Source organism: Solanum verrucosum, unplaced genomic scaffold (genome assembly GCF_900185275.1).
Source record: "Solanum verrucosum unplaced genomic scaffold, falcon-dt-bn FXZP01000958.1, whole genome shotgun sequence".
Taxonomy (NCBI): Eukaryota; Viridiplantae; Streptophyta; class Magnoliopsida; order Solanales; family Solanaceae; genus Solanum; species Solanum verrucosum.
This window is the reverse complement of record NW_026020629.1, coordinates 112,322-184,410: the sequence shown is the minus strand read 5'-3', so window position 1 is coordinate 184,410 and position 72,089 is coordinate 112,322. Positions and strand designations below refer to the sequence as shown.

General features: G+C 36.8%; 3 protein-coding genes and 1 pseudogene across 3 annotated transcripts; 3 read left to right on the top strand and 1 right to left on the bottom strand.

Moving 5' to 3' along the window:
• Positions 1–5,202: 5,202 nt before the first annotated feature.
• LOC125811409 (uncharacterized) lies at positions 5,203–6,208 on the bottom strand. Its single transcript, XM_049490886.1, has 3 exons — positions 6,053–6,208; positions 5,419–5,646; positions 5,203–5,316 (listed from the first exon to the last, which is right to left on the bottom strand). The coding sequence occupies exons 1-3, from the start codon at positions 6,206–6,208 to the stop codon at positions 5,203–5,205; spliced, it is 498 nt and encodes a 165-aa protein (XP_049346843.1).
• Positions 6,209–27,070: 20,862 nt separating this feature from the next.
• Positions 27,071–28,383, top strand: LOC125811408 (uncharacterized). Its single transcript, XM_049490884.1, has 3 exons — positions 27,071–27,488; positions 27,831–27,891; positions 27,999–28,383. Exons 1-3 carry the CDS (start codon positions 27,071–27,073, stop codon positions 28,381–28,383), a joined length of 864 nt encoding a protein of 287 aa, XP_049346841.1.
• A 1,858-nt stretch (positions 28,384–30,241) lies between these two features.
• On the top strand, positions 30,242–36,838 carry LOC125811407 (uncharacterized). The gene is made up of 2 exons (XM_049490883.1): positions 30,242–30,843; positions 36,703–36,838. The coding sequence occupies exons 1-2, from the start codon at positions 30,242–30,244 to the stop codon at positions 36,836–36,838; spliced, it is 738 nt and encodes a 245-aa protein (XP_049346840.1).
• A 10,992-nt stretch (positions 36,839–47,830) lies between these two features.
• On the top strand, positions 47,831–60,357 carry LOC125811406 (EIN3-binding F-box protein 2-like; annotated as a pseudogene).
• Positions 60,358–72,089: the final 11,732 nt, after the last annotated feature.

Below are 72,089 nucleotides of genomic sequence, written 5' to 3'. Positions count from 1 at the left end.
CTCAAAATATACTTAGCTCATATGTTTTTAAAACAACTTCTTCTCTGGTTTGAGATAATTGCTCAAACTTAGCTTTAAAAGCTCTCTTGGAATCAATGTTCCCTTTTGTTGTTCAAAACTCTTTTGGAAATCTCAGTTTCCTCTCATCTTAAATGTGAAAACATTTACTCTTGGGAATACTTAGTTCCCATAAATCATTTTAAAGAAAATGAACTTTGCTCTAACTCTTTATTCTACTTCAAAACTTAAGTTTTAAAACAAAGTTAAAACGTTTGTAAAAGACTTATGAAAACTTGAAATGAACTTCTCTTTTTTGACTCTTGACTTTGATCGTAACTACTCTTGACTTGACTCTTAACTGATCCTTGAATTGAATTATGGATTCAAGGATTATGATTGGTGTTTGGAAAGATCTCATATTATTTAGGAATGATTTTAGATAGCTAAACATGAGAAAAGAGCAAAACATCATGATTTGAAGGTGGGTCCGCGATGCGGAGGCATAATTAAATTTTGGTTTTGAAAATTTCTTTTGAGGGAGAATACCTCGTGTTAGCTCCGCGACGCGAAGCTGAAACTTCAAATCTGGGCACAAGGCGCGCGACGTGCGGCCATTCTCTGATTTCGTCCGACAAAATTTCTTTTTCGTTTTCCAGCCTTAATTCACCCAAACTCGGTTCTTTTTTTCAAATTACTTTTATATATAGATACCCAAAAAAGGTACTTAAGAACCTAACTCGAAACAACTCTATAATGAGACATAATGAACTCAGAAACTTCTCAATTCATCCCAATTCAAGAACAACATTCAAATTCAAGAATTCATGTTAAGAACATCAACTTTCAAACGTTTTAAGGACGAATTTCACTGAACTAAACATGTTTGGCACGTGGGTGAACAAACTCAATGTTATGAGAGACTCACATACCTTGTAGGGTCAAATCCTTGGCGAATCCGCAACCAATATCGATTGTTCTTGGCGAATCTTGCTTTTCCTCTTCTCCTTTCTCTTGCGTTCTTTCTCCAAAAGCCCTAACACTATTTATCAAAAGTGTAAACTGAACTAACTCAGTTTTGACCCCATCTATTTTATTAAAAACGGATTTAATTAATTGGGTAAGGAAAATACCAAACTACCCATCAAAAATCTAGATTGGGCATTTCCTTATTCGGACACGCAACTTCCAAAAGGCATAACTCACTCATACAAACTCGGAATTGCGCAAATTTGGTGGTGTTGGAAAGATCATTCCATGTGCTTTCCAACCAAATCTGGAACTACACATAAACAATCCTGAGCTAGGAGTTATGGTCATTTGAAGTTGACCGAAAACTCACTTTAACTTACTTAAAACTTTCCAGATTTCCTTATACTTACCAAAAATAACTATTTCCAGATTTTAAATTTCCTTCTAGTTCTTTCTAGTTACGAGATGTTACAATATCTCCCCCTTGGGAATATTCATCCTCAAATGAGATTTTACTCTTACTAAGCAAAGGGTGGTAACATCAAGTTCAAACATCCCAAAAGCAATTTCAAACAAAGAACATGCTCACCCATAATTTAGATAGTACTAAGAAGAAAATCAGTACCTTGGTCTGCATTTTCTCCGATTTCAAAGAGATGTGGATATCTTTTGTTCATATTCTCTTCAGCTTCCCAAGTAGCTTCTCCAACAAATTGGTTCCTCCTAAGGACTTTGGCTGATGCAACCTCCTTTGTTCTCATCTTGCGAACTTAGAGATCTAGAATCTTAACTGAAATCTCTTCATAAGATAAGGTATCCTTGATCTCAATATTTTTCAGTTTCTATGATCAATGAAGGATCACCCATGCACTTCTTCAACATGGAGATGTGAAACACCGGATGAACCGCTTCTAATTCCTATGGTAGCTCCAACTCATAAGCTACATTGCCAATCCGCTTGGCTATTCTATAAGGTCCAATATACCGGGGACTAAGCCTCCCCTTCTTACCAAACCTCATAACACCCTTCGTGAGTGAAACTTTTAAATATACCCAATCATCTACCTCGAACTCTAACACCCTTTTCCTAACATCAGCGTAGGATTTCTAACGACTTTGTCCTGTTTTCAATCTCTCTTGAATTACTTTCACTTTCTCCATAGCTTGATGAACTAAATCTGGTCCTATCCACCCTACTTCACCAATTTCAAACCATCCAATAGGAGATTTGCTTCTTCTACCATAAAGAGTTTCATAAGGATCCATTTGGAGGCTCGAGTGATAACTGTTGTAGTAAGCAAACTTAATGAGAGGTAGGTGATCATCCAAATTCCCTTTGAAATCAATCACACAAGCCCTCAACATGTCTTCTAATATCTGAATAGTGCGCTCTGCTTGTCTGTCAATCTGAGGATGAAAGGCAGTGCTTAAGTTCACCTTTGAACCCAAACCTTTCTGAAAAGATTTCTAGAATTGTGCGGTAAATTGTGCACCTCTATCTGAAATAATGGAGATTGGAACTCCATGAAGTCTTACCACCTCCTGAATATATAACCTGGCATAATCTTCTGCTGAATGGGTAGTCTTTACCAGCAGAAAATGGGCTGATTTTGTCATTCTGTCGACAATCACCCAAATAAAATCATGTTTTCTGCGAGACTTTGGCAAGCCTGTGATGAAATCTAGATTAATCATCTCCCACTTTCATTCCGGAAGTTCTATTTTCTGCGCCAAACCACTGGGCATTTGGTGCTCTACTTTAACTTGTTGGCAATTTGGACACTTGGCAACAAATTCTGCAATGCTCTTCTTTATATTATTCCACCAATACACTTCTTTCAAATCACGATACATCTTTATGGAACCCGGATGAATGAAATATCTGGAGCAATGAGCTTCCTCCATGATCCTCTCTTGGAGTCCATCCACCATAAGTACACACAACCTACCGTGACATCTTAATATACCATCTCCCCCTTGTTCAAAATCTAATACTCTTTGCTTATGAACATTTACCTTCAATTCAAGAAAAATAAGGTCTTGGTCTTACTTACCTTTTACTTCTGACACTAATGATGACTCAGCCCCATTCATTACCACTATACCTCCTTCTGTGAAATCCATAAGTTTGATTCCCAGGCGTGCCAGTCTGTGGACATCTTTTGCTAACTATTTCCTTCCCTCTTCAACATGGGTGGTGCTACCCATAGAAAACCTGCTAAAGGAATCAGTAACAACATTAACCTTACCTAGGTGGTAAAGAATACTCATGTCGTAGTCCTTGAGTAACTCTAACCACCTTCTCTGTATGAGATTAAGCTCATTCTGAGTGAACACATATTGAAGGCTCTTGCGATCGGTGAATACATCCACATGAACACCATACAAATAATGGCGTCATATCTTCAGAGCGAAAACTACAGCAGCCAACTTTATATCATGGGTTGGATAATTTTTCTCATGAACTTTCTACTGTCTGGAGGCGTAAGCTATAACCTTGCCATTCTGCATTAAGACACACCCCAAACCAACTCTAGATGCATCACAATACACCACAAAACCTTGAGTACCTTCTGGTAAGGTCAAAACTACGGCAGTAGTCAACCTTTCTTTCAATTCCTGAAAAAGAAATTCACAAGCTTCAGACCATTGAAATTTCACTGTCTTCTGAGTCAACTCGGTCAAAGAAGATGAAATAGACGAGAACCCCTCTACAAACCTTCTATAATAGCCAGCTAAACCAAAGAAACTCCTAATATCAGTTGCAGATGTGGGTCTAGGCTAATTCTGCATTGCCTCAATTTTTTGAGTATCGACTTTAATTTTCTTGTCCAGACACAATATGTCCCAAGAATGCCACAGACTCAATCCAAAACTCACAATTAGAGAACTTGACATACAACTCCTTACCTTTCAAAGTCAAGAGAACTATTCTGAGATGGCTTGCATGATCTTCATCATTCCTTGAATAGATTAGTATGTCATCAATGAAGACGATAACAAACATATCTAAATAAGGTTGGAAGACTCTATTCATAAGATCCATGAACGTTGCTGCTGCATTGGTCAATCCAAAGGACATGACCAAAAACTCATAATGACCATATTTGGTTCTGAAAGTTGTCTTTGGAATATCACATTCCCTTACTCTTCATTGATGATAGCCTGATCTGAGGTCAATTTTCGAGAAACAGGAAGCACCCTGAAGCTGATCAAAAAGATCATCAATTCTTGTAACCTTGTTCAACTGATGGTAATCTATACACATCCTAAGGGAACCATCTTTCTTTCTCACAAACAAGACCGGAGAGCCCACGGTGAGACATTTGGTCGAATGAAGCCCTTATCTAATAGATCATTTAACTGCACTTTCAACTCTTTCAACTAAGTTGATGCCATTCTGTATGGCGGAATAGAGATAGGACGAGTATCTGGAATGATGTCTATACCGAAGTCTATTTCTCTCTCAGGAGAGACTCCAGGTAGGTTATCAGCAAAGACTTCTGGAAACTCTTTTACTACAGGGACTGACTGAATGGGAGGTACCTCAACACTTGAGTCATTAACTCAGACTAAGTGATAGATACAACCCTTCGAAACTAACTTTCACGCCTTAAGGTATGAAATGAAACAACACTAAGGCATTGTTGAGCTACTACTCCAATATATGGCTGGCTTATTAGGAATCTGAAACTTAACAACTCGAGTTCTACAACCTAGTGATGCATAACAGGCATGAAGCCAGTCCATACCTAGAATGACATCGAAATCCACCATGTCTAGCTCAACTAAATCAGCCATGGTATCTTTGTGATTGATCGAAATGACACAATCACGATAGACTCACTCAGCTAGAATAGACTCCCCAATAGGTGTAAAAATACATAAGGGTTCACAAAGTTTCTCAGAAATAACTTCAAACTTATTTGCAACATAAGGGGTTACAAAATATAACCTAGCTCCGGGGTCTAGTAAAGCATAAACATCAAAAGTAAAGACTTTGAACATACCAGTGACAACATCTGGAGAGTTCTCTTGCTCTTGGCGACCAGTGATTGCATAGAGGCGGTTTGCTCCTCCGCCAGTACCGAAAGTAGCTCCTCTTGGTGCAGCCCTGTCTGGTTGAGCAACTGATGAAGACTGGACTCTATTGCCTAGATTTCCACTACCTTGCTTATTCTTAGGACACTTTTTCATGAAGTGTCCCTCTTGCCCACACATGAAACAACCTATCTATCCATCACGATACTTACATGAGTGGTTTCTACCACATCTACAACATACAGGAGCCCAACTACCTCCTTCTACAATACTACCTTGAGATTGTGCTGGTCCAGCTCTGAAGTTCTGTGAATTTCGGCCATTATACTCACCTTTGTTCTTAGGTGCAGGTGCACTAGCAGATGATGGTGCAGGCCCCTTTTCCTTCTGAAAGGACGAATGATTCACACTACCCTTCTGCTGCCTAGATTCATTTCTTGTCTTTGCTTTCTTATTCTTGAACTCCTCTCTATCTCTAAGATTCTCTTCCTCTACCTGCTGCACATAAACCATCAACCTCGAAATGTCCATGTCCCTACTAAGCATTGCTGCCCGACGCTCTTTTCTTGATAGACGGCCCAACCCAGCAACGAACAAGCTCATTCTACTTCTCATGTCCTTAACCATTTCCGGAGCCTAACGGGATAGTTGGGTGAACTTCAACCCATATTCATGAACACTTAGTGAATCCTGCTTAAGTGTGAGGACGTACCTTGGCCTCTTTCAGTTCCCGAGGAAAGAAACGCCACAACAAAGCTTCCTCAAAATAGGCCCAACTCGCAGGTGGTGCATTCTCAGCTCTAACCCCTTTCCACTGATCAAACCAGGTCCTAGCAACATTCTTCATCTGGTATGCAGCTAGCTCAACTCTCTCAATATCAGCAACATGCATCACGTCGAATACCTTTTTCAGTTCCTCAATGAAGTTCTCTGGATCCTCAGTAGTGTTGGAACTAGTGAAACTTGGAGGATTCATCCTCAAGAACTCACGAATCCTTGAAGTGTCAGCCTCTTCTTGTCGAGCCCCTATTTGCTACCCAACCTTGTTAGTCACAGCTTGGCACAACATCTGGATAGCCTCACAGAACTCAGTATTGGTGACTTCGCCTTGAGGTTGCACTTTAGTTGCATTGGGTAACTCTTGCTCTTCAACATTTCTCCTAGCTGGACGACCTCTGACTGCTCTTCTTGGAGGCATGTTTATTTAAAAATATGCGCAAGCACGAATTAGAAGAAACTTTTTAGAGATCAAACTCTAATGCACGAAAGAATGTGAAAGAAGTGAGATAATTTCCTAAGTGTTGCATCCTCCTAATTAGAGATGTTGCGTGCTTCAAACCGATAACTAGGACTCTACAGACAGGCCTTCATAGACTCCCTAGGACTTTTAATACCTGCCTTTGATACCAAGTTTGTCACTCCCTAGCCTACACCCTGGGCGGGACTGGCACTCGAATTCCATTTTTGGCCCCAATCGAACCCTTGGCTAGGCTTACTTAACTCAGCGGAAGACAATATTCATATTTATAATGATCAATGAACTTAACTTAGCTGAATAATAAAATAACTAAGAGTGTTTTAAAGATTAAACATTCAACTTGGCCAAAAGTGACAACTCAAGTCTTTAACATAACAATGATAATGCAAAAACTACTGAACTACTAACTGTCTATGAAGACTCTAAAACAGAGATGGATGTCGGGATAGGACCCCCGATCACCTAACATCTGAAAGACTAGAAAGCAAACAAGGGAGTCTTCCGGAATGCAAGGAGGCTCACCAACAGACTCTGAATGCTCAAGCTGGATCAACGAGGCGCTGGATATTGATCCTGGTTACCTGCATCATCAGTACATTGAATATACGAGTATGCAAGTTGGAATGCTAACAAGCATAGGCTCGAAAGAGATTATGAAAGAAACACCTACCTGGCTCTTCTCAACTCATGGATACTCAACTCAATATTAAGAAGTAAAAGACATGCGATTTATATATATAAAGGTTCTAAAACAACTGAAAACAACCTTAGTTCATTAATGATAAAGCAATAACAAACTTAACATTACTCATTTAGAAACTAATATAACTTCTGTGGGAGATTCTCTAACCGACAACCATCACTATGAGCCTAAGTAATGGTACAACATTTTACCTCACATTGCCAATGACCGTCCTATACCTTGCCATCGGCATAGAACCTGAGCTACTAAGTGGATCCACTAGTCTATGCTAAAAAGCACTAAGGAATTATCTAAAAAATATGATCATTTTCCTGTCCATGATGGCTATATGGTTTATGGGGGCTTGAGTTAATATGAACTCGCGTCCCCATATCAGTGCTCAATACCACTCCCAAAATATACTTAGCTCAAATGTTTTTAAAACAACTTCTTCTCTGGTTTGAGATAATTGCTCAAACCTAGCTTAAAAAGCTCTTTTGGAATTAATGTTCCCTTTAGCTGTTCAAAACTCTTTGAAAATCTCAGTTTCCTCTCATCTTAAATGTGAAAACATTTACTCTCGGAAATACTTAGTTCCCATATATCATTTTAAAGAAAATGAAATTTGCTCTAACTCTTTATTCAACTTCAAAACTTAAGTCTTAAGACAAAGTTAAAACGTTTGTAAAAGACTAATGAAAACTTGAAATGAACTTCTCTTACTTGACTCTTAACTTTGATCTTAACTACTCTTGACTTGATTCTTAACTGATCTTTGAATTGAATTATGGATTCAAGGATTATGATTGGTGTTTGGAAAGTTGTCATGTTATTTAGGAATGATTTTAGATAGCCAAACATGAGAATAGACCAAAAATCAAGATTTGAAGGTGGGTTCGCGACTTGGAGGCATAATTAAATTTTTGTTCTGAAAACATCTTTTGAGGCAGAACACCTCGTGTCAACTTCGCGACGCGAAGCTGAAACTTCAAATCTGGTCACTAGGCGCGCGACGCGCGACGACCTTCTGATTTCGTCCGACGAAATTTCTTCTACATTTTCCTGCCCCAATTCACCCAAACTCGGTTTTTTTCTCAAATTACTTTTAGATACAGATACCTAGCAAAAGTACTTAAGAACCTAACTCCAAAGAACTCTATAACGCGACGTAACAAACACAGAAACTTCTCAATTCATCTCAATTCAAGAACAACATTTAAATTCAAGAATTCATGTCAAGAACATCAAGTTTCAAACTCTTTTAGGACGAATTTCACTGAACTAAACTTGTTTGGCGCATGGGTAAATTTAACACAACGCTATGAGAGACTCACATACCTTGTAGGGTCAAATCTGTGGCCAATCCGCAACCAAAATCGATCGTTCTTGGCGAATCTTGCTTTTTCTCTTCTCTTTTCTCTTGCATTCTTTCTCCAAAACCCTTACACTATTTATCAAAAGTGTAAACTGAACTAACCCATTTTTGACCCCAACTATTTTATTAAAAATGGATTTAATTAATTGGGTAAGGAAAAGACCAAACTACCCTTCAAATTTCCGGATTGGGCATTTCTTTATACGAACAACCCAACTTCCAAAGGGCATAACTCACTCATACCAACTCGGAATCGCGCAAACTTTCTGGCGTTGGAAAGATAATTCCAAGAGATTTCCAACCATATCTGGAACTACAACTAACACTTCTGGAGCTAGGAGTTATGATCGTTTGAAGTTGACCGAAAACTCACTTTAACTTACTTAAAATTTTTCCAGATTTCCTTATCCTTTCCAAAAATAACTATTTCCAGATTTTAAACTTCTTTCTAGTTGCGAGATGTTACATCTCTCCCATTTCTTTAATAATATACAGGCAGTTGTTCTCGGGTGGACATAGGATCATTCTAATCTAAACAACGTTAAATATTATTGTTCTTCCTAGTTTTTATTTTCACATTTCTGCTAACAGGGGTTTAGTCCATGTTTGAGTGTCGTGGTAAGAATTGGGTCCTAGTTCGAATATCACGTCCTAAATCGAGTGTTGGGGTTAGGTCCTATTTTTGAAGTTCAGGTCCCAATTAAGGGGTCAGGGTCAAGTTCCAATTTGGAAGTCGGTCCTTCGATGAAAGTCAGGAATATCAGTTCGGTCCACCTTCGGAATTCTGGTCTCGCATAAGGTGTCTGGGTCAGGGTCAGGTCCTAATTTGGAAGTTGGTCTTAGTTCAGAACTTATGTCTCTAGTTAGAGTATCAAGGTTAAATCATAAATCATGTGTTGGGGTGGGGTCCCAATTCAGAAGTCAGGTCTCTATTCAAGAGTAGAGTTTGGATCTTGCATAAGATTTGGGGTCGGGTGTCGGGTTAAGGTCTTGCTTTAAAAGTTAGGATTTGTATTGGGTTTCAGGGTAGGGTCTAGGTCATTGTTCAAAACTCTGGTGACATTTCAGATGTTGTGTCCCAAGTTAAATTTCAAGGTCGGGCGTTTGGGCAGGGTCATGATTAAGAAATCATGTCCTAATTGAAGAGTTGGGGTTGGATATCGAATCAATCGGCAAGGTCGAGTGTGGCGCACATCGACAAGGCTAATACAAAAGTGTCTCTAATAGCATTTTCTAATGGCCCAATCTGCTTTTGATATTGTCTACTCTGATCCATTACCCGCACGACTTTAAAACGTGTCACTAGTGGGTAAGATCCTTACTTATATATCAACAAATTAGATTTGTATTGTGCAACACAATATGAAGTTAGTATTGATATAAATTCACTTAAGTATTCAAGTTTTCAACTATCTGTGTTGTATCGACAAATACAAATTTCTTCAGAAACCCTAAAAATGACCAAAATAGATACACTAATATAAAATTTAACTTTCAATACAAATAGAAATTACATGATGAAGATGAATCATGACTAAAATGCTAAAATCGTGACAAAATTGTGATATGTGAGGAGATTTAAAATAAAAACTCACTGATTGTGGATAAAGAGATAGAAAGACCAAACTGATAATTAGAAATAAAGAGAGAAAAATAAAAAAAAATGGCATGAATATAGGCCTTATTTGTTTCCATTAAGATTAAGACGCCTGAATTTGAATTAACATCTGAATATTAAGATGTGCATTAAGATCTAAATGCCTAGATCTGAATGCACATCTGAATATTAAGATGTGGTCTCAAGATCTGAACACTAAATGATTAAGATTGTTTGTTTTCAATATCTGAATGTGCATATGAAATTAAACATTATAAAATATTTTAAAATTTTTATTTCAACAAAAACGTATTACTTTTTAATAAAAAATAATAATGTTTATATTTGATTAAAAAATTATATGATACGAAAATAAAAATTATATATCGAGATAAAATTATTGTAACGTGATTTCTTTAAGAAATCAACGGAAACATCTTTTTTATAAGAAAATATATCATGAACAAATATATATTTCATAACTATAATATAATATCAAAAAGTTCAATAAGTATGATAGATACTAGTCGAAAAATAATAAAGAAGTTTTCAAATCATCAAAGCTTAACATATATTATAGCTAAATAGAAATATTAAAGAATTCATATTTTTTCTCAAATGACCTTAAACCAATTCTCTAACTTGTGAACCTCTAGCGTCATCATGCTTTTTTGTAGATGTCACCTTCACAAAATATACTAACAAATGTACTATATAATTGTTCTTCCCATTCAAGTCCATCTAATTTTTTCTTTGCACTCTTCGAAGCTAGAAGCACTATTTTTTTTAATCAATAACTCCGAAGCAGTACTCATCTTTCCATAAATTTCTTCCTCAAAACTTTTCTTTCAATCGAAACTAAAGATTGGGATAAAGAATTATTAGGAGCTCCATCATGTTGGTCACCAACTAGATATAGTTATAACTTGGACTCCACTCATGAACTCTTGTTGCAGTACAACCTTCAAAAAAATTGTACAAAAAATTGGAAAAGGTAGAGATGAAGTCTTCAATCTCTTTGGTCTAAACAAATTATATTTTCATAAGAGACCTCAGACAAGTATATATAGTTGTTATTTTTAATCATGATTACTAATGTTTTACTGAAAATCTTGAGTTCTTGATAAACATCAATACACCCAAAAGAAATATTACGACAAGAGTTCTTGACAAAAATCAATACAGCCCAAAAAATTGTTAATATAAGAAAACACTTGTAAAGATTATGAAAACTTACCAATTCAAGAGGAAAAATTAGTGTTTGATTGAGAAAAGAGAGGAAGAAAGTTTGTGGAGAGAGAGAGAGCAAGTTGTGCAATGAGAGAGAGTGTAACACCCCAAAAAAAATTCGATCTAAGACTCGAACCATTCTTCGTAGTGAGTGAGATTTTACCAAGGAATTTAAAATTTCTTCAGTGTTAAGTTCACTATGTAGCACCTTGAGTTTCAAAATGAATTAAATTGCAAATAGCAAAATCTAAAATTTTGCAAGTTATGCTTAAGTATGAGTTTTGGGTGGACTTCAAACGACCATAACTCCTAACTCAGGATGATTTAGGTGTGCTATCAGATACCGTAGCGAATATCTTAGAATTATATTTCCAACGCCGCCGAGTTTGCTAAGTTTCAAGGTCGGATGAGTGAGATATGGCCTTTTGAAGATAGGTTGTCTAGTTAAGGAAAGTTAGCCGAAAATAGAGAGGGGTATTTTGGTCTTTTCCTTACCCAATCAGATTTAATTTGTTTTTAGTAATATTTCAAGGTTCTAATCCTATTAGGTTCAGTTTTATAATCCTAAAATTAGCCTAGGGTTTTAGTTGGGAGTTTAAGAAGAGAAAAGAAGAGAGAAGAGGAGAAAGGAGGAGAGGATCACGCGTTCGTCGAGATTCTTGCGTGTTGTAGCAGATTTTCGCCATGGGTTTGATCCCTAAGAGGTATGTAAGCTTCCATAGTGTTGGGTTTGTTCACCCACACGCCAAACATGTTATTTTTAGTGCAAATTTCATTCTTGAAGTTGAAAGATTTGAGTTCTTGATGAGTTCTTAATAGGTGTTCTTGAAGTTCATTCTAAATCTTGTTGTGTTGGGTTTTGGATGATTTCTTGAGATCAAGGTGAGTGTTTTAAGGGATTTATTGAGTAGATTAGAGTGTACTTATGTTTAGTAATCAATTCTAAGTGATTGGGGAAGAAACCATTCTATTCTAGCAGAAATAGGGTGAGAAAATGAGAAAATAAACTTGCTGAATTTTCTGGGTTGGGGCCTGGCGCGATGCGCCTACCAGAGCGCCCCAAACCCACCTCTGAACTTTAGGGGCTGGTGCCCCGCGCCACCCATAGCGCCAGGGTCGCCTGCCCCACCTAGTTTGTCATCGGTTACCCCGTTTAAGTTTGTTTAAAGTGCACCTTCACTCCTTTTTTATTCTAACTACTCTAAGCTACTTCTAAACACCTAAAACCACTCCTAACATGATTATAACCTTGAATTAATAAATCAAATTCAAGGTAGACTTGAGAGTTCTTTCAAACCTTTTTGATAAGGTTCCTTAGAGTCTTTTTGAGGAGTCTTCTACAATTATTAGTAACTTGTTTCAAGACTCAAACGAGTGAGTATGAGGATGAGGAGAATGTATTCATGAATCTACTTTGTCATCATGAGATCCTTCATATCGTGAACCAAAACTGTTGAATTCATAATTCACATTCAAGAGAGAGTTAAGAGTATAGTTCAAGAAATCCTTTGAGTTCAATTGTGAATCCTTTGAGATCAACTATCGATTTGAACTAAGTTTTGAGGAAGTAATTCAGAGAATGAGAAGAGTTGTATCATGAGTTCCATAATGTTATGTAGACCTACGAGTCAAGTCGTTCATGCCATTAAATTCCGCATGAACTCCAGAAGTTGAGTATCTATGAGAGGAGAAATATCTTCAGATCCTAAGTCTTAAGTATTAAGTTTCTAACCCATTTGAGATTACATTCTTAATCATGGGACTATTACCTATTACCCATGAAGTCCATGAGTTGAGTTGTTCACGCCCATAATTCCGCATGAACATTATAAGTCGAACAGTCTTGAAATGAGAAGTATCTTTGAGTCCTTGAGTTGAGTAGTTCATGCTCATAATTCCGCATGAACCCTCTAAGTTGAGCATTCTTGAAGTGAGTAGTATTATTGAAGTTCTTGAGTTCCAAGTATTTGAGTTCTATCTATGGTTATTGAAAACCTTGCATTGAGTTGTTCACGTCCATAACTCGGCATGAACCTCATTTTAAGAAGTCTTTTACAAACGTTTTAACTTTGTTTTAAGACTTAAAGTTTTGAGTTAAGCAAAGAGTAGAGAGTAAAGAGTAAAGAGTTGAGTTCATTTCTTCAAAAGAGTATATCGGGACTATGTATTCCCAAAGAGTAAATGTTTTCACATTTAAACAAGAAAGGAAACTGAGATTTCAAAAGAGCCTTTGAGCCAGTTTTTCAGTAAAGAGGAAACTATAATTTCTAAGAGAGCTTTTAAGCTAAGTTTTGAGTAATTATCTCAAACCAAAGAAAGAGTTTTGGTTTTACAAATATATAAGCTAAGTATATTTTTGGGATTAGTATTGAGCACCGATATGGGGATTCGAGTTCATATTAACTCAAGTCTCCATAAACCATGTAGCCATCATGGGTAGTAAAGGATCATACTTTTTAGATGAATCCTTAAGATGCTTTTAGCATGGACTAGTGGACCCACTAAGTTAAGTGTTCTATATGACGGCAAAGTATAGGACAGTTCTGGCAGCGTGGGCAAGACGTTGTATCACCACTTAGGCTCATAGTGATGGTTGTCGGTTAGAGAATCTCCCACAGAAACTATATTACTCTATTATATAAGTAAAGTTGAGTTTGTTATTGCAGTTTCTTTAACGAACTAATTGTTTTTACTGTTTATAAAACTTTCTATGTATTGCATGTATATCGTTGCTTTATATTGAGTTGAGTACCCAGAGTCGAGTATCATATCTCTGAGTTGAGTATCTTATCCTTGAGTACTTCTGAGTTGAGTAGTTTTGAGTATCGTTGAGTATTCCTTGAGTTGAGTGAGTTTGAAAGGAGGTGAGTATGTTTCCACTTTTTATCAAGTTTCAAGCTTATGTTTATGCTTTAGGATTCCTCTTACATGCTAGTACATTCCACGTACTGAGCCATTTGGCCTGCATCTTCTCATGATGCAGACACAGGTATTCAGGATCACCAACAGGAGCTTCGTTGATACATCCGAGAGTTCGAGTTAGCTATGGTGAGCCTCATTGCTTTCAGAGGATTTCATTTACCTTTCAGTTTAGTCAGGATGTCATGGGTCTTGTCCCGACTTCCATCTTTATCAGTTAGAGGCTTCATAAATATTCAGTATAGTTGAGAAGTCTGTATTATTTATTTATTTTATTAAATATTTCAAAGACTTAAGTTGCCAATTTTGGGGCGAGTTGAATATATTTTATTATTCAGAGTTTTCATTTGAGTTAAAGTTTGAATTTAAGTTTTATGAACTTTTATTTCAGTTTTTAAGCTTTGTATGCTTGAATCAATTTTCCGCTTGTAGTCGGTCAGGATGAGGGTTCGCATGGGGACCAGCAATGGTCTTCGAGTGCCGGCCACGTCCGGGGTGTAAGCTCGGGGCGTGACAGAGAGGTGACGTGATTTTTTTATTCTAGAGTGTTAATTAAATTTGAATGTTGTTAAGACTCTCCTACATATCTGATTCATTTAGATCTTTTCAAATCCATCCAGAGGATTCTTTTAAAAGGAAACACATGGACTTAATGGACCGAGTCTGAATGATTAAGATTCAGACCTAAAAACCAGACACATTTAATGGGCTGAATCTGAATGATTAAGATTCAGACCTTAAGTAAGTACAAACAAATGATGCCTAAATGTTCTAATGATGTGTAAAGTTTTATTTTCTATTTAATATTAAAATATATCCATATATAATAAATATTTTAAACTATAATTAAGTGGACTAAATATATATATTGTTATTTGCTATGACACATAGTATTTCGTTCTTAATAAGTGTGCATTGTCTCACAAATTCACTTAATATAAAATAGAGAGAGTATACATTAAGACATTGAACAAATATCAAATAAATCATAAAAAAGGCAGTGTTTATTTGTTGATTTCAAAGTCTCTTATTTTATTCGGAAAATGGTAAAAAAAAATACCCCTAAATTATAGGAAAAGTATAATCTTCATCCATCTTTTGGTCTACAGAAACACTTCTACTCATCTTTTTGGTTTAAAATACTCTTTCATTTACCTTTTTGGCTCATTTATACTCTGGAAACTAACAACCCTCTTTTTCTTTCTTTTTTATTTATTCATTTTAAAAATTTATTATGTGTCATTCATTTTCTCATTGGATGAAATAAAACCCCACGTCAACTAGATTATTTCCTATATTTTATATAGGTGAAAACAATATACCTGTTCAGACCCCAAATATATATATATAATAGGTAAATTACCCATGCTTCACACAGGATTGAACTATTTAATTAAGCTTACATGTGATCATTCGGTAATATTCATATTTTGGATACATACAATATACTGTCAAGAACATTTTATCTTAAGGCAAAGCATTCCTCAGAAATCTTAAAGTGCCATATTTTTAAGGTTTTTGTTTTTGTTATACAGAAATTATGAGTGATAGATAGATTTTAAGTATAAGAAAAAAGTCTTTGGTCAGAAGTAACGAAATTTTCTAAATTTCAAGAAGTTATATAGAACAACATTAGATGTTAATGGAGAGCACTCCCAAATAAAGTGGAACATCACGTCTATACAAGAACATAATTAACTAAATTCAAATGGAGGACCTTCGGCTCCTTTCTTACGAACCTCCATCAATATCTTTTTTTATTATAGTATGAAGTACCATGTATATATTAATGACCCTAAAATTGTTAGTATCATAAAGTTTTTTCCTCATTGTCTCGAAATATTCATTACTATTGCTTAGGTTTTATATCACCAACCCCAACTTATTTGGAATTGAACCACAACTATTGTTATTGTAATAGTATGCAGTTACAAAGAATTAATGCAATTATCAACCAAGCAGTAGGTGGCATCTGTTTTGAACTGTTCACAATTGGATATTCTAAACCAAAATTTCGAAACATTACATATTAAAATCTCACAGCATAATATTGTGAGCACTTGAACTCACAAATATCCACATATAATAATAAAGATGACCTTACTTTCCTAACAATCAAGAAAAAAAGGCATGTTGCTTAACATATTTTTCAAAAAGATAGTCTTTCGGTTTGTATCCAAGTTTACAGTTCACAAATTTAATTGAAAGAAGCCAAAAGAAAGAGTTATCACTTCTTTATCAAAAAACAAAAAATCTTTATCAAAATAAAGAGTTATCACTACAACAAAAATTATCTTTAACGGTAATTAATAGCTTAATTGTCGCTAAATATGTATTTTCAGAGGTAATTAGTATTATTTATAATGTCCCTAAAGTCTATAGGGATATTGAATTTAATGACAATTAATTAATATCGGTAAAGACTCTAGCACTCTTTGTTAATGTGCATATTTATTGTCGATAAAAATTATTTTTGGTATAGTGTATTTTGGACATCTGTTAGTTTCAAGAAAACTTGATCTCTTATTATGTCCAAAAAAAGAGAGAAAGAAATATGGAAAATTAGTAAACATGCGATAAAAAAGTGGACTAATTGTCTCTATACTACTCCCTACGTCCCATTTTATGTGAGGTAATTTGACTCGGTACAGAGTTTAAGAAAAAAATGAAGACTTTTAAAACTTATGGTCCAAAATGAATGATAGAAATTTATGTGGCTGTAAATTATTTCATTAAGGATAAAATAAACATTTAATAGTTAAATTGTTTCTTAAGATAGAAATGTGTCATTCTTTTTTGGACTGACTAAAAAGGAAAGTAAGTCACATAAATTGGGACAGAGGGAGTAATATTCTAGGAAGAGTGCAATGACATACAAAATGTTTGTACCTAAGATAAAACAATCAAAATAATATACTAACTTTGAAAAGCAAGAGAGCAATTTGTTTGGTTCTTTTAACAAACTTCATCAATTGTTCTTTATTAGTTATCACATATTTGTTGTTGTGTGCTATCAAATATAACACAAACCACAAGCAATTTTCCAAAGAAGTATTTGAAGAAACATGTACAGAGGGACAAAAGAGCAGATCAATTTTCAATCATCCTTGCTAGAATTTTTAACATAGTTAAAAAAAAAAGTCACCAAAATAGCAAAAAGAAATTGCAATAGATACATAAATCACTATGACATACATTAAAAGATTAAGCTTCATGAAATAAGATGAAGAAAACTTTGAAGAATGAAACACACTTTATAAGAAGGTTAATTAATGTATTTGAATTTGACTCCCCCTATAGCGGAGAAACCCTACAAATAATAGTAACAAAAATAAAAGTTTTGTTTATGTAATGACCCTCCAAGTCATTTATGTACTAATGTCTTCTTTTTGTTGTTTAGTGCATTTCATTAGCAACCCCTAATATTTTATGACTAACTGGGACTGACAGTTTTGTCACATAGTCGTTTATTTAGATTCTGTGTAGGTTTTCATGTTTTGGAGCTTCAAATTTTAACGGTTGACTTTGGTCAAAATTTTAGGAAGACAGCCTCAGATACAACTATGACAATTCTATTAGTTCCGGAACATCGAATTCGGTCTAGAGGGACCTTTAAAATGGATCCCGAGGCTTCCAAGTGAATTTCAAGCCCCCTTGTGTAATTTTACTTAAAATGAAGCTTGAGCATGGACCCACTTATTACTGAGATGACCTTAGTTTGAAGTTTTGACTACTCAGTTCAGTCTATAATTCTGAATTTTGAAGGGGTAGCATATTTTATTTCTATGAAGAGGCTTCTGATTGAATCCCAAGCACCTAATAGGGGTTTCTAAATGTATACCAAATGGGTTGGAAGTAGCCTAAGTCTAGACCATATTCCTCGTGGGATCGATCCTAACCTCAGTTAGGTTCTTTATTTGGGAACGACCGCTTATACTTCTTTAGGGAGGTGTAATTTGAGCGTATCAAAGGTCAATGGTTGTACAAAATGAAGCTTTCCCTTGAAGTATTTGGGTTTCCCTATTGGCCACCATAAGAAAAAGAAGGTGCATTTCTCTGATAAAAAAGATTCAAAGCAAGTTGTAGTTATGGAAAGGAAACCTATTGTCTTTTGGGGGTAAAGTTATTTTAATCAACAATGTATTACATAGTATTCATATATACCTATTATCTGTCATTAATCCTCCTAAATGTGTAATATATGATATTCATAGAATTTTTGCTAAATTCTTATGGAATCTCAAGGAAGTGGGTAGAGCTACCCACTGGATTGCATGGAATGATATTTGTGTACCAAAAGAAGATAGAGGATTGGGATTTAGATCACTGTTTGATAGCTCTAAGGTTTTATTTATTAAACTATGGTGGAAATTCAGGACTACTAATATAATGTAGTATAATTATATATGGAACAAGTATTGCAAGAGACAAATACCACAAATAGTAGAATGAAAAGGGGGATCACAAGTATGGAAAAATATGTTGCTGGCAAGAGATTTCTTTGATCAAGAGATATGGTGGGAACCGAAGAAGGGACATGCTAGTGTATGGTTTGATAATTGGACACAGTTGGGGCTTTGTATTTTCATATAGATGTTGAGCAAGATCATAGTAAAGTGAAATTTTTCATGCAATTGTCAATGAAGATGAATGGGATCATGTCGTGTTACATGCTAATTTTGATGAGGAAGTATGCAATCACAGTGACAGTGTCATGGGAAATCAGGTACTTACTCAGGGTAGAGATAAACCTTGGTGGATACCTAGTGGACTTGGACAATTCAAGGTAGGAACAACATGGAATTTGTGCAGATACATGAGGGAGCCTATAGAGAATATATCTAACATATGGATGAAAGGATTACCTTATAAGGTATCCTTCCTGTTATGAAGGATGTGATTTAGAAGAATTCCTATTGGGGAAATTTTGATCGGAAGAGGCATTGCTGATTTTGTAAAATGTTGTTGTTGTAAAAACAGTATACAAGAATACTTTGTACATCTATTTATTAATTGACATGATTCTAATCATATTTGGAAGTGGTTTAATGAAGTTGCATGAGTACAATGCCAGTTAATGCAGATTAAGAAAGTCATGGAGGAGAAATGGAAGGTTGATTGTACTAATAAATTGAAGCTTATTATTAAAGCAGTCCCTGCCTTTATAATAATGCAGATTTGGAAAAGGAGGAATGTGATTAAACATGGGGGAGTTATGTCTAAATAATTATTCAATTGGAAAAGAACAATATGCCAAAAATAAGAATAAAAAGAGTCCAAAATACTGGATGTAGCTTCAGGCAAGCAGAATCAAGGAAGCTAAATATACAAACAACAATTGTGGAAGCATAAGGATACATTCAATATCAAAATATCTCAATACCTTATTTGGCAGCTGAAAATTTATCCTCTTTAACAGTGGTATCAACTCCATTGGGGTTCAATCTATTAAGAGGAAAATCTGAGAGTTGTAATGATGGGGAAATGAGGAATGTATTGAAAATGATTCAAACCGATTCACACCTTTGTTCTAAGTACTGCTATGTCACATTCATGTTGAAGAAGTCTTCATTAGTGATGAATCATGATGTCAGTGAGAATTTTTGACATCTAGATGATTACAAGCCAAACATGGAAGGTGTTTGTAGTGATACTGGTGGTCGGAGGTGCATTTTTGTGTATAGAGATGGTCACGACGTCGGCCCACACCTGGAAGAAAAATGAAGGTGGAGCTAAGGATTTTATCTTGTCACTTTGCCTTTTCTTTCCTTTTCTGATTTAGACTAGGGTAGTTCAGGCTTTTCGGGTGTGGGCCACTTTTGGGCCAAGAACTTTGTAATTTTCTTACCATTTATCTATACTACATTAAAAGCATGAACTCCGAAAGATCAATGTTAAATTACGGAAAAACCCCTCACTTAAAACGTAAAAAGATTACACAAATACCCCTCACTTAAAACTTAAAAAGATTACACAAATACCCCTCACCTAAAAGAACCCCTAACTTCACAGCCCTTCCGCAACAAACACCTTTGCTGCGAATAGTCACCGCTTTCACTGGAAAGCCGCCAAATTCCCCTGCAACTGCCCAACGTTCAATAAATAACCAAACAACACAACCTCTGGAGATTGCCCTATTTATATCAACCACACCCACAACATCGGTTCCCATTGTTAATTCAACTTCTGTTGTAGTCACAAAGGTCTTCCATGTTTCCTCCTCTTGGTACCATCTACTTTTTAGCAAACTCAACTCTTACGTGTGCAATTTGTAATTAAATTAGGTAAATATTGATCATCCATCTTCAACCACACTACAATATTGGACTTGTGCTTCAAATATTTCACTCCACATCAAGGTTGTAAGTTTTCACTCTATTTAGGTTTTGATTTATGGTTTTTATTGGACTACTTGCAGCACCTAACAATGTTACAATCGACTTAGTAATTCCTTTCCTTTAACTACTACACACTGTTGCCCAGAATTAACATTGATATTCGCTTTCCGCTATGCACCTCTAACCATCCAGATTCATCACAAATGGCGACTGAAACCGAACTATCAAAGCAGAGTGTCCCCATTAACAAGATACCAAAGCACTCTGTTGATTGGGTGATGAGATTATTGGTTATTCGCAAGGGTTCTGTAATTTCGTACAACAATTCATGCCATGAAAGAACTTTCCAAATTGTAATATTAGTGGACTACGAGGTAACACTTTTGCTAAGCTTACATGTTATCGTTCCTGTTTATTCCCTTTTACTTCTCTAATGACATCACATGTTGCTTACATCAATAATAGGGGACAAAGTTGCAAGCGACACTATTTAACAAGCATATCAATACATGGAAAGACTTCTTGAAGATAAATAAGACATACTACATTGCTAAAGGGTTGCTAGATCGGGTCAACCCCAACTACACTTATGTGCACAAAGAGATTGAACTGACCATTACAGACAATACAATCATAAAGGAGAGTGACCATGTTGTTTCAACACACAACTTCTCTAATGGTTTTGTATCTTTGGAACATGCAGAGAAATTGCCTAATGGTGCCATATTTGGTAACTTTTCACACGACTTATTAATAATTTCCTTCAAGTACATCATACATATCACTAATTTATATGTCCACTATTCAGACTTGATTTGTGTGTTAGTTACGGTGAATCCCATCATTGTAAAAGGCGATAGCAAAAGACGCGAAATTGCTGTTACAAATGAACTATAAGTTGCCATTCTTTGTTCTTCGCCCACCGTCCATAATAATCTGCCAGTGCATTCATATTACTTGTCTATTTCATAATCCAGCATGGAGTGTACAACTGTTACTCTTTGGGGAGATTTTGCAGAAAACGATGGCGCCTTTCTTGAAAAGCTGAAAAATGACCAACCTATTCTAGGCTTATGCGATGTGCGAGTCTCAATCTATAAAGGTATAGATAACCTCTCCTCTTTTCTGATTGTACAAATTTCAAGTATATTTGTTTATTCCTTGATTAAATATGTTGTTTCCAATGTAGGGACTTTTGGGATATCAACTATACCCGTGAGCAGTGTGTTGATCAATCCAATATTTCAAAAAGCACTAGATCTTCGAGCCTGGTACACAACCTCATTTACTAAATTGCTCGGCAGAATTAATCTAACCTTACTGCCACAACTTCTGTTCAATGAAGAATATAACAACAGAGCCACAATTTGTTTTTTATGGAGAACTATATATAACCAGTCCTATCAAATTTTCATTTAATCTAACAAATTTTAAACGCACTAACTTTTCCTCAAATATGTGCAACAGTTAACTCACATATTTTCTATATATAGGTATGAAGTCATAAAGGCCGAAAAGAAAGCTATCACAACCACACCAAGTAAGGTAATGAGAAAAGCCACAGAAGTGATATTACCCAATATTATGGATGGCACACTTGTTGATACGCATGTACCTACAAATAGAGCCTTTCTTTATCCAAATAGGACCATTGCTTACCAAAATTAATGTTGAATATTGGTTATTAATAATGTCCAGGAAGCTTTATACAAGTTCAAAGCCAAAATTGTAGACATACTCAATATAGAAGAGCCATGGTACTCGTCCTGCAAAAAGTGCCACAAGAAAGTGTAAGTTAAACAAGATACAGTGACGTGTCCCAATTGCAATATCCAAAATGGGGAGTACGAAATGAGATTAGACTTGCCTGAAATGAGCAATCAACATTTTTTGATAATATACACCCAGTTTAGCTATGAACACTAACTTATTCACCCTATTTTAAAGATACTCCTTACGACTTGAAGTTTGTGATGAAGAACAACGTGCCCGAGTGACACTATTTGACGCGGCACAAATGTTAGTAGGTTGCAATGTCGAAGACTACTTCAAAACAACCTTGGAAAAGGTTCGCCCTGTACTTATACCATCTTACACTATAGTTAAACCTACTTTAATCCCAACAAAAAAAATGTCTGACTAACTTTCAGAATTATTTTTAACCTAATATATCCTATTGTTGATGTTTCTTATAGAAGGAAGAAAGTATGTACTACTGCAGATTGGTGTTCAGTAAAGACAAGGAATTCAAGTTCCTTGTCCGCATCGATATGAATAATTCGAACCCGCGCAGGAGTCTAATTTCCTAGGAAATACATCCCATTGAAGATGAAGCAGTAATTTTAATGGCAGATGAATCAAAATCACAGACACCACCCACAAACAGGGCCAAAAAATCCAATGCACTAGAAAGACATGCTCTTGAGGATGAAGCACCAATCATAATGGAAGAAGCACAACCTGTGAGGCCGCGAAGCAATAGGTGTAAGAAATCCAATGTGATACATGTCCTTGAAGATGAAGCACCACACATAGTGGCGAAAGTACAATCCGTGAGACTGCAAACGAAGAGGGGCAAAAAAACCAATGAGCTAGAAAAACATGATGTTGGAGAAGGAGCACCAGACATAGTGCAAGAAGCCCAATTTGTGAGGCCGCAAAGGAAGAGGTGTAACAAATTCAATGTGCTACATGTCCTTGAAGATGAAGCACCACACATTGTGTCGGAGGTACAATCCGTGAGGCTGCGAAGGAAGAGGGGAAAGAAATCCAATGTGCTAGAAATACATGATGTTGGAGAAGAAGCAACAAACATAGTGGAAGAAGTACAATCCGTTATGCCACCAACAAGCCGGAACAAGAAAATCAATGATGAACATCTCCAAATTAAAACTAAGATCAGGTCACAGAAATTGAGTCATAATGGATGAGTTCCTTGATAGTGTTACCGAGCATTGCGTACCGTCTCCAAATAATGAAACGTCTACAACATAATGTTTGTATGTTAGTAATATCTGTATTTTATTGGCTTCATCGGCTGCTTAGCTAATGTATGTATGTTTTTTCTTACCTAATTAAATGTGAATTATGGAAATAATAGCACCTTAATAATTAATATCTCAATCGCTTCGGTTGCTTTTTATATTGTCCTATCTCCCCCTCCAATATAATAACGTATGCTCCTCGACATTGAAAGGATTATATGATTGACTAAATTAAGAAATTATCACATTATAAATAGTTCTTATAGTTGTGTTAAATGGTATAACATTGTACATACATCAACTAAAGTAATAGTCAAAAGGCATTTTGGGAGGATGCTTCTCAAAATTCGCTATCATGTACACACCAAATAAGCAATTACTAAACCACGTATTTCATCATCGAGAGTCCAACAATCTTTTGTACCAAATCACTACAAATATAAAGTGATATAGCGATTTAACTTGAAAATACATGTTTTCCCTCAATAACATGATTAACGTAATTACACACTTATAGAACAACATTGTACAGTTCCAGCACACCCAAATAACAAAAACAAACCTCAAAAAACCAACGATGAACCACTGATTGACCTTCAAAAGATCCAATGTCGATAACGTGATAAACATGTTTGTATATTTTCTTTGCATCAGAAAATTGATTGGGTGACACCTCTTAGTATTGTAATACTTATTTTGAAGTTGTATTCTACATAAAGAATCTTAATAAAAGTTGAAATGTGAAAGTGTCTCGGAACCTTGTTTGGTATTGCTGTTTGGAGTAGTTAGACATTTAGTTCTAAAGTTTAAGTAGGCGTTTGGACATAAAAAATGTGATATTTGAATAAAAGTAGTATTTGAAGTTAAGTTGAAAACTGTATTTGGAAATCAAAGTTGTGTACATGCATTCAACTTGAAACTCATCTGCAAAAAAAAGAAATTCAAAATAATCAGTCCTATATATAACCAAATGCTGGTTTTGAAATTTTTGTTATTGGAAATAAGGAAAAAGTTTCCATGGATATGACTCCTAATGGTATATTTCTTAACAGATTCTTTTGTAATAGATGCTCTGACTTTTAATAATCATTTTCATGGATGGTGGAACCGGAGATTGGTCCAACTTCTAGGTGGTTACAACATTGCTTCATGTATTCTCCTGGAACGCTCTCATGCAATGAGTTAATTTGGTATGATAGTAAAATAGAGAGATATAGTGAACTGTGCCTACGTGGTAAATTAGATACCACATCCCTTTTCCGAAGCGTTACAGTAAAAATTGCAAAATTTGAGATGGTAATCCAGTATGCCGAATTAAGAATTGCATATCGATTAACTGTTACACGCGTAATGTTTGGTCTTACCAATTTACGGACAAACTCAACAAGAAAAATACTAAGAAACTACAAATTAACAATTTAAACAAGAAAATATGAAAAGACACGAACCCCTGGGAACACCCATCACCGAAAGAATATTTAAAATAGTAACATCCTCACTACAAATTCACATTCAAAAACAGCAAGTAACATCGTAAAAACATAAAAAAAATCACTACACTTCAAAAAAATAAATATACGGTATATACAGAGTACCCTATAAAATAAGAATTTAAATGTATTCCACTAATACGACGGTACAATTGAACGATATTTGACGCCGACATGAATGGCACCTCTAGAGCATCACGCCTCTCCAGAGAAGTTACAACCCCCTAAAAACTTACGCCCTCCTGAAAAGTTACAATCAAACCCAAAAGAGGCCAGTTCAAGAAATGCCACCAGTTCGCCAAGGATATCCTTAAAACAAATGCCAATGCACATCAAACTAAAAAACCACAAAAAACTTTGAAAATTTTGTAAGATATTGCCGCACCATTACAATACTATTGACTACACATATTCATTGTTTCAGCCACTGTAGACTGTGAGTATCACACCATTCATTTCATAAAAGACTATTGTCGTTATACATTGCACAACTATCTGTACAACTTCACTGAACTGGGACATCTACACGATTTTCTGAATTATTGGGGAAAATTGGCAATTCAAACTGCAAATTGTAAGTAACAAATCATTCTTTTTTACCATTTTTGAATCTTCTTACTACTCCACCTTAGTGAACTTCTCTCAATAATCTCTGAATTGGTATGCGCATGTTGGGAGACTAAAATAACATAAACAAACTACTAGTGTGCACCATGGATAGAAAACAAACACCCCTGCCGAGATTTGCTCGGCTAACCTGCGGGCTACTACTTGCTTCACCCTGGTAACCTAAGACAAGAGATACAAAGGTAACTGCACACACACTTAAGGGATGCACACACAAAAAATAACAGGACGATGAAAATACAATAAGTAAATGCTACAAAGAAAACGCACTTGCAGATGTTCTACTAACTAAACCAACATGCTCTGATTGTCGGTTGATCAGGGCTACATTGAATAAAAAAATAAAAACATAGATGATGACGTATGTATGGAATTGTCATGAACTAAAGATGTACATCTATATTCCTACACAATAAAATTACCCCGTACCAATTGTACACATACGTAAATCAATATTTAGTAAAAACCTTGTGAGGGCAGACCATGATGAAGATGTCCTATAAATTATTTCGTACGGTGTACAATAACTTCAATACGTGGTACCGTGTTTACATTGAATGTATTACTTTCATTATTTTATACCTGATTGACTATTTAAGAAAAAAATACACACAATTGATGCATTTACATAGTCACAATATTCAAACAGGTCAGTCATTACTCAAAGGGAGGATAATAAAACATGGAATGCCAATCTAATCAGCGGATGAAAACAACAGGTCAAATATACATGACATAAATTTAACTGTTAATTTAGAAAGAAAGATCGTTTCGAATGAGAAAATACTAACATGCTCACATCACAAATTCAATAGGACACAAGAGAAAAATACTGACAGATGTAGAAAGGGCATTGCGCAGGGTGCAAAAATATGATGCCTCAACAAAGCCATAGGAAGTTGGATATATTGAACCAAAGTTGAAGAAGCGGAAAAAAAGTTGGCTACTTGAAGCTTTATCAGAGGAGAACTATAATGAAGGTAAATTGACTAAAATATAGTAGCCTAAGACTTACAGACCTTTGAGTGGAGTCAGCAAAGAAATATTCTTTGCTAAAAAGGTTGATTTCGAATTGTGAATGCAGGAGAAACAAATGTGAACTTATCAACAACATCTACTCATAAGCTGCAAAAACAATTAGATTGCATCTACTGTCATGCCAGGAGGCTTGAATATGAGCCTCCAACATTTTGTTGCGCAAGTGGATATATTAAGTTGGCACCCAACGAAGTTGGAGAGGACTTATACAAATTATTTACAGATGAGTAAAAAGAGGCTGAGTTATTTCGGAAACACATTCGAGCCTATAATAGAATCTTTGCTTTTACATCATTTGGAGTACAACTCAACAAAGAACTGGCGTCTTCAAGGAAAGGCATTTACAGCTTTAAGGCACAAGGACAAATCTATCACGATCTACCCTCATTAATCCCAAAGGACGACATGCCATATTTCTTCCAGCTGTACTTCTATGATACAGATCATGAAGTGGCCAACAGAATGTCAATACTATAAGATGCAAATTTATCAGAGGAAGTCATGGAAAAAATCAGGAAAATAATGGAGCAAAATCCGTATGCTGAATTTTTTACACAACTCAAACACCATTCAAGTTTTGAGAACATAGTAATACGCATAGCTGCAAATGCTTCTTTAGATCAACGGGTGTATTACAAACCTTCGGTGGATCAAGTTGCAGCAATTTGGGTTGATGGAAACAATCCAAATATCCTGTTTGAAAGAGATATTGTAGTACACGAACATTCTGGGAACAAACATCGAGTAAAACATTATTATGGTTGTTATGATCCTTTACAATATCCATTGATTCTACCCAATGGCAAAGGAGATTGGCATCAAGGAATAGTGAAATCACGCAATCCAAATATCGGCAGTACTACAGATGCAACAACAAGTGCCAATATATGCCCTCGATCATATGCCAGTGCAACAGAGGTTTTGAACAATGAAGAACAAGGTTAGCACATTTACATTCTACATTCATTCAAGTAATTCACACACCACACATAGTAAAATAACAAACTCAATTAATATTGCAACTAACAACTTCATATGGAGAGGAAATATATGGCAACAAATATGAAACAACATCAAGATATGTAATGGCTTGAAATATCATATTCCAACAGGTCTGTGACTAAATCCAATGAAGGTGGAAAATTTTCACACATACGTGTAAAAAAACATTCTATTACAATATGTTTGTGAACGTGATATTGTAATAATATTACATTCATAGAAGGCCACACACTTTTTGATAAACTGAACTCCAAACTAAACTTATTTAAATTATTTGTAGGTGTACGCCGCGAAAAAACAATTGCGTTTCCTGCAGAGAGTACTACTGCTATAAACTACAAGTACGAACAAATGAGAAAACAATTTTGTTACTATGTGGTAGATTGTTACAACAATTTGTAGTGGACATGTACATCAAATTGGAAACCACACGACTTGAATATTACAGATTCGAACAATCAAATTACAGAAGAGAGATATTACAAGGTATCGTTGATAGTGTTACGTCAGGAAAATGTAGAGGAGAGAATGTTGGTCAGAGGGTCTTACTGCCAGGATCATTCATTGGAGGCCCTAGGGATATGCGACGACACTATATGGATGCTATGGCTCTGGTTCAAGAGTTTGGAAGACCAGATCTATTTATCACCATGACGTGTAACCTTGAATGGACAGAGATTCAAGAACAACTATGTGTGGGGCAAGTCGCTCAAGATCGGCCAGATTTGGTGACCAGAGTGTTTAGAGCAAAATTACAGGACCTAAAAGACCAAATATTTAAAAAGGAGATTTTTGGCCCTACGGCAGCACATGTTTTTGTGGTTGAATTCTAGAAGAGAGGACTACCACATATACACCTACTACTAATATCAAAAGAAGGTCATAAAATAAGATCAGCAGATCGATATGATCGATATATTTCAGCAGAGTTGCCTACAAAAGATAAGCCACCATAATTACATGAATTAGTTATTAGACATATGATTCACGGGCCTTGTGGTATAAAACGACAATCAAGTCCATGTATGAAGGACGGACAATGTAAGTTTCACTACCCTCGAGCATTCAACAACAAAACAATACAATGGAGGGATGGATATCTGATTTACCGAAGAAGAAATGATGGGAGGACAAGTGAGGTCCGAGGTATGAAGATGAATAATTAGTGGATTGTCCCTTATAACCCATATTTATTGAAGAGATATAATTGTCACATTAATGTAGAGGTTTGCTCAGGTGTTAAAGCAATAAAGTACCTGTACAAGTATATATATAAAGGACGTGATAAATGTGTAGTTTACATAGAGTCAGACGATGGTGAAAAGTTCATAGATGAAATCCACAGCTTTCAAGATGCACGTTGGGTGTTACCACCAGAAGCGATGTGGAAGATTTACGAGTTTACTCTAAGCGAAATGCAACTGGCTGTTATAAACCTACAACTACATCTACCCGGCAAACAAGCAGGCACTCTTAAACATATTCTCACATAGTATAAACAAGAGTCACATTTCTCCAACCAAGGCCATTATTATTAATAAGAACCTTATGTTTTAAAATGTAGTCTACTACTGGAAGAAGCAAAATCTTCAAAATATTGCAGGCTCCCAGTTTGTTCAACAAACTATGCTTACTGAGTATTTCAGGATGTGCTTGAATGTCACTGAGGCTCGCAATTATCTATATAGAGAATTCCCCAAGCATTATGTTTGGAATTCCCAATCTAAAATATGGACTAAAAGAAAATCACGCTCTGTGATCGGCAGAATAAATATTGGTAAGTACTACCTTCATTATGTGCTCTTTATGACTTGTGGTAACCTAACTAGGCTGCCCGATATCACAGCTAATCCTAGAGAAGGTGAAAGGTATTACGAGAGATTATTATTTAATCATGTTTGAGGTCCGACATCATTTGAAGACTTACTCACTGTTAATGGGTTACATTGTCATACTTTCAAAGAAGCTGCCAAAGAAAGAGGCTTATTAGAATCAGATGATAGCATTTCAGAATGTTTACGCGAGGCCGTAATCTTCAAGATGCCTATAGTTCTTCGAAGTCTGTTTGCGACAATCTTAGTTCATTCCAACCCAACAGATGTGAGATGACTATGGGAAACATATTATAACTATATGTCAGAAGACATTCAAAGGACCCATGACAAATCACCCGAGACAAAACTCCAGAGTACATTGCAAAGTGTAAATATATACTTGGAGAGTATGGGTCAGAGTGTTGCAAAATTTGATATGCCACAAATCCAACAAGAATTAAATAAGTGTGACACATATGAATGCCGAGAAATAATCGAAGAAATGTCTGTGAAGGTGCCAATGGAAGATATGGAGGCACAATCAAACTTGAATGAACAACAAGCACAAGCTTTCAAGACTATCTTGGAAAGGGCCAACTCTGGAACACCAGAATTATTCTTTGTAGACGGAGTAGGTGGAACTGGAAAAACATATCTATATCGCACATTGCTGGCACTTATTAGATCAAGAGGTATGATAGCATTGGCATCCGCCAGCAGCGGAGTAGTAGCAGCAATCTTACCGGGAGGCCGTACAGCTCACTCGCGATTTGAAATCCTCTACAAGCTAATGAATCAACAATGACAAATGTCAAAACAAAGTGGCGGGGCTAAACTTATTAGACAAGCCAAACTAATAATATGGGACGAAGCGCCAATGGCTAAGAGACACACAATTGAAACTGTCGATAGAAGCTTTCGTGATATAATGGACAAGAATGTACCTTTTGGTGGAAAAGTAATGGTCTTTGGAGGTGAATTTCGACAAGTGCTATCGGTGGTTCCTAAATCAACGCGAGTAGAGACAGTGAATGCAAGTTTGGTGAGGTTATATTTGTGGCCTTTGATGGAAAAGATTCATTTAACGTCCAGCATGAGAGCTAGAGCAGATCCAAATTTTAGTGCCTTCTTGCTTCGAGTTGGAAACGGGGAGGAAACCACAATACGGGATAATTTAATACTACTACCACAACAAATGGTGGTCCACCCAAGTGGTCAGGGAAAGCCAGAAGAATGCTTGGTAAGGGAAATTTTTAAAGGGCTACAACAGAATTACAGATCAGCAAAGTTTATTACTGAAAGGGCAATCTTAGCAAGCCGAAATGAATTTGTAGACAATATAAATGAAATGATGATCACTCAATTCCCGGGAGAAACGAAAACATATATCAGCTTTGACTCGGCAGAAGACGATACCAACAATTATTATCAAGAAGAATACCTGAATACATTAACTCTGAATGGTCTACCGCCACATAGGTACATCACTATACTCAATCAATCGATAACATTTATAATATTATATTAGTTTCAATCTGTGTACCATCTCAACAACACATGTTTGGTAAAATACATAACATATTATGTATCTTTGAATTCAACATATTAGATTAGTTTTGAAAGAAAATACACCTATCATGATGTTGAGGAAGTTAGACCCATCAAATGGTTTATGCAATGGGACACGATTGATTTTGTAAAGGTTTTGACAACAATGTCATACATGCCGAAATAACGACAGGAGAATATGCAACAAAATAATTGTTCAAACCAAGAATCCAATTATCACCACCTGAGAATGAAGGATATCCTTTTAAGTTTATTCGGAAGCAATTTCCAATACGTCTATGTTTTGCAATGACGATAAATAAGGCTCAAGGTCAAATAATTCCTAATGTTGGATTGTATCTTCCACAACATGTTTTCTCGCATGGGCAACTATATGTAGCAGTATCAAGAGGAATTTCAATGGCAACAACAAAGGTATTGGTTATGACTGAACAACCAGATATTAAGACAGGGACATATACAAGAAATATCGTATACAAGGAAGTATTAGGTTAGACAAGTTCTCAAACTTTTTTACCGTAATGAATTTGCAACAAAACTAACACATGACATGAAGCTAATCAAAATGTCTTGGCTTATATTTCTAGGTTCAATTGTTAAAGAGACGAGCTAACCATCGAAATGCAACTTATGAAGGAGATGCAACTATTGTGAAAACTTTTATATTGTTAATTAGGATACAAATGACTTCATACTCCTAGAAGGTATCCTATATTTTGGAACAATGTCATAACATGAACCAAATGTGGCATTGTCCAATATTACATATCCTCTTATAGATAGAGCTTTGGCACCATTAAGTGCATCTAATACATGCCAATTAGCCGGACTTAATGGAGTAATTGAACAAATGGAGATTTCATGATTTACTCATTCACAATTGTAGGCATCACGAGACTAGGCAGCCACGTGCAACGCACGTGCGGTAAATCTAGTCTTTAATAAAAAGCCCATTTTGGGCATCTTTCACAAAAAAATGAATCTTCATTTCCCAACCAACAATTCAAATTAATAGTATTTATAAATACTAAAGGAATTTTATAGAGCGTATTTCATGTAATTATTATTATATTGTCACTTGACAATAAATTTGAAGAAACATAAGGGATCACATGTTCATAAAAGGTATTACATTAAGGATAAATTACCTATATACACACTTTTTTTTTCATAATTTCCATTATTCCCTACCAGTTTTAAAATTTTCCAAAATTTCTTATTTTACTCCCAAACCCCAAACGTTTGATATATAAATCCTAACTCCCCAACTAATGTTTATCCCTTCCTTATTTCACTACACAACTCACTCCCTATAGCACACCGAAAATGAAATCAAAATTTCAGAAAAATATTTTTTATTTCTCAAAAATAAAGTTCCAGAACATAATAAAAAAAGTAAAAATTAAATTAAATTTTCTAAAAAACAGAATCCTTATTTCTAAAAAATCAAATTTTAGATTAAGAAAATAAAAGACAACATCAAAGCAAAGAACTTATAAAAAAAGTAAAAGATAAATAAATAATAAACTGATTGAATCAGAAAAAAATTGCATGTTCAATCAAGATTTGGAAAAACTCTTTTACTTTTTAGTGATGAAATTTTAAAAATCTTTACCAACTGATTGAGAATAACGTAGAAGAAAGAAATAGGAAGAAGGATAACAACAAAAATAAAAATCAACTAATAGAAAGAAAATCAATTGATAGATATACCTTATCAATCACAAATTATTATATATATGGAAAAATATTTTGTTAATTAATTATATTAGGAATTTTTATTTTTTTTTCCGTATTTGATTCTTTTATTTTTAAATAATATTTTAATTATTTCTTACATATTGTTAGAAATCTAATGTTATAAATCAAAAATTAGAAAGTCATATTTGATTTGGAATGTTTATACATATTCGAGTTCTAAATTGTCACGACCCCGACCGTGATTCGCACCCACACTAACCCTCCGGTGGGAGAACCATTAAAACTAATTAGCTAACTCAAGAACTAACCAACTAAATACATTTATAGATATGGAAGCAGGTTTAAATGCAGAACTAAAGGAAAAATAGGGAGTTCCCATAAACTTCAAAAGTCTAACAAAACAATTACGGAATTAATGCCTAGAACCTAAAAATCAATGTACCAAAATATCTACTAACGACAAGTCTAAGAAAATGGGTGCAACCCCAAACTAAACATAAGAAGATCTAATGTACTAGTCTAAGTCCGAATAGAAATGGACTAAACATAACGAGAACTCATGGCAGCCTGGAAAAATTGGCTCACCCTTGAATTTGAATCAATCACTGGTCTTCTAAATGAGTTCTGTCAGTAGCCACCTAAAGATGCTCTGTAATCAACAAATAAAGAGCAAGTGCAGTATCAGTACACAACCACAGTGTACTTGTCACGCCCCAAACTCAAGGGGGCAACTGGCTCCTAATGCTACAACTCAGGCACAAGCTGACCCTGTTGAACCATTTACTACTAGCGCATGGCAGCAACACGCAATCAAGAAAAAAACAAGTATATCTCGACTTAAAACTAAGCCTTCGGCCGGCAAGGCCCCTGTCAACAGATCTATAAACGAAACAGCTACTCCCAAGAGTACATATAAAGAAATATCCAACTAGCACAGAAGTCCTGATTGGGCCGTCGAGGCCACCATGATCTCTATACCAAAACTGAAAGCATGTATATATCAAGACAATACATCACACAGCTCACAAGCTTCAGCAAACTAACAAATTAGGTCAGCATGGCCATACGTAGCTACACACCCCACACACTAGTCTGCAATCCTCTAAGAGTAGTACAGATTGGCGGGACAGGGCCCCAGCTTACCCATAAAAATATATACAACAAAAGCTAACAAACCTCCAATCTCTGGAAGATCCAGAGGAAAAGGGCTAGCCAACCGGATAAAAGTCAATCTTGCTGCTGAGTAGGTGTATTGGGTCATCTGTCGGGACCTGGATGCATGAATGCAGCTCCCCCAAGCAATAGGGCATCAATACGAAATAATGTACAGAGTATGAAAGGCAATAGACTATGAGCAGGTATCTTAATATACTGGAATAATCCAATAAATAGATCAAGGATACGATAAGTGTACCGACCTGCTCCTAAATCTAAACTTATAAAAAATAGTAAAAACAACAACCTAAAAAAGCCCCCATAAGCTTGGCAAGTACAAACAGCATACAAGACCACCTACTCCGGCCCCCATAAGCCTGAAAGGTGCCAATCAGTCTATATACCCCTATCGGTAGTCCCCTAGTCCCGTAGGCAGTCACATAACCCTCTTAGGCATTAATATAGCCCCGTAGGCAGCACATATCTCTCTTAGGCATCAACATAGCTTATAGACAACTCATAGCCCTCTTAGGCAACAACATGCCCCTATAGGAAACACATAGCCTTCTTAGGCGTCAATATCGCCCTGTTGGCAACTCATAGTCCTTATAGGCATCAATATAGACCCATAGGCAACTCATAGCCCTCTTAGGCATCCATATTTCCCCGTAGGCAGAACATAGCCCTTCTAGGCATAGATCTCATTCCTGCAGCTAACCACAATAGCCCAAGAGCAACAATAACAATCCAATCACTAAAAGCGAGCAATTTCGTTATGAGCACCCTATAAAAATAGCCTCTAAGTCGTGTCCAACATAGGGATGCTAGTAACTGAATAAGAATCCCAACAAGGGAGGATTATATCAACTCTAGCAGCCAATAATCAACAATAATGGCTACAAGTATAACAAGGATAACAACCCAATTACATTGCTCCTAAGCTTTAAGGAAACATGCCGTAAGTAAGGAATAGCCTTAAAATACCTTTTTCGCTGAATTCACGTGGCCTAACGACTTTACTCACAACCCTCCTTGATACTACAACAAGGCAGGACCATAATCAACACAAAAGAATAGAGGATACCACGATAATCTGATAAAAGATATGTATTTTCGTCGCAAATTGCTATTTGTGACTTATCAAACCTAGAGTCGGTGGAAGAATTTTAAAGGTCTTACCTTGATTTTAAGTTCATAATACACCTCAAAACTTTAAAATATGCCCAAACCGTTGCTATCCACACACCAAAGTATGATATGCTAGGAAATCGATAAAACAAATTATACCATATTGACGAGCTCAACGCGTAGAACAACTTTTGTCAAGGACTTAAGTCACGAAAATCTGTAATTTGGCTGATCCTAGAAATGGGTTTTGTGAGTTTTCTGGTTATTTACTAAGAAAAATGAAGGAAAAATGAAGAAAAGTCGAACAAGATGATATAAATAAAGTTCCACCGACTAGGGGACCCACCTCACCTTCCTGCTTGCGCAGTCTTGCAAAAATGAGAATATCTCTCCATTTTGAAGTCGTATGAACAAACGGGTTGATGCATTGGACACTAGACTCGTAGACCTTCGATTTCATAAGTCGTGGGAACCATAGCTCTTTATAGATTGGGAGAAAATTTCCAAGACATTTGACCCAAATATCAGACATATCTTTAAAAAGGAATTTACGGTAACTTTCGCCAACTTTTATTTTGCCACTTAACTAACTTAAAAACTTGAGATACAACCCTTGAACACTTAAAATATCACATAACACATCATTCTTAATTTATTACCCACCCTCCTGGTCTTTCCACGAAGATACGAGTCAATTTAGACATTTCGAAAAGTCGGGGTGTTACATCCTTCCCCCCTTAGAAACATTCGTCCTCGAATGAAAAATTTGAGTCACACGGTTAAGTCCTTCGGAATTGCCAAAATTTAGGTAGAGTATCCTTTTTAAATGTGACTATCCAAGAACCTGGAATGCAGAAATTCTAACCTAGGCATCTTAGAGAATGACATAAATAGCTAAGCACTATAACTCCGCAATAACAGTGCAAGCAAATATACAACGACAACAACAATAATTGTAAGCAACAATATATAAAAAAAAATTATATAGGTATCTAACCTCACTACACTAATATAAATTGATATGCCATCACCTTGGGGTATGAAACAAGTGAGGATATTTGGACCTCATGCCATCCTCAGCTTCCCAGCTCACCTCTTCTCTATTCTTGTTTCTCCACAATACTTTAACTGAAGCCACCTCTTTGGTCCTCAATTTATGATCCTGCCAATCTAATATGGCAATTGGAGTTTCCTCATTGGACAACTCTTCTGTGATATGAACATCCTCAACTAGGACAACCCGAAAAGGGTCTCCTATGTACTTCCCTAGCATCGTTACATAGAAAACTCGATGAACAGATTCTAGCCCCGAAGGCAATTCTAGCTCATAAGCCACTTGTCCTACCCTCCGAAGGATCTGGTATGTCCCAATGAATCTTGGACTAAGCTTGCCTTTTTTGCCAAATCTCATAACATCCTTTATAGGAGAGACTTTTAAGAATACCTAGTCATCGACACAAAATTCTAAGTCCCTTCGCCGTACATCTAAGTATGACTTCTGTCAGCTTTGATCTGTTAGCAACCTCTCCTGAATGAGCTTAACCTGCTACACTGTCTGTTGTACTAAGTCGGGTCTAATCAACCCTGACTCACCTACCTCGAACCATCCAATGGGGGATCTATATTTTTGCCCATACAAAGTCTCATAAGGTGCCATCCGAATGCTAGAATGATAACTATTATTGTATGCAAACTCAATAAGAGGCAAGTGGTCATCCCAACTTCCTTAGAAGTTCAGTGCGTACGTTCGTAACATATCCTCGAGTGTCAAAATTGTGCACTCAGCCTGGCCATCTGTCTGATGGTGAAAGGCTGTACTAAGATTAACCTTTGTCCCCAGTCCTTTCTGGAAGGACTTCCAGAAGTTGGCGGTAAATTGTGCTCCTCTATCAAAGATAATAGATACTGGGACACCGTGTAGCCTAACAATCTCTCTAATATAGAGCCCTGCATAGTCTTCGGCCTTAAAAGTAGCCCTGACTGGTAAGAAGTGGGTTGATTTTGTTAGTCTATCAACAATTACCCAAATAGAGTCAAACTTGCGACGCGTTCGAGGTAACCCTGTAATAAAATCCATATCAATTGCTTCCCACTTCTATAAAGGTATGGCTATCTCCTGAACTAGCCGAGCGGGTTTTTGGTGCTCAACCTTCACCTGTTGGCAGTTAGGACACTGTGCCACAAACTCAGCAACATCCTTCTTCATCTTGTTCCACCAATAGATCTCCTTAATATCATGGTACATCTTCGTTGAACCAGGGTGAATAGAATAACAGAAATGATGTGCCTCTTCCGTAATCCGATGTCTAAACCCTACAACTTTTAGAACACACAATCGACCACTATATCTGAGGACTACATCTCCTACTATATCAAATGCTAAAGACTGGTGATGATGGGCCTTGGATCGGAGATGCTCTAAGTTAGGATCTTCTTGTTACCGTGATTTTACCTCCACAACTAGAAATGATACAGCTGTGTCTTGAATTGTGACCCCACTATCGTCTACCTATAACAATTTGACTCCCAAGCTAGCTAACTAATGAAGCTTTCATGCTAACTCCCGCTTCTCAACACCTAAATAGGACAAACTACCCATAGATCTTCGACTGAGGGCATCCGCTACCACATTTGCCTTTCCTAGATGATATAAAATATCCACGTCGTAGTCTTTCAGTAATTCAAGCCATCGACGTTGTCGTAAATTTAACTCCTTCTGTCTAAAGATATATTGAAGACTTTAATGATTTGTGAAAATGTCAACATGAACGCCATACAAATAGTGTCTCCAGATCTTTAACGCATGCACAACTGTAGCCAACTCTAAATCGTGGGTCGGATAGTTCTTCTCATGCTTCCTAAACTGCCTTGAAGCATATGTGATAACCTTACCATGTTGCATTAGAACAAATCCCAACCCAACACCAGAGGCATCACAATACACCGCATAGCCCTCTGAACCGTCTGGCAATGCTAGAACTGGTGTTGATGTCAACCTATCTTTCAGTTCCTGGAAACTACGCTCGCAAGCCTCAGTCCACTGAAACTTAGCCATTTTTTAGTCAGCTTCGTTAATGGTGCTGAAAGTGAAGAAAACACGTCTACAAACCATCTGTAGTACCCAGCTAATCCTAAGAAACTACGCACCTCAGTCGGAGTCACGGGTCTGGGCCAAGTCTTGACGGCCTCAATCTTTTGTGTATCAACCATAATGCCGGAATCTGATATGATATGGCCTAGGAAAGCCACAGAGCTCAACCATAACTCACACTTAGAGAAATTTGCGTAAAGTTCCTGCTCTCAAAGAACCTGAAGGACTGCTCGCAAGTGATCTGCATGCTCAGCTTTTGAATGCGAATAGACCAAAATATCATCAATAAATATAATCACAAACGTATCTAGATATGGCCTGAATATGCTATTCATCAAGTCCATGAACCCTTTTGGGGAATTAGTTAATCCAAAAGACATTACTAAGAACTCAAAGTGTCCATATCTGGTTCTAAAAGTTGTCATTGGAATGTCTTTCTCCTGAACACGTATCTGGTGGTACCCTGATCTTAAATCAATCTTTGAGAAGCACTCAACACCTTGTAACTGATCAAACAAGTCATCGATCCTCGGAAGGGGATGCTTATTCTTTATAGTCTCCTTATTCAACTGTTGGTAATCGATACATAATCATAGTGATCAATCTTTCTTCCACACGAACAACACTAGCGCACCCCATGGTGAAACACTAGTCCTGATAAAGCCTTTATCCAACAAGTCTTTCAGTTGATCCTTCAACTCCTTTAGCTCAGCATGACCCATTCTATAATGAGGGATAGATATGGGTTGTGTACCTGGTAGCATATCAATAGCAAAATCAATTTCCCATTCTGGAGGGATACCAGGGAGCTCGTCTGGAAATACATCTAGAAACTCATTAACTACCGAAATAGACTAAAGTATCGGTGGTTCTGGATCTATGTCATAAACACGAACAAGATGATAAATACAACCCTTAGTAATCATCCTCCTCGCCTTAAGATAGGAAATAAACCTACCTTTCAGTGTTGCTGTATCGCCTTTTAATTCTCAAACTGCCTCTCCTAGAAAGTGGAATCTAACAATCTTTGACCAACACTCAACATTAGCATAACAAGATGCTAACCAGTCCATACCCATAATAACGTCAAAATTGACCATTTCTAACTCTACGATGTCTACAGAGGTCTAACGGTCGATAATTCTACCGTGCAACCTCGATAGACTCTCCTGGCAATAATAGACTCACCAACTAGTGTAGATACAATAAAGGATCGATCTAATGACTCTGCTACTATACATAAGTGCCCCACGATAAATGGAGTAACATAAGACATAGTAGATCCAGGATCTATCAAAGCATAAACACAATGGGAGCAAACAATCAATGTACCTGTCACAACATCTGGTGATGACTCTGAGTCTTGTCGGCTAGCTAGTGAATATATACGGTTCTGGCCACTACCAGAACTAGATGTTCCCTCTCTGCCTCCACCTCTACCTCTACATGTTGGAGTCTCGGTTCCACGCCCTGTAGACTATACTGATGAGTAGGAACCTACTGACCTGGCCGACTAACCTATACCACCCTGACCTATGGTAGGATAGTTTGTCCACCCATGCCCCTCCTGTCCACAAGAATAAAAACTTGTGGAACCCTGCTTGCATCTTCAAAATGAATCCTACCGCAAATAGCGCAATGCGGCGGGGCTGTCCTAGCCTAGCCTGAACCCCACTGCTGCTGACATCTTGATGCTCGTGAACCCTCACCTGGGCCTGACTATCCCTGACGATCAAATCTACTACCCTGGAACAGTTGTGGTAGAGGTTCAGGTGGCCTAATAGAATATCGGGGTCTGGGACCAACCTAAAAATTTCCCTGTGACACAATGGGCCTAACCCTCTTATGTCTCTCTCTCTCTCTCAACCCTCCTACTCATATAATGAAGATGTCGGTGATCCTCTATTCCCTGTGCAAAGGCCATAATTCGCGAGATTTCCATATTATCATTTAGTACAGCGGTAGAACAAGCATCGATATAGTCTGAGTTAAGCCCTCCCACAAATCTACGCACCATGTCATGCATTGTATCAACAAATGTTGGTGCATATCTAGCCAATGAATCAAATCTCAGCTCCTACACTTGGACACTCATGCTGCCATGTCGGAGGTTTAGAAATTGGTCCACCCGGCCATCCCTAATCTCTCGAAGCAAATAATGATCTATGAAAGCTTCTGTAAAGCCATCCCAAGTGGATAGAGCTGCATCATTACCCTTAGATCTCTCCCAACTTTCCTACCACAATCCTACAATATCGCGCAATTGAAATGTTGCTAACTTAACTAACTCACTCGTTGAGGCGTGCATGACTTTAAAGATCCTATGAAGCTGATCAACAAAGTCTTGAGGGTCCTCTCTGCGATCTGTCCCTGTAAACTGTGGAGGATTCAAGGCAAGAAATTCACGAACTATTGAACTTTCGGGCCCTTCAGAAATTCCGACAACATCTGGCACAACTGGTTGGCGTTGTGTAGCTACTAACTGTTCTAACATACATACTACACTCTTGAAATTCTCGTCAGATGGAATAGGAGGAACTAAAGGTGGTACTACTGGTGGAGCTGGGATCTTGTAACCCTCAGAGGCTCCTAAAGCGATTGAGAACCTATAGGAGGCTGAGAAGATGTCTTCCTCTGGGTCTCACAATGGCTACCTCCACCTGTGGTACATTGTCGGTACCCTCGCCTACAGTTATATCTAGCCCTTGGCTAGCTGTGGTCTGTCTGGTGTCGGCCATCTCTATCTGCATACAAATATCAATTATAAGCCAGAAACACCAACCCTTAAAACACTACTCTATTGCACGAGGTGAGCACAAGAAGGATAGTCATTCTAACATACCCGGTAGCTTCTTGCTTCTCGAATGTGGTGCACAACACATTTACAAACAAGACTATACTAGACACGGCTTGCAGACTCCTGAGGATACGACGTTGCTCTGATACCAAGCTTGTCACCCTCCAAACTCAAGGGAGCAACTGGTTCGAAATGCCAAAACTCAAGCCCGGGCCGACCCTGCTGAACCATTTGCTACTAGTGCATGACAGCCACACGTAATCATGAAAACAAACAAGTATATCTCGGCTTAAAACTAAGCCTTCAACTAGTAAGGCTCCTGTCAACAAATTTATAAACGAAACAGCTACTCCAAGAGTTCATATAAAGAAATAGCCAACTAGAAAAGAAGTCATAATTGGGCCGTCGAGGACACCATAATCTCCATACCAAAGCTGAAAACATGTATATATCAAGACAATACATCAAACAGCTCACAAGCTCCAGCAAACCAACAAACTAGGCCAGCATGGCCATGACGTAGCTACACACCCCACACACTAGTCTGCAAGCCTCTAAGAGTAGTACAGATTGGCGGGACAGGGCCCCTGCCTACCCATAAAAATATATACACCAAAAACTAACAAACCTCCAAACTCCGGCAGCTCCGGAGGAAAGGGGCTAGCCAACCGAATAAAAGTCAATACTGCTAGTGAGGAGGTTTACAGGGTCGTCTGTCGGGACCTACATGCATGAATGCAACGCCCCCAGGCAATGGGGCTTCAATACAAAATAGTGTACAGAGTATGAAAGGCAATAAACTATGAGAAGGTATCCTATTATACTAGAATAATGCGATAAATAGATCAAGGATACGATAAGTGTACCGACCTGCTCCTAAATCATAACTTATCAAAAATAATTAAACAAAAACCTAACCAAGCCCCCATAAGCTCAGCATGTACAAACAGCACACAAGACCACCTACTCAATCCCCAATAAGCCCGGAAGGTGCCCATCAGTCTATACACCACTATCGGTAGTCCCCTAGCCCCGTAGGCAATCACATAACCCTCTTAGGCATTAATATAGCCCCGTAGGCAGCACATAGCTCTCTTAGGCATCAACATAACTTATAGACAACTCATAGCCCTCTTAGTCAACAACATTGCCTTGTAAGAAGCACATAGCCTTCTTAGGCGTCAATATCGCACTATAGGCAAATCATAGCCATTGTAGGAATCATTATAGACCCATAGGTAACTCATAGCCCTCTTAGGCATCCATATAGCCTCGTAGACAGAACATAGCCCTTCTAGGCATAGATTACATTCCTGTAGCTAACCACAATAACCGCAAGGGAAACAATAACAATCCAATCGCTAAAAGAGAGTAATTTAGTTAAAAACAACCTATACAAATAGCCTCTAAGTCTTGTCCAACATAGGGACGCTACTAACTGAATAAGAATCCCGAAAAGGGAGGATTATATCAACTCGAGCAGCCAACAATCAACAATAAGGGCTACAAGTATAACAAGGATAGCAACCCAATTACATTGCTCCTAAGCTTTAAGGAAACATGTTGTAAATAGGGAATTGCCTTAACATACCATTTTCGCTGAATTCACGTGGCCTAACGACTTTAGTCACAACCCCCTTGATACTACAACAAGGCAGGACCATAATCAACACAAAAGAATAGAGGATACCACGATAATTCGATAAAAGATATGTATTTGCGACTTATCAAAGCAAGAGTCGATGGAAGAATTTTAAGGGTCTTACCTTGATTTTAAGTTCGTAATATACCTCAAAACTTTAAAATATGCCCAAACCCCTGTTGTCCACACACCAAAGTACGATATGCTAGGAAATCGATTAAACAATTTATACCATGTTGACGAGCTCAACGCGTAGAACAACTTTTGTCAAGGACTTAAGTTATGAAAATAGGTAACTTGGCTGATCCTAGAAATGGGTTTTGTGAGTTTTCTGGTTATTTACTAATTAAAATGAAGGAAAAATGAAGAAAAGTCAAAGAAGATGATATATATAAAGTTCCACCGACCTATGGGACCCACCTCACCTGCCTCATTGCGCAGTCTTGCAAAATTGCGAATAGCTCTCCATTGTGAAGTTGTATGAACAAACGGGTTGATGCGTTGGAAACTAGACTCGTAGACCTTCGATTTCATAGGTCGTGGGAACCATAACTCTTTATAGATTGGGAGAAAATCTCCAAGGTATTTGACCCTAATTTCAGACAAATCTTTAAAAAGGAATTTACGGTAACTTTTGCCAACTTTTATTTTGCCACTTACCTATCCTAAAAACTTGAGATACAACCCTTGAACACTTCAAATATCACATAACACATCATTCTTAATTTATTACCCACCCTCCTGGTCTTTCCACGAAATATGAGTCAATTTAGACGTTTTGAAAAGTTGGGGTGTTACAGTACTGGTAGGATCACGCGGCTATTCCAAAAGGTGAAACATATACAAATAAACACAACATAATAAAACAGGCATATGCCAAACATATACAATATATGTCATCATATCAGGATCAACAAACAATTCTACGTTCTCAAAATACATCTGTATGACAAGTCAATTTCCCTCTCATGGAACCCACACCCAAACTATTAGTGTACTGGTACGTGGTACCCGATCCAAGTTAGTGTACCAGATGTGACACCCGATCCCATATATGCGCCGGAACGTGGCACCCGATCCAAGTTAGTGTGTTGGAACGTAACACACGATCCATTCAACAAGACATAATCACAATCACAATGTACATCCTCATAATCATACAATCAAGTGTTGATTCATGGCATATAATCATTTATTCCTACTCATTTACGATTAGTGCAATCAATAATGCAATATTCGCATACATGCATTAAAATGGAGTAATTACCAACATACATCACACCAACATAAAATCACAACCATCACCTACCTCGAACAAAGCTTGAACCCTCCTAAGAACTTGATTCTTCCATTTCCAGATTCTTTCCGCTAGTTCTTGGTCTACAAACAATCAATTCAATGCTAGGATCAATAATTAAGGTATATATACCCGGATTACAATCAACATTATCAACCCTAGGCCAAACCCATGATCCCAATACCCAAATTATGATCCTAAGGTGCAGCTAGGGCTTTTCCCACCATCCAAAACCGTTCAAAACCCTCCCCAACGATATACAATCAAGATTTTATGTTCTACGAATCGAAAGATAGAAGTGGATAGCTAAAACCTTACCTTTAGCCTTAAGAATGGTGAAAAACTATCAAGATATGCCTGGGGTCGTCTCCTAGCTCTCAAAAATGAAATTTGCAGAATAATGACGTTTTTGGGGTTTATTTCTGTTTTAATTCGCTACTGGCCCGCTATGGCGACCCCTATCTCGCCACAGTGACCCCGTCCTAGTGGAAAAAATCTCGCCTTGGCGGCTTGCACGAAAATAGTGAGCTAATTTAAAAGTTTAAAACCCCTATTTCACAACACACATTCATCCCATGACACTTAGAAACTACCATTTCATGCTAAGATCAGTTTCGGGAGCTCTACTAGCCTGAATTCTATTCCCAAAAGTTGTACGGTTTCCTTAACGTCTTAGCTATCGACTCATGCAATCAAATTCATTATTAGATCTCTCATTTGTTACCAAATTTCCCTTGACCTCGCTGACTCCGATTTCATCCAAATCTGGACTATGGTAGGAAATTTCAAGTTATTACCAAAAAGTTTTCCGACCAAAAATTTTTCCCCGATGGCTTTTTATAACAACGGAAACAGGTCGTTACAATAGATACCAATTTACCCATCACTCGTCCCCGAGTGACCAACTTAGAAAAATAGGCTAAATTAAGAGTAGAGTAGTACCTGAATCGACGAACAACTGGGATACTTGTTTCGTATGTCCTTCTCGGTTTCCCAAGTAGCTTCATCAACTGGACGATGCTTCTATTGAACTTTCACAGACTTAATCTCCTTGGTCCTCAGCTTCCGAACATCATGATCAAGAATTGCAATCCGCTCTTCCTATACTGAGGTCTTTGTCTAACACCATGGAGTTCCATTTTATGATATAATCATCATCACCATGATATCTCTTCAACATGGACACATGAAATACCGGATGAACTCCCGATAGGCTAGGTGGTAAAGCTAATATATATGCCACTAGCCTTACATAGTCAAAAAATCTCAAACAGACCAATGTAACGAGGACTAAGTTTGCCCTTCTTGCTAAATCTCATCACCCCTTTCATGGGTGATACCTTAAGCAGAATCTTCTCACCAGTCTAAAATGCCATCTCTCTTACCTTATGGCCCGCATACTTTTTTTGTCTACTCTGGGCTGCTAAAAGCTTAGCTTGACTACTCCTCACTTTATCTTGAGCATCTTTCACTAAATCAACCACCAAAGGTTTCACATCTCGATACTCAAACCATCCTATGGGTGCTCTACATTTCCTCAAATAGAATGCCTCAAATGGTGCCATATCTATGCTAGAGCGATAACTATTATTATAAGAGAACTCACACAATGGTAGGAACTTATCCCAATGCCCTCCAAAGCCAATCACACAAGACCTCAACATGTCTTCTAACACTTGAATAGTCCTCTTTGACTGTTCGTCCGTTTGTGGATGGAAAGTTGTACTAAAAGTGAGGTGTGTGCCCAATTCATCATGTAGTTTCCTCCAAAACTTGGATGTGAATTGCATACACTACAATAAAAGTGTGAATTACAGGCGGATTTTCCTGGAGATTAGTATGAAAATTTGCAGGAAAATAAGTTTCCTACAGATTTTCATATTAATCCCCAGGTAATTTACACTTTTCTTGTAGTGGTACCATTGTCTCAGATGATAGAAAGGGGCACCATGTGCAGCCTTACTATCTCTTTTACATATACTTTAGCCAATTGTTGTGCATTATAATCTATTCTGACTGGAATGAAATGGGCTAACTTAGTCAATCTGTCAACCACTAACCAAATGGAATCAAACTTTCCCAAAGTCTTGGGGAGACCAACAACAAAATCCATTGCTATACTTTCCCACTTCCATTCCGAAATTGGCATTCGCTAAAGAAAACCTGTAGGCCTTTGATGTTCATACTTCACTTGTTGACATTTTTGATACTTCGCCACAAACTCCGCTATATCTCTCTTCATTCCAGGCAACTAATAAAGTCGCTCCAAATCTCGGTACATCTTGGTCACACCTGGATGAATGGAATACCGCAAACCATGGGACTTCGTCAACAACTTCTGAACCAAGTCATTTATTCTAGGAACACAAATACTTCCTTTAAAACTGAGCACACCTCCTGCATCAAGAGTGGTCTCTTGTGCATTGCCAGACACTATTTTATTTCTGAGCTCTTTCAAATGCTCATCCTCAAACTGTTTGGTCTTGATCTCCTCAATGAACGTGGCCCTTACTTCAATGCTAGCTAAAACCCCACCTTTCTCGGAGATGCCCAACTCCAAGGTCTGAATTTCCTTAGCCAAAGGTTGTTTGGATACACCCAAGCAAGCTAGACTACCCATACTTACCGTTTTTCGACTTAGTGCGTCTCCCACCACATTAGCATTTCCTGGATGATACTGGATGGTCATATCATAATCCTTGAGTAACTTCATCCACCTTCGGTGTCTCAAATTCATATCATTTTGAGTAAACACATGTTGCAAGCTATGATGATCAGTAAACACCTCACACTTAACACCATAGAGCTGCCAGATCTTAAGAGCAAACACCACCGCTGCCAACTCTAAATCATGTGTTGGGTAATTCCTCTCATGTCCCTTCAACTGCCGCGATGCATAACCTATGACATTTTTATCCTCCTTTATAACAACACCCAAACCCGAATGGGAAGCATCACAATAAACAATAAAATCCTTACTTTTAGAGTAGGTGATGTGGTCAACAGAGTCTTGAGCTTTTGAAAGCTCTCATCACACTTTTCAGTCCATTCAACTGATACCTCTTTCTTGGTCAACCTTGTCAGATGCGTGGCAATAGAAGCAAAGTTCTTCACAAATCGACATAGTAGCTAGAGAGGCCCACAAAACTCCTAACTTCAATTACAGAGCTAGGTTGAACCTAGTTCTTAACCGCTTCGATCTTTTGTGGATCTACCATTACCCCTTCTTTTGAAACTACATGCACCAAAAAGGCAACTGAAGTCAACCAAAATTCACATTTAGAAAATTTCACTAACAACTTTTATTTCCCAAGAACACCCAGAACAATATGAAGATGGTCAGCATGATCTTCCTCACTTTTTGAGTAAACCAAAATGTTATCAATAAAGACTATAACAAACGAATCAAGAAATGGTTTGAACACATCATTCATCAAGCTCATGAAAGTTACAGGCGCATTCGTCAATCCAAACTACATAACTAGAAACTTGTAGTGCCCATAGCAGGTCCTAAACTCCGTCTTGGGCACATCCTCTGGCCTAAATTTGGTTGACTTCAGTTGCCTTTTTGGTGTATGTAGTTTCAAAAGAAGGGGTAATGGTAGATCCCCAAAAGATAAAAGCGTTTAAGAACTGGGTTGAACCTAGCTTTGTCACTGAAGTTAGGAGTTTTGTGGGTTTCTCTAGCTACTATCGTCGATTTGTGAAGAACTTTTCTTCTATTGCCATGTATTTGACAAGGTTGACGTAGAAAGAGGTATCATTTGAATGGACTGAAAAGTGTGATGAGATCTTTCAAAAGCTCAAGACTTTTTTTACCACATCACCTACTCTGAAGGTAAGGATTTTATTGTTTATTGTGGTGCTTCCCATTCGGGTTTGGGTGTTGTGTTAATGCAGGATAAGAATGTCATAGGTTATGCATCGTGGCGGTTGAAGGTACATGAGAGGAATTACCCAAAACATGATTTAGAGTTGGCTGCGGTAGTCTTTGCTCTTAAGATCTGGCGGCATTACCTCTATGGTGTTAAGTGTGAGGTGTTTAGTGATCATTGTAGCTTGCAGCATGTGTTTACTCAAAAGGATATGAGTTTGAGACATCGAAAGTGGATGAAGTTACTCAAGGATTATGATATGACCATCCAGTATCATCCGTGCAAGGCTAATGTGGTGGCAGACGCACTAAGTCGGAAGGCAGTAAGTATGGGTAGTCTAGTTTGCTTGGGTGTATCCAAGCGAACTTTGGCTAAGGAAATTCAGACCTTGGAGTTGGGCATCTCCGAAAAATGTGGGGTTTTATCTAGCATTAAAGTAAGGGCCATGTTCATTGAGGAGATCAAGACCAAACTGTTTGAGGATGAGCATTTGAAGGAGCTCAAAAATAAAATAGTGTATGGCAAGGCACAAGAGACCACTCTTGATGAAGGAGGTGTTCTCAGTTTTAAAGAAAGGATTTGTGTTCCTAGTATAGATGACTTGGTTAAGAAGTTGTTGACAAAGTCCCATGGTTTGCGGTATTCCATTCATCTAGGTGTGACCAAGATGTACCAAGATTTGAAGTGACTTTATTAGGGGCCAGGAATGAAGAGAGATATAGCAGAGTTTGTGGTGAAGTATCAAAACTATCAATAAGTAAAGTATGAACATCAAAGGCCTGCATGTTTGCTTTAGCAAATGCCAATTTCGGAATGGAAGTGGGAAAGCATAGCAATGGATTTTTTGGTTGGTCTCCCCAAGACTTTGGGAAAGTTTAATTCTATTTGGGTAGTGGTTGACAGATTGACTAAGTCAGCCCATTTCATTCTAGTCAGAATAGATTATAATGCGCAACAATTGGCTAAAGTATATGTAAAAGAGATAGTAAGGTTGCATGAGGTGCCCCTTTCTATCATCTCAGACCATGGTACTACTACAAGAAAAGTGTAAATTCCCTGGGGATTTTCCTGAGGATCAATATGAAAATCTGTAGGAAACTTATTTTCCTGCAAATTTTCAGGAAAATCCCCAGGAAAATCCCCTTATAATTCACACTTTTCTTGTAGTGTACGCAATTCACATCCAAGTTTTGGAGGAAACTACATGATAAATTGGGCACACAACTCACTTTTAGTATAATGTTCCATCCACAAACGGATGAACAGTTAGAGAGGACTATTCAAGTGTTAGAAGACATGTTGAGGGCTTGTGTGATTGACTTTGGAGGGCATTGGGATAAGTTCCTACCGTTGTGTGAGTTCTCATATAATAATAGTTATCTCTCTAGCATAGATATGGCACTATTTGAGGCATTCTATTGGAGAGGATGTAGATCACCCATAGGATGGTTTGAGTTTGGAGATGTGAAACCTTTGGTGGTTGATTTAGTGAAAGATGCTTAAGATAAAGTGAGGAGTATTCAAGCTAAGATTTTAGCAGCCCAGAGTAGACAGAAAAAGTATGCGGACCTTAAGGTAAGAGACATGATGTTTCAGACTGGTGAGAAGGTTTTTCTTAAGGTATCACCCATGAAAGGGGTGATGAGATTTAGTAAGAATGGCAAACTTAGTCCTCGTTACATTGGTCTATTTGAGATTTTTGACTTTGTAGGGCAAGTGGCGTATATATTAGCTTTACCACCTAGCCTATCGAGAGTTCATCCGATATTTCAGGTGTCCATGTTGAAGAGATATCATGGTGACGAGGATTACATAATAAAATGGGACTCTGCGGTGTTAGACAAAGACCTTCAGTATAGGAAGAACCGATTGCAAATCTTAATCGTAATGTCCGAAAGCTAAGGACCAAGGAGATTAAGTTTGTGAAAGTTCAATGGAAGCATCGTCTAGTTGAGGAAGCTACTTGGGAAACCGAGAAGGACATGCGAGACAAGTATCCCAGTTGTTCGTCGATTCAGGTACTACTTTACTCTTACTTTAGCCTGTTTTCCTAAGTTGGTCACTCGGGGACCAGTGATGGGTAAATTGGTATCTATTGTAACGACTTGTTTCCATCGTTAGAAAAAAGCAATCGGGGAAAAATTTCAGGTCGGAAAACTTTTTGGTAATAACTTGAAATTTCCTAGCATAGTCCAGATTTGGATGAAATCGGAGTTAGCAAGGTCTAGGGAAATCTGGTAACAAATGAGAGATCTAATAATGAATTTGATCACATGAGTTTATAGCTAAGATGTTAAGGAAATTTTACGACTTTACGAAATCAAATTCGGGCTGGTAGAGATCCCGAAACTGATCTTAGCGTGAAATAGTAGTTTCTAAGTGTCATGAGATGAAGGTGTGCTGCGAAATGGTGGTTTTAAATTCTTTAATTAGCTCACTATTTTCGTGCAAGCTGCCAATGCGGGATTTTTCGTGCCAGGGCGGGGCCACTGTGGCGAGATAGGGGCCACCATAGCGGGCCAGTCGCGAATTAAGTCGGAAATAAACCCCAGAAATGTCATTATTCTGAAAATTTCATTTTTGAGAGCTAGGAGACGACCCCAGGCATATATCTTGACAGTTTTTCACCATTCTTGAATCTAAAGGTAAGGTTTTCGCTCCCCACTTCCGTCTTTCGATCCGTAGAATGTAAAATCTTGATTGCATATCGTTGAGGGAGGGTTTTGAACGGTTTTAGATGGTGGGAAATGCGCTAGCTGAACCTTAGGATCATAATTTGGGTATTGGGATCAGGGTTTGGCCTAGGGTTGATACTGTTGATTGTAATTCAGGTATTTATACCTTAATTATTGATCCTCGCATTGAATTTGTTGTTTGTAGACCAAGAACAAGCGGAAAGAATCTGGAAATGGAAGAATCAAGTTTCTTAGGAGGGTTCAAGCTTTGTTCAAGGTAGGTGATGGTTGTGATTTCACGTTGGTGTGATGTATGTTGGTAATTACTCCATTTTAATGCATATATGTATGTGAATATTGCAATATTGATTACACTAATAGTAAATGAGTAGGAATGAATGATTGTATGCCATGAATCAACACTTGATTGTGTAATTATGAGAATGTACATTGTGATTGTCCTTGTGATTGTGGCTTGTTGAATGGATCGTGTGTTATGTTCCAACACACTAACTTGGATCGGGTGCCACGTTCCTACGCATATATGGGATTAGGTGTAACGTTCGGCACACTAACTTGGATCGGGTACCACGTACTAGTACACTAACAATTTGGGTATGGGTTCTATGAGAGGGTAAATGACTTGTCATACAAATGTATTTTGAGAACGTGGAATTGTTTGTTGATCCTGATATGATGATTGATACTGTATATGTTCAGCATATGCCTGTTTTATTATGTTGTGGTACTTGTATATGTTTCACCTTTTGGAATAGTCGTGTGATCCTACCAGTACACTGTGGTTGTGTACTGATACTGCATTTGCTCTTTCTTTGTTGATTACAGAGCATCTTCAGGTGGCTACTGACATACCTCGTTTACAAGACCAGTGATTGATTCAAATTCAAGGGTGAGCCAGTTCTTCCAGGTTGCCAAGAGTTCTCGTTATGTTTAGTCCATTTCTATTTGGACTTAGACTAGTACATTAGATCTTCTTATATTTAGTTTAGGGTTGCACCCATTTTCTTAGACTTGTCGTTAGTAGATGTTTTGGTACATTGACTTTCAAGTTATAGACATTAATTCTGCCATTGTTTTGTTAGACTTTTGGAATTTATGGAAACTCCCTATTTTTCCTTTAGTTTTGCATTTAAACCTACTTCCGTATCTTTAAATGTATTTAGTTGGTTAGTTCTTGAGTTAGATAATTAGTATTAATGGTTCTCCCACCGGAGGGTTAGTGTGGGTGCCAATCACGACGATTGGGGTCTTGACAATTTAGAACTCAAACATGTATAAACATTGGAAATCAAATACGACTGTCTAGTTTTTTATTTATAACATTAGATTTCTAACAATATGTAAGAAATAATTAAAATATTATTTCAAAATAAAAGAATCAAATACGGAAAAAAATAAAATAAAATTCCTAATATAATTAAATAACAAAATATTTTTCCATAAATATAGTTATTTGTGATTGATAAGGTATATCATTCAATTGATTTTCTTTCTATTAGTTGATTTTTATTTTTGTTGTTATCCTTCTTCCTATTTCTTTATTCCACGTTATTCTCAATTAGTTGGTAAAGATTTTTCAAATTTCATCACTAAAAAGTAAAAGAGTTTTTCCAAATCTTGATTGAACATGTAATTTTTTTCTAATTCAATCAGTTTATTATTTATTTATTTTTTTGCTTTTTTTATAAGTTTTTTGCTTTCATATTGTTTTTGGGCATAATAAGAGATCAAGTTTTCTTGAAACTAACAGATGTCCAAAATACACTATAACAAAAGTAATTTTTATCGGCAATAAATATGCACATTAACAAAGAGTGCTAGAGTCTTTACCGATATTAATTAATTGTCATGAGATTCAATATCGCTATGAACTTTAGGGACATTATAGAGAATACTAATTACCTCTGAAAATACATATTTAGCGACAATTAAGCTATTAATTACCGTTAAAGATCATTTTTGTTGTAGTGATAACTCTTTCTTTTGATAAAGACTTTTTGTGTTTTGATAAAGAAGTGATAACTCTTTATTTTGGCTTCTTTCAATTAAATTTGTGAATTGTGAACTTGGATACAAACCGAAAGACTATCTTTTGAAAAATATGTTAAGTAACATGCCTTTTTTTCTTGATTGTTAGGAAAGTAAGGTCGCCTTTATTATTATTTGTGGATATTTGTGATTTCAAGTGCTCACAATATTATGCTGTGAGATTTTAATATGTTATGTTTCAAAATTTTGGTTTAGAATATCCAGTTGTGAACAGTTCCAAATAGATGCCACCTACTGCTTGGTTGATAATTGCACTAATTTTTTATGACTGCATACTATAACAATAACAATAACTATGGTTCAATTCCAAATAAGTTGGGGCTAGTGATAAAAAATCTAAGCAATAGTAATGAATATTCCGAGACAATGAGAAAAAAACTTTATGATACTAACAATTTTAGGGTCATTAACATATACATGGTACATCATACTATAATAAAAAATATATTGATGGAGGTTCGTAAGAAAGGAGCTGAGGGTACTCCATTTGAATTTAGTTAATTATGTTCTTGTATAGACGTGATGTTCCACTTTATTGAGAGTGTTGTTGTTCGAGGATTTTTGGTCTCTTCTTTAACATATGATATTGTTCTTTATAACTCCTTGAAATTTAGAAAATTTTGTTACTTCTGACCAAAGACTTTTTTCTTATACTTAAAATCTAATCTATCTATCACTCATAATTTTTGTATAACAAAAACAAAATTTTTTAAAATATGGCACTTTAACACTTTTCCTTAAGATAAAATGTTCTTGACATTATAGTGTATATATCAAAAATACGAATATTACTGAATGATCATATGTAGGCTTGATTAAATAGTTCAATCCCGTGTGAAGCACGGGTAATATACCTAGTATGTATATATATATATATATATATATATTTGGGGTCTTAACAGGTATATTGTTTTCACCTATATAAATATAGGAAATAATCTAGTTGACGTGGGGTTTATGACACGTAATAAATTTTTAAAATGAATAAATAAAAAATTAAAAAAGAGGGTTATTAGTTTCCAGAGTATAAATGAGCCAAAAAGGTGAATGAAAGAGTATTTTAAACCAAAAAGATGAGTAGAAGGGTTTTTGTAGACCAAAAGATGGATGAAGGTTATACTTTTCCTATATTTTAGGGGTATTATTTTTTACCATTTTCCGAATAAAATAAGAGACTTTGAAATCAACAATTAAACACTGCCTTTTTTATGATTTATTTGATATTTTTTCAATGTCTTAATGTATACTCTCTCTCTTTTATATTAAGTGAATTTGTGAGACAATGCACACTTATTAAGAACGAAAAACTATGTGTCATACCAAATAACAATATATATATTTAGTCCGCTTAATTATAGTTTAAAATATTTATTATACATGGATATATTTTAATATTAAATAGAAAATAAAACTTTACACATCATTAGAACATTTAGGCATCATTTGTTTGTACTTACTAAAGGTCCGAATCTTAATCATTCAGATTCAGCCCATTAAATGTGTATGGTTTTTAGGTTTGAATCTTAATCATTCAGATTCCGTCCATTAAGTCCATGTGTTTCTTTTTAAAAGAATCCTCTGGATGGATTTGAAAAAATCTAAATAAATCAGATTTGTAGGAGAGTCTTAACAACATTCAAATTTAATTAACACGCTAGAATAAAAAAATCACGTCACCTCTCTCTCATTGCACAACTTGCTCTCTCTTTCTCCACAAACTTTCTTCCTCTCTTTTCTCAATCAAACACTAATTTTTTCCTCTTGAACTGGTAAGTTTTCATAATCTTTACAAGTGTTTTCTTATATTAACAATTTTTTGGGCTGTATTGATTTTTGTCAAGAACTCTTGTTGGAATATTTCTTTTGGGTGTATTGATGTTTATCAAGAACTCAAGATTTTTGAGTAAAACATTAGTACTCATGATTAAATATAACAACTATATATACATGTCTGAGGTATTTTAAGAAAATATAATTTGGTTAGGCCAAAGACATTGAAGACTTCATCTCTACCCTTTCCAAATTTTTGTACAATTTTTTTGATGGTAGTACTGCAACAAGAGTTCATGAGTGAAGTCCAAGTTATAACTATATCTAGTTGGTGACCAAAATGATGGAGCTCCTAATAATTCTTTATCCCAATCTTCAGTTTCAATTGAAAGAAAAGTTTTGAGGAAGAAATTTATAAAAAGATGAGTACTGCTTTGGAGTTATTGATTAAAAAAAATAGTGCATCTAGCTTTGAAGAATGCAAAGAAAAAATTAGATAGACTTGAATGGGAAGAACAATTATATAGTACATTTGTTAGTATATTTTTTGAAGGTGACATCTACAAAGCTAGATGCACTAGAGGTTCACAAGTTAGAGAATTGGATTAAGGTCATTCAAGAAAAAATATGAATTCTTTAATATTTCTAATTAGCTATAATATATGTTAAGCTTTGATGATTTGAAAACTTCTTTATTATTTTTCGACTAGTATCTATCATACTTATTGAACATTTTGATATTATATTATAGTTATGAAATATATATTTGTTCATGATATATTTTCTTATAAAAAGATGTTTTTGTTGAATTCTTAAAAGAAATCACGTTACATTAATTTTATATCGATATATAATTTTTATTTGCGTATCACATAATTTTTTAATCAAATATAAACATTAAATTTTTTTTATTAAAAAGTAATACTTTTTTGTTGAAATGAAAATCTAAAAAATACTTTATAATGTTTAATTTCATATGCGCATTCAGATATTGAAAACAAACAATCTTAATCATTTAGTGTTCAGATCTTGAGACCACATCTTAATATTTAGATGTGCATTCAGATCTAGGCATTTATATCTTAATGCACATCTTAATATTCAGAGGTTAATTCAGATTCAGGCGTCTTAATCTCAATGGAAACAAATAAGGCCTATATTCATGACAATTTTTTTGATCTTCTCTCTCTTTATTTCTAATTATAATTTTGGTCTTTCTCTCTCTTTATCCACAATCAATGAGTTTTTTTTTTCAAATCTCCTCACATATCACAATTTTTTCACGATTTTAGCCTTTTAATCGCGATTCATCTTCATCATGTACTTTCTAATTTTATTGAAAGTTAAATTTTATTTTAGCGTATCTATTTTGGTCATTTTTAGGGTTTGTGAAGAAATTTGTATTTGTCGATACAACGCGGATAGTTGAAAACTTGAATACTTTAGTGAATTTATATCAATACTAACTTCATATTGTGTTGCACAATACAAATCTAAGTTGTTGACATATGTTAGGTATATAAGTAAAAATCTTACCCACTAGTGACACCTTTTAAAGTTGTGCGGGTAATGGACCAGAGCAGACAATATCAAAAGCAGATTGGGCCATTAGAAAATGGTATTAGAGACACTCCTGTATCAACCTTGTCGATGTGCGCCCAAGTTTAACTGAGTTAAGGCAAATTTTGATATGGAGGGACAAACCTGAGTTCTGAGTCTAATAAAATTAGGGCAAACCTTAATGAGGACGCTTAGTTCGTAGAGGGGTGTATGTGACACCCCATCTTAAGATAAAAAGTCCACATTGGCAAAACATAGGTGAGTTGTTGGGTATATAAGTAACCATACCTTAACAGCTAGTAACACATGTTAAATTCTTGCAGGTCTAGGCCTAGAGCGGACAATATCACTAGTGGGTTGGACAACTACAAGGACATCTAAAGTTTAAAAGAAAATATTTCAATTAATTTATATATATGTGTGTACATATATATATATATATATATAAAATCATTTATTAGCTTAATTTTATGTTAAAAGTGCATCCATATAAAATTTAATTAATTAACTATCGGATATTGAAACTCAGTTTTTCAATTGAGATGGAAGAATAAAATTTACATTTTTGACAACTTTTAATTGTATTTAACAATGCTAAAAGTTAATTGTATTTGATTTATAAATTTTAAATATAATCCTATCATAAGTGAAATTTTTATTAGTACTTAAATTTTTCAGCATGTACGACATAAAATTCGAAGAGCAAACTAGAGAAATAAACTTTACATTTAATCAATAAATGAAAATTTAAAATAGTAAACGTTAAATTATAAATAAACAATAAATATTATAAAAATAATATTTTAAGTCAATAACTAAACCTATATTGAGATAGAAATTGAATGCTAGGATAATTATTTGTTTTTTTTTTCATAATAAATGTTTTGATTTATTTATTTTATTTGTGACCCAATTAATGTAAAGTTGGTAACTAATGTCTAAAAAAAAACAAATTTCATATGTTAGGTTGGTTATTCGATGGATGGTGAAGATTAAATTTCAGCTTCTATAAAGTGGTCATCTCATTCCCCTCACTAGGGTTATCAAATAGTTCTCTAGACACTTTCTCACCGCTGATAATTGTGATAACATAAGGTTTGAACAAGTAGGTACCGCGATAATGTCTTTAGGTATGTTTCTATAACGTCTCTCTATGAATCATCTTGTTTAAAATCCTAACATACATTATGTTTATGTTTACAATAACTTTTTAAGGTAAAATATTATATATATATATATGAATGTTTTTGTAGGTTCTATATTACCTTTTTCATCCGATCATCATTTTTGAAAGCATTGTAGAAAATAATTGAAGTTCTTAAAATTTAACAAATATGTGAGGACTTACAAATTTGTAAAACTTCGAATAGAAATGACAAGAAAATTATGTGAAGACTACAAAAATTGGATATCCTTCCTTATATATAGTAGTAATTAAAAAAAAATATTTTCAAAATTTGCAATTCTAATCCACCTCATGACTGGTAATAAATCACTCTTCATTATATAAAAAAATTATTATTTTTTAATGAACATCAAATAATGTAACTTAGCTACTAATGGAGTGAATAAAAAACATTTTCTAGATTTTTTTCGGCTACAGAGTAGATTATACCTTTTAGAAAAATAGTTTCTAACCCAAAAAAACAATTTTGATTATTGATTCAGGACCCAACCCCAACTCTTGAATTAGGACATGATTTCTTAATCATGACCCTACCCGAACACCCGACCTTGTTTCCAACCTTGAAATTTAACTTGGGACACAACTTCTAAAATGGGACCAGACTTTTGAACAATGACCTAAACCCTACCCTGAAACCCAATACAAATCCTAACTTTTAAAGCAAGACCTTAACCCGACATCCGACCCCAAAATTTATTCAAGATCCAAACTCTACTCTTGAATAGAGACCTGACTTCTGAATTGGGACCCCACCCCAACACATGATTTCTGATTTAACCTTGATACTCTAACTAGAGACCTGACATCTGAACTAAGACCAACTTCCAAATTAGGACCCGACCCTGACCCCGACACCTTATGCGAGACCAGACTTCCGAATGAGGACCGAATTGACATTCCTGACTTTCATCCAAGGACCAACTTCCAAATTGGAACTTGACCCTGACCCCTTAATTGGGACCCGAACTTCAAAAATAAGACCTAACCCCAAGACTCGTTTCAGGATATGATATTCGAACTAGGACCCTATTCTTACCAGGACACTCAAACATAGACAAAACCCCTGTTAGCAGAAATGTGAAAATAAAAACTAGGAAGAACAACAATATTTAACGTTGTTTAAATCAGAATGATCCTATGTCCACCAGAGAACAATTGCCTATATATTACTAAAGAAATGGGAGAGATCCCAAATACATCTAAGAGAATCACTCTATTGATTCTCTACTCTTCTAATATATTTTAGTGTGAGTTTAGGATGACTTCAACAATGAAGAATCAACATCCTTTTATAGGTGGTCAAACGTAGGATCCAAGAACAAAGAAAGGAAATACAAAAATTTTCTTCCACAAATTTTAGCTTGCTCTCAATGTTTAATTCCTAGCCAAGTAAATTGGAACATGGGTTTTTCTTCAATTGGGCATGACCCCACTAGGACCAAACCCACTTTTTCAGTCTCTACCTTGGTTTGCTATTTGAGCATGTGTATGAACACGACAACTAACTTGTGACCTGACCTCAACTCTCTACCCAAAACCAGATTCTAACACCCGACTCACATCACCACCCCAACACCCAACCTAGAATTTGACCTTGAATGCTTACCAAGGATTTTACACCGAAATCGGGGATCGATCTAGAACAAATTTTAGACTCGAGAGGTGGGTCTTGAATCAAGGTCATGAGTTGGGTCCCAAATTGAGAATCATGAGTCAGATTGAAAACTAGTATCGAGAATCGGTAACTGGGATTTGATTTAGGGTGGTTGAGGTGTTGGGTTAGGGTTGCAACCATCTACAAGCAGAGAAAATCATTAGATCATCATTTTTGAAAGAATTGTAGAAAATCATTAAAGTTCTTAAGATTTAACAAATATGTGAGTACTTACAAATTTGTAAAACTTCGAATAGATATGACAAGAAAATTATGTGAAGACTACAAAAATTGGATATCCTTCCTTATATATAGTAGTAATTAAAAAAAGATTATTTTCAATTTTTTCAATTCTAATCCACCTCATGACTGGTAATAAATCACACTTCATTATATAAAAAAATTATTATTTTTTAATGAGCATGAAATAATGTAACTTAGAAACTAATTGAGTGAATTAACAACATTTTCTAGATATTTTTCGGCAACATAGTAGAATATACCTATTAGAAAAATAGTTTCTAACTTGAAAAACAATTTCGATTATTGATTCAGGACCCAACCCCAACTCCGAACCAGAACACAATGCTATGATCAATTTGGTATCCCACCCTGATACCTGACCAAGGACTTGACCCCAACTCTTGTTTAAGGACCCGATATTTTAATTAAGATCTGATTTTGACCCCAACACGCAAAATGGGATACAACCCCAACACCTGACCTAGGCACCCTAACACGTGACCCAACACCCAAACTAACCCCACATCTTAATTACCAATTCTCAATACTAATTTGAAAAATTGGTAACTGAAGTCTCTATTTGTAGATGGTTGCAACCCTAGCCAAAGTTGAAGTGTTAGTTGAAAATGAGTTTTCGAAAATGTTTTTCATATTATTTTTGGAGGTAAGTAATTTTCCTTAATTTTTAGAAAATATGATTATTTGGAAAATATTTTCCAAAACATTGAAGTCAACCAAACATGAAAAATATGGAAATCGTACTAAACACAAAGCTTGCTTATTTTTTTTCTCCCTCTTTCAAGTGATAGTTTACATATGATGGTGATAAGAAAACATATGGATATATAATGTATATAAGTTTCTATTCCGATCTTTGTCTGATGTATTTAATATTTTGGTTTTCAGAAAATGGTGCTTTTTTCCGAGCTTCATATCCAAGTTCAAGACAATCATCTCTGCTTTTATCACGTGGTCAAAATTGGAATGTAAATTTTCCTTCTAGGGAGAGGATTTGTGCCACTACCGCTTCTCAAAATTTTGAGCAGAGGAATCATCCTTCCATTGAAATTCTTCCTGATAAATGCCTCTTTGAGGTATTCAAACGTCTTCCCAGTGGCCAAGAGAGAAGTGTACGTGCTTGTGTTTCCAAGCGATGGATTATGCTTTTGAGCAACATTCGCAAGGATGAGATTGGAGAATCTAATAGAAGGTGAGGGATATCTTGTCAGGTCCCTTTTTGGCAGGGAAGCCACATATGTCAGGCTTGCTGCTATTGCCATTCGAACTGCAAATCATGGAGGCTTAGCAAAGTTACCATTCAGGGAAACAATCATTGTCGTGGTGTGACTGATGCTGGTCTCGCGGCTATTGCTCGAGATTGCCCTACTCTTAGAGATCTTTCCTTGTGGAATGTGTCTTTTGTTGGTGATAAAGGCTTATCTGAAATAGCTCATGGGTTCCATCTATTAGAGAAGCTTGATCTTTTCCAATGCCCAATAATTACTGACAAGTCTTTGTTGGACATTGCAAAGAACTGTCCTAATATGACCTCTTTAACAATAGATTTTTGTCTCTGCTGATGAACTGCACCCTTTAGTTGAAGTAATATAGGATCACTATCTTGTTTTTCCTTAACCTCCGCTACCAATGAAGATTCTGATCAATTCTGAACTATTACACCATCATTTGATATGCTCATGAGGAAAACTCCTAAGCGAGCAAGCAGATGAACATCTATCACTAGTTCTTTCCTTTCTTCCTCAACATGCGCTACACTACCCATAGATAGCCTACTAAGAGCATCTGCTACTACATTGGCCTTAGCAAGATGTTAAAGTACATAATATCGTAGTCCTTGAGGAACTCAATCCATCTCCTCTGGCGAAGATTTAATTCTTTCTGGGTGAACATATACTGAAGGCTCTTATGGTCTGTGAACACATCTACGTGAACACCATACAGGTAATGTCTCCAAATATTAAGGGCAAATACTACAGCTGCAAGCTCGAGGTCGTGAGTTGGATAGTTCTTCTCATGCACCTTAAGTTGTCTAGAAGCATATGCTATAACCTTACATTGCTACATCAACACACAACCTAGGCCGACCCTGGATGCATCACAATAAATAACATAACCATCTGAACCCTCTGGTAGAGTCCAAATAGGAGTTGTAGTCAACCTAGTTTTTAGTTCAACGAAACTCTTCTCACAATCATCTAACCCCTGAAACTTGACCTTTTTATGAGTTAACTTAGTCAATGGATAAGCTATGGATGAAAATCCTTCCACGAACCTTCTGTAATAACCTGCCAAACCCAAGAATCTTCTGATATATGTAGGAGAGGTAGGCCTGGGTCATTGTTTCACTGCTTCTATTTTCTGAGAATCCACTCAGATCCCTTCGCTAGACACAATATGCCTAAGGAAAGCAACGAATTGCAACCAAAACTCACATTTGCTAAACTTAGCGAATAACTGGCGATCTTTGAGAGTTTGCATGACAACCCTCAAATGAGTCGCATGTTCTTCCTCATTCCTAGAGTAAATGAGGATATCATTGATAAAGATGATAACGAACAAGTCCAAATACTGCTTAAACACTTTGTTTATCAAATCCATGAAAGCTGCAGGAACATTGGTTAGTCCAAATGACATAACTACAAATTCATAATGACCATACCGAGTTCTGAAGGCTATTTTCAGAATGTCACTATCTCTGACTCTAAGCTGCTGATAACTGGATCTGAGGTCCATTTGAAGTTTGTTAAACAAGTTATCAATCCTGGGGATAGGGTACTTATTCTTGATTGTGACCTTGTTCAACTATCAGTAGTCAATGCACATTATGAGAGAACCATCTTTCATTTTCACGAACAACACCGGTGCACTCCATAGGGAAATACTGGGTCTGATGAAGCCCTTATCTAGACGGTCTTTCAACTGCTCTTTCAATTCCTTAAGCACAACTTGAGCCATTCTGTAAGGAGGAGTAGAAATAGGCTGGGTATCTGGAAGGTGATTAATTCCAAAGTCGATTTCCCTTTCACGAGGAACTCCGAGAAGATCTTTTGAAAACACTTCTGGAAACTCATTTACTAGAGGAACTGACTCAAGAGTTGGGGTTTTAGAGGTTGAATCCTTAACCCGAACTAGATGATAGAGACAACCCTTAGAAATCATCTTTCTGGCCTTAAGGTAAGAAATGAATCGACCCATAGGCACTGAGCTACTACCCTTCCATTCTAAGATTGGTTTGTCTGGAAATTGAAAACGAAAGATCCTATTTCTACAATCAACTGAGGCATAACAGGAATGTAACCAATCCATGCCTAGAATGACATCAAAGTATACAATATCTAACTCTACAAGATCTGCTGAGGTGACTTTCTAAGAGATTGTGATAGGGCAATTTATGTATACCCGTCTAGCTATTACTGGGTCACCGACTGGAGTAGCCCCTGTTGTCTTTCCAGTGAGTGAACCATATGTGAGCCACATCCTTAAGCTGGTAGGATGCCAATTCCACCCTTTCACTACCAGTCACTTGCATCACTCCAAAGATTTTCTTAATCTCATCAATGAAATTATGTGCGTCCTCACCAACTTGTGACCCTAAAAACTCATGCAGATTCACCCTAACAATATCTCGAACTCTTGCTGCCACTGATCCACCATTTCTATTAGTAGGAACTGGAACCTGCTGATTGTTTTGGTTTGTCATACTCTGAGCCAAAAATTGAATCGCATTTCAAAATTCTGCATTCGAAACCTAAAGGTCTGGGACTGGAGGAACTGCATTACTATTGCGTGCATTAGCAATCCTTGCGTAAGCTCTATGAGGAGACATGATCTTAAACGCATAACAATGGATTAGAAAGAAGATCATACCAACGCACGATAAGAATAACAAAAAGAGTAAAGTTTTCCTAAAATACTTCATAGCCTCTCTCTCATTAGATGTGGTGCACATCATACCCATGAAAAGGACTCTACTTAGTGCGGCTTTTCAGACATCCTAGGACTCTTAAACCTAGTACTCTGATACCAAGTTCGTCACGCCCGGAAACTACCCCCAGGATGCGGACACGGGACCTAGGATCATGAATGACCCCAAGCTTACCCTGCTGTCATATCATGAGCATACTTAAGGATAATTCAATTAAGAAAGTACTGTGCTGAAGCTTAAATCATCATAAAAATGGAATGATGGGGAATACCCATTACTATCTAATTAAAATAATCTGTGAGTTCAATGACAACTGAAATATCAAACTCCAAAGTTAAAATTGAATCTAACTATGTCTGAAATAAAGCCTCTAACTGACTAGAGATGCTGGGACATGCCCAAGCTAAATCTAGGAAAAACTAAAAAACTGAAATAAAAAGAATAAATATAGAAACATGTCTATTATCCTTGAAATATGAGGACTCACCACTGAAGCAGATGAACTGAAGATTTGGAATCGATCTATACGTGATATGAATGTTGAGGACCTGAACGTATATCACGAAAAGATGTAGCGTAGAGTATGCGTCAATACTTGAAAGGTATTGAGCTGCAGGATAGAATGAAGCTGAATAAAACATATAACAGAACAAGTGATAAAGCAATGATATAATCTGAACATGATAAATATGCTAAACATGCTGAATATGAACTGACTGAATGTAATGACCAAGTTTATAACATACTGGAGCTGAATACTAAACTGTAACTTATAACCTTGTCAATACACTAGAATTTGTTTGTAGGAGCTACGAATAACCGACACAAAACCACATGAGCTAAATGTAGAGTCCGATGTTTACGCCTCATCGAGAGGACCCAATATACCTTGCCAAGGGTAGAGAGACATGACTGGCGTGATCACTAAATATAATACCCACAGTGGGGACTTAACCACCGGGGGCACGTAGTTCTAGGACTATGATGGTGACTGAGCCTTAGTCCAACTCGGTATTAATCCTACTCCCAATAGAATGTACAAAACACAAAATAACTAAAATAATTGGATAGCTCGATAATCTGAAATGCTAATTGAAAATGCAACACTAATGTACTAATAATGAAGCATTCTTAACTAGAGTATGTATATCTGAATAATCTGACCTAGCAAGTGCAATTCATAAACTAAACGAATCTACACAACTAGGGTTCTGACTTTCAAGCAAGAACTAAGCAACAATTCCACGAAATATGATAATCTGATTTGGATTAGTTTATTAAATGAATCACAACATAAATTCTGAAATTTTAGAAACCCTAGGATTAACATGATATAGAGAATCAAGAATCTGACTGAAATCTAGGGACCTAATGGGTTAAAGGAACCCACAAGTGAAATCCCACATACATGGTGACGAAATTCACGAAGATATCTTTCGATTTCAGGGCTGGAACTGAAGAAAACTTGTTGCATTCTTGGAGAGGGCTTGGTCGACTGCTTCTTCTCTTTTTTCTCTTGTTTGATGATTTTTTAGTTAATAAAGGTTTTGGTTATGTTCTGACCAGGTTATTAGGCTTAATCTGAGTAAAGGGACGTAGTTTAGGGGTTAAATGGGATAGTTTAGGTGCCCAACACATAGGGGAAAGGACCAAAACGACCCTTAATTAATTCTGATGAAGCCCATCCATGGAGGGAACGATGGTCCGTCGTTTGACCTACGGGCCATCGTTTGGGTTCGTCGGTGAAGTCTGCCCGACAGGGCTTCACTAAAATGAGCATAACTTCTTACTCGAAGATGGGATTTTAATAAACTTGGTGGCGTTGGAAAGAGGATTCAATTTTCTATCATTTGGTAGGTCGTGGGCCATCTAATTCCTTTTCTGTTAAGGGTTTTGACCATTCAAAGTTTACCCAACAACAATTTCTCTCTAACTGGCTACTAACCCTTACCTACGGTTAGACCTACGGTCTGTAGGTCCAACCACGGACCGTACTGGTCGACCGTGGGTGGGATCAGAGACTATTAAGACTTGGGCCTTAACGATGGAACCCCACCTATGGTCTGTGGGTGGTTTCATTGGTACTAGCACCCGATTTTCTGAAAACTAGGATTTTCTTCGTTTTGAGATCAAGGTGTTACAATGATGGTTGTCGTTTAGAGAATCTCCCATAGAGTTACTTGTATTTTTATATACATAGCTAAGTTACTATTGTGTCTTTCAATACACTGAGTTGTTATCTGCATATTTTAAAGCTTTCTTTATATTGCATTTCTATCACTGCCTTATATTGAAATGAGTTGAGTTGAGTTGAGTTATGTTTCACTGAGCTGAGTACCTTGTTGTTTAGTTGAGTCCTTTTTTCACTGAGTTGAGTATCTTATCCTTGAGTACTTTTGAGTTGAGTAAGTTTGATTATCCTTGAATATTCTTTGAGTTGAGTTGAGTTGAGAAGAGGTAAGAATGTTTCTTTTCCACTAGTTTAAGCTTATGTTTATGTTTTAGAATTCCCCTTAATTGTTCGTACATTCCATGTACTTAGCCATTTGGCCTGCATTGTTTCATGATGCAGATATAGGTATTCAAGATCATTAACAGGCATTTTGTTGAGGTCATGGGCTGTTCCAGTCAGCTTTGGTGAGCCTTCTTATATTTGATGCTTATCGTGACCAACGACACTAACCTAGGGTATGAGTGTCTACGATCGTCGATAGTATAGTAACCCAACTAAAGGTTGGGGTCGTGTCCCAAGGGAGTGGTCTTGAGAATTGATAGAAAAATAAAATTTAGCTCTAACTAGACATAGCTAAAGACATTAACGAACAAAAACATGGTAAATAAAGAGGGTGACACGAAAGTGTCAAATATCGATATGGGGGTTTTGTTACAAGTATTAAAAATAGCGAAGATTAACAAGAAAATCAAGTATGGGGAAATGTTCTTGGGGTGTGACCGCAATACAAGTTGAGATAAATAGTTGGGTACATGCTTTTGATAAGAAATTTGTAAGATAATAGTGACTAGGCTAAGCTTTAAATGGAAAGAAGTTCCCTCTCGGGCAACTTACCCCATTTCAAATACATTCCTCTCGGACACCCATTTTCGGCATAAAAACCAGCCTACGCCTTACCCAACTGACTCTCTCGAGTTAAGTGTTAGGATATGGGACTAGGGCTCACCCTCTCGGGCTGAACCTCATGTCGACCCACTCCTTAGGCCATCAGTCTAGTGGTCTTGGTTTCGCGACCTCCCTCTCGGGCAAGTCGAAAACACATGAGTGACTTTGTATTTGCAACTACAAACCCTTTAGATTAAACCACAACCACTAGGTGAAATCACCATTAAACAATATCTAACTTATCAGCAAGCAAGACCCAACAATAATATCAACACATATTTGATAAATCACACCCCAAGAATGGGGGTTTTTAGCCACACAACAACAAATAACAAAATACACCTAAAATGATAGTAAAATCAAATGGGTATAAGAAATTAAACCTTAATTTAAGCAAAGGAAGAAGAATAGAGAAGACTCACTTCCAACTTGGGGAAGATGAACTCCTTTCTTCAATTTCCCAAAAACCCTCTCCAAACTTGAGAGAAAATATCTAAAAAGTACTATTATATTCTGGAAATTAAAATAAAAGTCGACTCTTAAAAATAATAATAATTTTAGTATTTATAGACTTCAAAAAATAGCGCTAGCGTATCTATCGACGAAGTTAGTCGATGTCACCAAATAACTTCGGTGACTCACCCTTCGTTTGTCTCATCGCCATTTCGTGCTTGCTTTTAGCACCTTCACGTTCTGGACCATTGGGCGGTATAGTACTGCTTCGCGGAAGTATTCGGCGAAGCACCGACTGCTCTTTTCATCGCCTTTTTTATCCTTCTCCTTCAGGGCTTCACGTACTGGAACAAAGGGCGGAGTAAATCCCTTCGGCGAATCGCCAAGTGTGTTTGGCGATGCTCGGGTTTCAGCTTCGTCGTTCTTTTCAGCCTTTTTGTTCCTTTTTGCGCCTAAGTGTCCATGATTTTACTAAAACTTCAAATACCTGAAACTGAAGAGTTTTCATCAGATATTTAGACAAAATAAGCATTCAAGGACACTATTCTTATAAAAATAAAGCCCTAAATGAGTTCAATTTGTGGACTCATCAACACCCCCAACTTAAACTTTTTCTTGTCCTCAGGCAAACTCAAGTTCAGCCATTCAAAAAGGGTGTCTCAAACAGTGCTACACAAGACTCAATCATGAACATACACAACAAGATTCAAATTACTTATGCACAGATCAACTGTGTGCTCAAGGATTCAAGTTGTGACACACTATTACCAGAGATTCTCGTGCTCGCAATACTTGTTACTTGTGCAAGTTTAAGCTCGACCAAAAGTATCTAAATGCCCTCACATGAAGAATGATTCCATATTCACACATAGAGGTTAATCAATTCAAGATCAGGAATCAGATGCAACGCTCACACTAAAAAAAGAGGAACACAATGCATGTTTTTACCCATAGGTTTGCCTTTATTTTCCAATCGACTTTCGATTCGGCTTACTGAAGATCAAAAAGGTCTTTCTAAGGCTTGTAATGGGGATGAGTGCAAAGGTATGGTCATTTAGGCTCACTGGCTCCTTCCTCGTGGGATGTGGTATTCTCAGGGCATTCCCTTCTTTTCCTTTATCGATTCTTTTTCTAGTGCTTCTAAGTCACCTGTTTATTCACCTTTTTGGATTGCTTGGAAACCCGACTTCCTTCGTACCTTATTCTACTTCTTTTTTTAATTGAAAGGGTTTCCACTGTTCTGCAACACCATGGGTTAAGGGGGACTTTTCCTGCACTTCTTAACTTCTCCTTTTCTTTTTCACCACACCCCCAACCTAGGCTTTTGGCCTAAGTTGGTTATTCACTAAACCACAAATTAAGAGGACTATAGGTAGTGGGTCAAGTGAGGTCTAGGGTTCATCAAGGTTCTTCCAAAGAAAGGTAAGGCTCAAAGGGTGTTCAAAAAGAGTTTCACACACTCACGGGTAGGCCACAAAAGAGGTATATGTCAAATTTAGCTCACACTCTTTAAAGTTGCCTAAGATCATATCAAGAGGACACATTTCTAAATCAACCAGACTAAGAGGGAAAATTCTAGGTTTATTCATGCATGGTTCAAAGCAAGTTAATCACACAAGGCATCGACACTTAAGTTAAGCAAGACTACACACTTTCGCTAGTGTGCAACGGTCAAAGCAAGAGAATCAATTCGATAAATGGCTAGTCACAACGAGATACAAAGAGTTCACAGATTGTCTATGCAACTTCATTTGGCCACATCGTAGCGATACATTCATGTTCGTTCAATTGAGAGCACTATTCAAGTCATCGGTATTGATCGAAATCGAGAACTAAATTTTTGCAAAAGAACATCCACATTCAACTCACGAGGGGTAGCAAAAATGTGCGAAAATTTCAAAAAAATTCGAAAGGGTCAAAATCATTTTGCAATTAAACCCAACAGAGAGACATAAGCTCAAACAATCGCAAAAGCAGTTTTAAACACAGTTATAAACAGACAACCCAAATACAAAACACAAACATCTGAAACAAGCAGCCATACATTCAAGTTCGTTCAACTGAAAGCACTATTTAAGTCATCGGTATTGATTGAAACCAAGACCTAATTTTTTGCAAAAGAACAGTCACATTCAACTCACGAGGGGTGGCAAAAATGTGCGAAAAATTCAATAAAATTTGGAAGGGTCAAAATCATTTTGCAATTAAACCCAACAAAGAGCCATAAGCTCAAACAATCGCAAAAGCAGTTTTAAACACAATTATAAACAGACAACCCAAATGTATACAAAACACAAGTATTTGAAACAAGCACACAAAAAGGTGAGCCTCACCCCACCATAAATAAGATCATTTGTCCTTAAATGCAAGTAATAGGAATCCAAAAGTAGAAAATATAATAAGATAGAGCGGGAGGTAAAGAGGTGATCCTGGCTAATAGGTCAGTTCATCTGTATGGGCATCAATATCCGGAGTATTATTTGCCTCTACCTTGGCCTCTATAGCAAGATTAGCTGCAATTATCTGATCTATCTCCTGAGCTGCTCCGAAGTCCCGTATTGCATTAACAAAACTTCGAGCCCATGAAGGCCCATTAGGGTCGATGGGAATTCGTCTCTTTACTCTAGCTTCATTGGTATATTTCCTTTTTCTGGCTAGCTCTGCTTTCTTTTCTTCTTTCTTGAGCTCTCGTGCTCTTATGTGTCTGAGTGGATCATTTCTCCCTGCGACTTTTGATCTAGCCATTACTGCAAAAACTTTGAGAATAAGTTAGATAGCACTTCAAACCGGAGAGAAAGGGTGTTTCTGGGTGTGGAAATGCTTTGCCAAGCTAGTTGGCGAAGTACTTATCCTATTAGGTCAATCGTTGAAAGTGATGTACAACTGATACAAGGGCGCAGACAAAGGGCGAGCAAGGGATCTTTCGGCGAATCGCCGAATATATTTTGCGATTTAAATTGACCACCAAAAGTCACAGATTGATTAATACATAAAGTATTCAGTTAAAGGCGGAATGGGGACATTAGGCGAACCGCCGAGTAGTTTGGTGGATTATGTTCATCTCGACGATCAGCTCAACGTGTCTAGTTTCAACCCATCCTTTCAAATTTCACCCCGCAACCCCAGATAGTGCAACTTACGCTTATATAACTCGACTTCAACGAAAACCCAAAGAGACTTTTATTCTCACTGCTTAAAAGTCCACTTCAAAGCAAAGCTAAGTGGTAGTCCCTCAAATCACGTAGAGAATATCAAGTCTTAATCGATATTACATACAATCCTAGTGACTCAGAAACTTAACATAGATTTTCTACGGTCAGTGATTATGCAAATACGTTAAAAGTCTGATCAAATAACTGAGGAGTTTGATTACCAACCTTTGATGCCGAATTAGATAGTATTGGTTTGCTAGGCAGCAGTGTGATCCTAATCCGAGCACAATTTGACACGTAATACTCTAAAAGTGCTAGAAATATACTACTAAAGTGTGAGTGTGAGTTTGTGAAAACAAAGTGAAAGAAAGTGAATGAAATGGAACTTTTAAACCTGTGGCTTGTGACCGTCCAGTTTATGCTCATTCGGCGATGTCAGTCGATCTCGCTCAATCACTCAGCAAAACGCCGAATATCTAATGTCCTCGCCAAATATCAGAGTGTTTTCAGTTCAGGTGAGCAATGCATTGGTGGCCTTGATCAAGATCGCCAATTGGATTGGCGATGCACCGACAAAATTCATACTCCGCCGAGTTTTACAGACTTAACCTTTAAGATGTATTGCGTCAAATGTTGGGAATGGTTGGGTGTGCCAAACTCGTTGGCGATCCGCCAAACTGAACTGTTGCTCGCCTCCATACATCTTTTCAAGCACTTTCCTTACTCCATCTGTACAAAAAGACATTATTATTTTATCAAGCTAAATAAAAAAATGAGTAAATGGTTTTGGGTTGCCTCCCAAACAGTGCCTTAGTTAACGTCGCGGCACAACGCAAGTTAACCTTTAGACCTCACTCTTTGCGTTAGCCATAGTGTCACTAGGCAAACCCCCTTGTTGTCGCGGATTGAGATGAGACGAGATATGACCTATTTGGGTCTCTAACTGTTTGATTGAAACTGAATGAGAGGTGACAGTTTGGCAGAGGGTAGACACATCTTCTTTCATACCTTTTAGCATTTTGTCTGACCCTTCAACTTTGTTTAGGATATGCGAGAGCACATCCTTAGACCTACCACCTTCCGAATCCTTGGGCTTCTGACGCTCGTGGAGAGGCACATATCTATCCTTCTCCCCATCCTTCCAATTTGGATTACGGTCCCTTCATTCATGATCTCGATTTTTCCAGCCTTCGTCTCTAACCCATCCTTGATTACAACCCTGCCTTGGGTAGTTTGAACGGTAGCCCCTGCTTTGGTTAGCTAGGAAATTTACTTTCTCGTCATACATGGCTTCAAACTTTATCTCCTCAAGATTCTCACCCCCGACTCCTACAACATTGACACCACGGGCACCAGCCCCCATGACATTTTTAGATAAGATGTCAAGCTGCGTCATGATCTTGGCCATGTTTTGGTCTCTCTCATTATCTTTTTCAACCTGCTCCTTGGATAGATGAAATGTGACCGGTGAGACCCGGTCTTCGCGAGTGTACCACACCCTGTTGATGGTTGCCATCCCATCGAGAAGTTGAGCTGCTACCGTGTATGGTTGCTGCATTAAGCCTCCGAGCGAGAGTTGGTCAGCTACACCTTTGTTCATTGAGTATAGACTCCGGTAGAGGTATTGAAGGAGCACATTATCAGGTAGACCATGGGTCGGGCATTGTATCACCAATTTCTTAAACCTGAGCCAAGTTTCGTGAAGAAGATCTCCATTCAGACGCTTGAAGCTTTGGATGTTATCCTGAATAGTCATCATCTTCTATAGAGGGAAAATCACACATTAAATGCGGTGACCAGCTCCTCCCATGAAGTGATTGAATTTCATGGTAATTCGGCTAGCGACTTGCAAGCTTCCCTATCAATGAGAAAGGGAATAGTCTTAATCGAACTGATTCCTGAGAGATGTCCTTGAACGAGAAAGGTTCACACACATCCACAAAGTTTCGAAGATGTTCATGTGGGTCTTCATGAGCCAATCCACTGAAAAGTCCTTTTAGTTGCAAAAGTTGCAACATGGTGCTTGTTATGTGGAACACCGCATTTCCCTCTGTTGGAGGTAAACGGATGGCTCTGACACCTCCCATGAGATGTGGATCCTTGATGTTGGGCTCTTGGACATCATTGAGGTTACCAATGTCGTCCTGATGGCCTACTTGGCTCCTGTTACTACCGTTAACAGTCATGCTTTCTGAAATGTTTACACAATCAACAGAACAAAACTAAAAATTAAATTAGTGAACTACAACTAAGAAGAACAAAAATTCTACTAATCTAAAAATTTTCAAATAACACCACTCCCCGGCAGCGGCGCCATTTTGATGCTTATCGTGACCAATGACACTAACCTACGTATTAGTGTCTACGGTTGTCGATAATATAGTCACCTAACTAAAGGTTGGGGTCGTGTCCCAAGGGAGTGGTTTTGATAATTGATAGAAAAATAAAATTTATCTCTAACTAGACGTAGCTAAAGACATTAACGAACAAAAACATGGTAAATAAAAGGGGTGACACAAAAGTGTCAAATATCGATTTGGGGGTTTTGTTACAAATAGTAAAAATAGCGAAGATTAACAAGAAAATCAAGTATGGGGAAATGTTCTTGGGGTATGACCGCAATACAAGTTGATATAAATAGTT

What these genes read in the sequence shown, in the direction of transcription:
- LOC125811408 (XM_049490884.1), top strand. Translation starts at nt 27,071, where the DNA reads ATGGAGCAAAATCCGTATGCTGAATTTTTTACACAACTCAAACACCAT. An exon ending in TTTGAACAATGAAGAACAAG is followed by an intron (nt 27,489 to 27,830) that starts GTTAGCACATTT and finishes AATTATTTGTAG; the next exon opens with GTGTACGCCGCGAAAAAACA. An exon ending in ACTACTGCTATAAACTACAA is followed by an intron (nt 27,892 to 27,998) that starts GTACGAACAAAT and finishes TGAATATTACAG; the next exon opens with ATTCGAACAATCAAATTACA.
- LOC125811407 (XM_049490883.1), top strand. Translation starts at nt 30,242, where the DNA reads ATGGCTAAGAGACACACAATTGAAACTGTCGATAGAAGCTTTCGTGAT. An exon ending in AATGGTCTACCGCCACATAG is followed by an intron (nt 30,844 to 36,702) that starts GTACATCACTAT and finishes TTGTGCACTCAG; the next exon opens with CCTGGCCATCTGTCTGATGG.
- LOC125811409 (XM_049490886.1), bottom strand. Translation starts at nt 6,208, where the DNA reads ATGCCTCCAAGAAGAGCAGTCAGAGGTCGTCCAGCTAGGAGAAATGTT. An exon ending in GCCAAGCTGTGACTAACAAG is followed by an intron (nt 5,647 to 6,052) that starts GTTGGGTAGCAA and finishes CTATCCCGTTAG; the next exon opens with GCTCCGGAAATGGTTAAGGA. An exon ending in CTAGGCAGCAGAAGGGTAGT is followed by an intron (nt 5,317 to 5,418) that starts GTGAATCATTCG and finishes CGAAATTCACAG; the next exon opens with AACTTCAGAGCTGGACCAGC.